This window comes from Pleurodeles waltl, chromosome 3_1 (assembly GCF_031143425.1).
Source record: "Pleurodeles waltl isolate 20211129_DDA chromosome 3_1, aPleWal1.hap1.20221129, whole genome shotgun sequence".
NCBI classification, from domain to species: Eukaryota; Metazoa; Chordata; class Amphibia; order Caudata; family Salamandridae; genus Pleurodeles; species Pleurodeles waltl.
In genome coordinates, this window is record NC_090440.1 from 857,226,317 (window position 1) to 857,298,405 (window position 72,089).

Below are 72,089 nucleotides of genomic sequence, written 5' to 3' on the forward strand. Positions count from 1 at the left end.
CACACTTCCCACACCCACGGCCAACCCTCCCAAACCCATATCCACACCTCCCAAACCCAAAGACCCGCCTCCCAGGGAGATCATTGAAGTGCCTGCTCTCTACTTCCAGAGGAGGTTTATTTTGTCAGTGACCTTAGGAAGCACATTGTGGGCATGCACGCACACTCTGGACTACATACCTAGTGCCTTGTTTTTCTCATGTACATTTGGATACATTATTTATGAGAGAGTTATCTCATGTTAACAATACAATTTTCTTTTGGAAATACCTTTGGTCTGGCCTTATTAGATGAACTTTACTAATTGTTTGCTGATAACGTCATTCCTGCTAATGTGTCTGCCATGCACTTACTCTCATTTGTGACAGCGACCAGGACAGTTTGTGGATTGTAGCACATTTTTAAAAATTGCATACATTAGTGTTTTACATTTGTGGTGGATATATTAGTTTTGGTTCAAGCATTAATGTTGTTACTGGACACTTACACCAATATTATATGTTTTCTGTTTTTGTGACTGGAGAATGCATGTGTGTTTATTTTGACATGGTGTGTCAATGTTATCCACATATGCATTACACAGAGAACCTGAGGCCAGATTTAAAGAAAAGTGGCGCAGTACGGTGCTGCGCCAAAATTGGCAGCGCCGCACTTCGTCACTTTAGAAACGCAGGGATGCACCGTATTTAAGGGAATACGTCACACCCCTGCGTTTACCCCTGTGCTGGTGCTAAATTTAGCTGCCAGCGCAGGCATCCTTGACAAATCGCGCAAGGATGTCTGTGTTGAGGGGTGTGATTGTTTATGTGCGGGAAGGTATTCCTCCCCACATAAAAACAATCACTAATGGCACTTTGGCACTTCTGTGTGTGCTGCACGTTACAGCACTCACAGAAGTGCCAAAGCGTTATTTTCAAATGATTGTTTATGTGCAGGAAGGGACACCTTCCCGCACATGAACAATAATTTCTGGCATTTTTCTTTTTCTATGCGTGTGGCAGAATGCATCACTCACAGAAAAAGCAAACAACGAGTTGCGCTCTGCTAATGCCACCCCTGGAGGGTGGCGTTAGATTTTGGCGCTGCCTCAAGTTCACGAGATTTCATAAATCTGAGGCAGCATCAAAATGCAATGGATGTTGCTATGGCACACCCACAGCAACACCCATTGCAGGCCTCTTCCACACACAGTGCTGTGTGTGGAAGGGGCCGTATTTACAAGGTGATGTTAAGACACAAAAAATGGCTTAATGCCACCTTGTAAATATAGCGCTGTGCTTAGCCCCACAGGAGCGTCACTAAAAGTGACTCTCCTGTGGTGCTAGGGGCCTATAAATATGGCTTTCTGTACTTTACAGTTAAGTGGCATCTAATGTTTGTGATATATTGCACACACCAAGGGGACATGTGACCTTCATACACCTCTGCCAATTTAGCGGTAAGATTAGTAATACATTCTGTGTACACTCACCTGTAGCATGTTGTAGTGTAATTTCTACATTAACATGGGATTGTTTGGCTCGCATTGAGTATTCTGTTTCACTTGATGCTTTCATTATTTTAAGGGAATTATTTCATACCCCTGTGAGGACACATTCCTGTCTGTGATGACTGTGACTTGTGTAGGTGTCCATTGCCATCAATGCAGTTTGTACCAGGTTGGTGGGTGTTACTCATGCCTCGAGGTCTGTTTTGATACATTTTCTAACTACATTACAGTCTTAAGCATTGCACCTCATTATGGTGTTGTTTACAAAAAGTCTTTACCCATGCACGAGTCCAGTACTACTGTGAAGAAACATCTCCATGGATAACAGGAATAACCGTGACTTACCTTCTGTTCGAGTGATGATGGGGTTGATTTCCATCTTATACCTCACCCAGGATCAACAGCAGGACTGGAATGAACGGGTTCATTGTGGTGGAAAATGTGGAAAGCATAAAAAAGCTGGGTTTCATGCTTATATCCTTCACAATCCACCAACTCAGGTCTGGACGTTCAGGCGACACAGTTAAGTTGGCAGGAATGCACATCATGATTGGCTCAACAGTAAAAGGGGCTGGCATCCTACTGCAGCTGCTTTAGCCTAATATGCCATCAAAGCAGGTAGTGATTCTTGGTGGTGACAGTGGACCATCTGCGGTCTTTTGCCTATGCGCCCGCTAGCATCTAAATAGGGTAGGAGGACCGTCATGGTGGCAGATCGGTTTTCAGTCAAAAACTCGTTGGTGGTGCTGTTATCGTCAACATCTAAATCAGGTCCACAATCTTGCTCAAGACCTGAATGGGTACAATGAATTGAGACAACCTACAGGTGGCATTGACTAATCTTGCCACCGAAAAGGCATCTAAAGTGCTATGAGGACAAAAAACACAAGCCTGCACTGCAAAAAAAAAGAACACCAGTGCACATTAACCTCTTCCACTAAAGCTGTTTCTTAGCATCAAGCAATTCTGCATGAGTGACTTTAAGGAGAGAAATCGCGAGCAACTGCACGTATAGCAAAAAGACCTCACAAGTGAAAAACCCAGAAGAAGCAAACCTCACAAAAAATGTAGGTGTTACTAAGAATTTCATGTAGGTCTTTATTTGAAAAACGTTAGATACAAATGGTATAGACAAGTTTATTTACAGTATTATTGGAAACTCAACCCATTCCAAAAAGTTGCTTTTTAGCTCAGTTTACAAACAAATTATTTTAATGTAAATGATGTTTGAGTTGCTGCATGCCACATATCTGTCACATTTTGATCGAAGAGTAAAAGGAATATATGAAGTAGTGCTAATTAATATGGCATATGAGATGCTGAAATCCATGCATGCTTTATTGGAGTTCTTAGCATCAATGGAAAAATCTCCTGTCTTTGAGAGCAAGATACCCCAGTGAGGTGCAGTAATTAGGCAGTGCATTGGGTCTGACTTTTTCAGAGGCAGCATTCCCCCACTCCGCCGGCTAAGCCAGGAGCTGAAAGATAAAACAATATTTCTTTGTGAAGCATATGAAGGGAGGGTTGGGATAGGCCACTGGAGGTGGGAGGGGGGAGGAGGAGAGAGCGCACCTAAGTGTGCATCTGTTTTTTGCCGGCCGTCTCAGGCCGGCCAAACACACATGCGCACTTAGGTGTCTCTAGCCCGGCTGTGCTGAACTGCGGGGCTGGAGAAACTGCCATGCCTCAGGGTTGTGCCTGAATGGCAGTCCAAGCTGCTCAGACCAATCCTGATGCTGCTTTCATGTTAGGTTTAGCATGAAGTTACCACCAAGATTTTTGGGGAGCCTATGCTGGTGTCCCAGTGAATGCTGGGACACCAGAAGAGGATTGAGGCAGCAGGTGGAGGCTGTGGCAGCAATGGGAAGAGGTACTTTTTGTATTATTTTCTATTCCTCTTGGGATTTGCGGCGGCCACTGTTGGAATATTTATCTGTGAGAAGAGTGATGTTAGCATGTTTCAGCTTGTGTGGGACTTAATACTTGTAAATGGATTTATTAAGTCTGAAATTGACTGGAGCTAGGGACATCAGCTGATATTGTCAACATTTTTGTTGAAGATGTCAGATGAAGGGAGATATTTCTTAAACGCTATGGTTATTCTTACTTTTGAGAGGAAGTGAGCTCACAAAAACGGTGTCTAAGGCTGGTTGCTCTGACGTACTGTTTGTGACGATGAGAGAGGCAGAAGTTGAAATATTACCTCTGGGGGTGTCAGCATTGTTGAAATATGATAGAAGCATAATACCTTTCTTTAAATTAAAAGGTGCTGGATTGAGGTTGCAGACCACCAGTTCTATGTAGATATGAATAGTTCACTAGTAGCAGTGTTATCTTTCAAGATCAAAGCAGGGTAATTGACATTGTTTGTCCTGGTTCCAACTGGCTTGGAGTCTGAGGAGTATATAGTACACTCAGTGTGACCTGCAACTTATTCTGGGATCATTCAAGTGCTAGTTCATTCTTTGGGGTTTATGGGATTTGACTGGTGGCAGTTGTTCAACAGCATTTCTTGTCCAGGTGGTCAAAGGTGCCTCTAAACTCATGCACTGTAGGACATCAGTGGTGAGGACAGATTCCATGAAGATGTCAGTACTTTAAATGTCCAGGCCTTACTTAGGAAGTGGGATTTACAGCATATATGTGAGCCAGGATTTGTATTAAGCTCACCTTTAACAAAGAAGTTCCTATGAAAATAGTGCACCTAATAGATGTACAGGCAATTTTTACATAATATAAATGACAACAGCGAGTCTAGGATGTGCCTACATCATCACCCCACATTGACAATACATTTTATGATTCCTTAAAAAAAACCAATGATAGATACAAGTCATTGGCCGAATATTCACATCTCCTAGGACAGCCATGCCCTTCAAGAATATTTATAATGTGCTTTACCAGAACGATGTTTTGGTAACCATGCCAGCTCAGTACCACAAATATACAGAAAAATCCCAGATTGGACAACCCAGTGCAGTAACCAGCAAAGCAGACTATGGCCCTCATTATGACATTGGTGGTAAAAACCGCTTATCGGCGCAGTGACGGACAGCCAAAAGACGATCGCCGTGGCTACCAGCCGTCTGTCGTATTATGACCACAGCTGAATTTCTGCCAGAAGAATGCCAGAAATCCTTATGTGGCCGTGCCCGCAGATGGTGGTAAGGTGGCTCTGCTGCCAGTAGAAGTGCCATGCCAGTAGACTGCCGCCAGCCGTATTATGACCCATAATACGGCCTGGCGGTGTTCTGCTGGCGGGCGCTGCTGCTGGAAGCATTGCTCCGTCCCATCTCCTGCCGGAGGACCCCCTGCACACAGGTACGTCGGGTCTCCGACAGGGGAGGAGGTGGGGTGTGTGTGTGTGGGGGGGTGGGGGGGTGGATGTTTGTGTGTGCGTGAATGCGGGTGTATGTTGCGTGTTGAATGCATGTGTGCATGTATGGAGGTGTGAGTGAGTGTATGTTGTGTGATGTGAATGCGTGTCTGAGTGCATGTTTGAAGGTGTGTGCGAATGTGTGTGTGAAAGGATGTATGCATGCGTGGACGCATGTGGGAATGGGTGTGTGTATGTGTGTGTGTGTGTCTGCGAAGGGTGCGTGAATGCAGGGAGGGGTAGAGGGGCTGTGAAGAGATAGGGGGGTGGGGGATAGATCCCTTTCAGTGACAGGGAAGGAATTCCCTGTCACTGATAGTGCCTACCGCCATGGTTTTCGTGGCGTTAAGAAAGCCACGAAAACCATGGCAGTAGGTGGGGTCATAATCCTGCAGGTGGAACAGTGACGGCCGCCGGGCTGGAGGTAGATATCTCCAGCCCAGCAGCTGTTACCACTGTGGCGGTCGGAGTGGTACATTGGCAGGTTGGCTTCAGCCAACCCTCCAATGTCATAATATGGTGGTAAGTACTGCCAGCCTGTTGGCAGTACTTGCGGCCATATTATCGCCGACCGCCGGGGTTGCAATGACCCCCTATATCATAAGAAATACTATAAAGGGATCTGCAGAACTGATCAAAGTTACCAGCATACTGAAAATCGTAAAACTGTTCATCAGTCTCTCACACTTCATCATCCACCACACTGCTACATGCTATGTCCCATAATATGATATCCGCACCTCGGTGGTCATTATGAACGACTTAGAAACACTTCCACATAGAATCAAATAAAAGACATCCTTCCAATCATACACCCTATACAATGTAGGGTGCTACCCATGTTCACAATAGGGATATTAGGAGCTATATAATGCTGCAAATACAATACAGTAAACTGTAAAAAGCTACTTCTCTTCTTTGCCGGGATTCTAGATTCCATATAAAGCAGGAGTGTGCAAAAGCATGCAAGTGAACTTTGTCTGTTAGTCAAATGTAACACACTTTTCATACAAAAAGTAATTTTTGCTAGTGGCGAGTTTTTTCTTTTGCAAAACCTATGTTTTGCTAAACTTCCATCCATTTCTTTTTTTTTTTTAAAGAAATCAGAAGTTAGCAAAGTTTTCTGAAAATTTTCATAAATTAATTTTGCTATATTTTTAAATTGAAGAGTGTAAATGGTCTGGTAAACAATTCTGGTAGATGATTATCAAAGTGCTCGAATGACAGAAATTGGATTTCCTTGTAGGTCAAAGAGTTGTGGTAGGTGACTGCTAGCCTGCCTTCTTTGCTTTAGGAAAAAATGTTGTGGGTTTTTCGGGTGGAAATCTTTATGCAGGTGTTAAAATGTCATTGAGCTAGGTCTCTGTGACATCCAGCATATGGGGGGGATCCGTGATGATCAAGTGGTGGATAATTGTTGATTTTTTAACAACAAACCTGGCACAAACTACAGCGCTCATAAAAGATTGCTGGTGGTGTTAAGAGGCATCGTGCTTGCTTTCAGTCTAAGGCCTGAGAAGTAGGCAGGAGCCATAATGCTTATTTTCAAATTAAACTACTTCATCGAATGCAAGTGAGAATGTTTCTTGCTGTCCATAGATTGCTGAGCCTCAGATATTACCCAGCATTTAAACAGTTTGGGTTTTTTCGAAGAGGAAATTTCACACAGTGATGTCTTTCACAGTGCTGTGCATACAAACGGCCTCATTATGGCCTCATTACGAATTAATTTTATTTTGGTAACCTCGCCCAACTCCTCACTGCTGCACACCACTGAGATATACTGACACTGAGGGATTATTGGTGGGATCCTAATGGTCCCGTTTGGAATGCAGAAAAACCGGGGCAATCAGTATTTCACACCCAAAGTGCTTATAATTCATAGGTTTTCCCTGGTTTATCCCCCAGACAGACAGCTTTCTTGGAGCAAAATAAATCTCCCTGAGAAAAACAACAGTTCCTCGGTAAATCCATAAAACGCAGTTCTGATGTGGCATGTAAAAAGAGTTTTTGAACACGAAAGAATTAAACCGCACTCGTGATGAAGCCCTGGTCACAAAACAAGCACCTTATTGTATCATATATACAAGTAGGACACGTCTACGGTAAATTTAGAAGTTTCCTCAGAATCTGGGCTTCTAGTGTGAAAGTTGATTGGGGTGGTGCAGGGTATTGACAGGGAGCAATAATGTTTCATAAATGGCTTTCAGAATTGTTGCAGATATTTTAATAATATTGGAGACCTATAAGTTTGGCAAGAGGAGGTATTCCTTTCCTTGATGTTCTATTTTTATTGCAAATCGTATAGGTTTTGTTGGCGAGGTAGTTTGTGGCGCCCAGCTGTGCACAAGTGGGCACAGGGCACAACATTTTGTGTAAGGTAGATTAGGAGCTAAGCAGCCAAATTTCTGCATTCTAGTCTAACATCACACCGAGCTCATTATTAACACATACAAATGATGATTCCAAATTCCGACTATTATCAACCATTATGTTGTAATGTTGTTGTAGTTTCATTCAATAGAAACATAAAAAGACCAAAGTTAAATCTAAAAAAATGTCTTAATTAGAACATTGGAATAATGGAAGATCCACCAACGAGAAGGCCAGAGCGAAATTGTTGTTATACTAGCATAAGCTCACATAATTTACAGTATTTTGCACCATACCTGTTGCCTGCAATTCACGAAATGATGCAATTATGCCACATTGCATAACTGCAAGTCGATTTGGGTAAAGATCGTGTAACAGGAGCACCAGAACAATGCAAATACAAGCAGCAGTTGTTGAGGGCACTTGGGTTTTTGGGCTTTTTTTAATGTGAAGTGTGACATCGTGTCCAAAATCGACACAAACACAAGGGTGGAATTTCATACAATTTTAGCGATTTTTGCATAATTACTTAAAAGGAGATTTCACATTTTTTTACCACCCCTACAGAAAGTAATACAGTGGTTCAGAACCGATAATGGCTCACATAGACTGGCTGCTTTAAGATTCTAGTGTTTGTTTTTCTATTATAGCCTTAGAACCCGCGTAGCGGGCTCTACCGGCTATTAAAGGCCCGCTCCCGAGTTAAATGCCCGTGCCGAAGGCGAGGGCATTTAACAAGGGAAAGGGCCTTTAATAGCCGGTAGAGCCCGCTACGGCTGGTTCTAAGGCTATTAGAACATTCTGCCACTCAGGGCAGAATGTTCTCTTAAAAAAAACAAATTGCTCACGGAGCCCGAGGGGATTAGAATCCCCTCGGGCTCCGTGAGGCTTTGTTCACAGCTGCTGCTGTGAACAAAGCCCATTGGAATGTTGGCGCTGCGGGCTTTTACCGGCCAGTAAAAGCCCGCAGCACTCCATTGTTTTCAATGGAGCTGCCAACTTCCAATGTTCTAATTATCCTTGTTTAATTCATAACATTCTATCCTACCTGGGTGTTGTGGTCTAATAACATTACAAGTCTTCTATTTCAGGCTATTCCAGTCAATAATGGTGCTCTCCATTGTAATAGGCTCTCACCTTCGACTCAGGTCTGTAACTTGAGTTGAGGGCCTATAATGATTGGTATAGATCTCAGATGCAGGCTATAATGCAATATCAGTTTACTCTAATGGGGATCACAGCCTTTGTTCAACTGTTGTAATTATCAAACTGTGGATGCAAGAAGTACTGTATGGATGGGTGTGTTCATACTCACAGGGTTTCTCTCCACAGGGCCTTCTTCTGATCCTCAACGATTTATAAGCTCAATTGTGGAAACTATAAGCAAATTAGCCAGAGAAGAGACCATGAAAATGTCAGTAGGATTGCAGATTCTTTCTACTGAATGGAAAGAAATTTCAACCATGTCACGCGTGGCTCAACTGAAACACGCTGAGACAGAGCGGGCAGACCGGCTGTCAGAGATTTCACAGCAGTGAATGTCCTGTTTTTTAAAAGGTTTTGCCTTCACGCTATTTAGTTTGGCTGAGGAGACTTTCTTTAAAGTCGAATCAATGCAGCTCCGAAGCACAACATTCAAGAAATGAGTGCAATGGCCAATCAGCTGGTCAGCTCCAATGGGGCTAAAAATTAATGTTTCGTTTTTGTTTTTCATCGGTGACTAATGTTCTGGCGCAGTGCTTTGAAGCAGGCCTTTGGGCACAAAACAAACTAACGATGGAAGTAGCGCAAAGGGACACGAATAAACAGAAATAATAATGCATTATAATGTCAATTCGTACAGTACAAAACACAAGGGGGGTTTGGAGGGAACCGCCGAATGACCGCACCGCGGTCAAAAGACCGCTGCGGCCATTCTGGCTTTCCCGCTGGGCCGGCGGGCGACCGCCAGAAGGCCGCCCGCCGGCCCAGCGGGAAACCCCCCTCAACAATGAAGCCGGGTCCGAATGGAGCCGGCGGAGTTGTAGGGGTGCGACGGGTGCAGTGGCACCCGTCGCGATTTTCATTGTCTGCAAAGCAGACACTGAAAATCTTTATGGGGCCCTGTTAGGGGGCCCCTGCACTGCCCATGCCAATGGCATGGGCAGAGCAGGGGCCCCCAGGGGCCCCACGACACCCGTTCCCGCCATCCTATTCCTGGCGGTAAAAACCGCCAGGAACAGGATGGCGGGAAGGGGGTCGGAATCCCCATGGCGGCGCTGCTTGAGGATTCCCTGGGCCAGGGGTAATCCGGCGGGAAACCGCCGGTTGCCCTTTTCTGACCGCGGCTTTACCGCCGCTGTCAGAATGGCCCAGGAAGCACCGCCAGCCTGTTGGCAGTGCTTCCGCGGTCCCCGGCCCTGGCGGTCATGGACCGCCAGGGTCGGAATGACCCCCAAAGTGTCTGAATAATAGGAATTACGATTTTCCAATTAAATTGTGTTTGCTTTGTCAGACATTAAAAATGAATGTCCAAGTGAGATACACTCAGAGTTACTGCTCCCGCCTGAGCTAACGTTACGCGATAACATCTGTGTATTAAGCAGGGACATTTTGAGCCACATCAAGGAACCATGGGCCTGATGTACAAAGACCCATTCGCCAGCCCATTTCTGCAAATCGCATGGCGACTGATTTGCGAATGGGTAACAATTTGCAGTGTGACCTATTTACTAATAGAGCACATCGCAAATTGCACATTCGGAAAGCATCACAAAAAATGTGCTTAATTTAGACTGATAGCAATTTGTGACACCCTGTGAATGTCTGTCAAGAGTACGGGAATGTTGAACATGACATGGATGAAATTCTAGGCAACGCCTGTGTGATTCTTGAAGTTCTTGTCCAAAGGAACACGAAGAAGAAATTTCAATTGAATTAATAATAATGAGCATCTAAGACTTTCCCTTATTAATTGTGGTAAGCACATTTTGGTTCATCTTTTACCTGGTGGGTGTCTGAGCTTTGGGTATAAGTATTACATAGTTATTGCTCATTGTGGCGAGAAGAACATTCTTGGCCATACACTTAGTTAATCAAGAAAAACATAATTGTCTCTGAACAAATGAGTAGACAGATTGAATGTTCTTAAAAAAACACGGACAAGTGTTTTCTTATATTGTGATATGGCAATGAAATGTATACAGCACAAGGTGTCATTTGGGATATTATGAGGAACAATTAGGTGCGCCAATGGATTATTAATATTTTTTTCCCAAATTACTGATTGAGATCACTGAAAACTTTTCTTATATAGTTCTTGTTTTATGTTGTTTTTGACTTGCTGTTTTTTGTGTTGCACTAATGTGTATTAGCTGTTTATAATTTGTTGTCTACTCTTGTCCTTGTTTTGTATGTTGCTTTAGTTTTGTTTTGTATGTTTGTATGTTGCTTAAGTTGAGTTTTATACGTTTCTTAACAGCCATGAAAAAGTCCCTATGATTTGGGCCGAAACACATTGGCTGTGTCCATCTTTATATTTCTGAATGCAAGCAAGAAACAAAGGATCAACATTTTTATCACATTTGTTCCATGATGTATGGCCTTATGGACTTTAAATGTATTTTCTAATTTTTTTATTAACTCTGCTTGTCCCTCATGTTATGTTCATTTTGTATATTGGGGCATTTGTTTTGATGGCTGGCCCTGGGAGTGAGCATCCCTTATTTTGTACCACAACCATCATTGTGCTATTTGAATTAACTACAGGAATGGTAGCCTACAAGGGAGGGTAGTCCACCATCTTTGCATTTGTTTTCCCAAATGGATACATTTTTTAAAAAGACAGCTTGTCGCCATTCAAGGGAAGGTACTGCTTTTTAAAATCTTTAATGTTTGGTAACAGGTATGATGGTGAGCTGGCAATGTTCCTCAGGACCACTTCCTGCTCTCCATGTAGCTATATGACACAATTAAAAAAGGAGAAGCCGTTACATAGGTGTTTTGCTTTCCTTCTGTTATCTTATGACCGAGCTTACAAAACTTCTCTGGAATGCACTTCTTAGTTTAAAGAAGATATTTATTGTTATTATTACTTCACCACGAGGTTCCTGAAAGACGAAATTAGTAGGTTGGAAGCACACGTTCAAAAGTAGTCGGAGCAATTAAAGCAAAATATGTCAAAGTACTTCTCAGTTGCAATGTACACAGCAAATACATGTGATTATATTATAGCATTACTTCAAAGCAAAGCATAAAAGTCAAAATTGCATCACCGTAGGGCCTATCACTCCGCTTCATCTTTCTGGGGCCTCCAAGTTGATGACTCCGGTTCAACTGCGAGAAAGAGATTTTCTACCCAAACGGGAGACAGGCAACTAATGTCCATTCCTGTCTGAAGTCAAGATATTTCTCCCCCTCGCTGTTGCCCAGGGCCATCGTTAAAAGCAAACTCAATGTGAGAACTGAATAAACTTGGAGAGTGGCCAATTCTCCAGAATTCACTCGTTCCCAGACTGGATTGAGAGGTAAACACAAAATCTACGCTCTCTTATCAGCTAGGGTTTGGTGTGAAAAACACAGCTTGGTCTATCATGTGGAAAAACACAGCTTGGAAAAAACACAGCTCATCTGCAATGTCTCAACTGCAATGTCTAACTCCACGTTAAAGCCAATAGGCAGCTAACCTAAATACCAAATGTAATGTCTAACTCCATGTTAAAGCCAATAGGCAGCTAACCTAAATACCAAATGTAATGTCTAATGCCATGTTAAAGCCAATAGGCAGCTAACCTAAATACCAAATGTAATGTTTAATGCCATGTTAAAGCCAATAGGCAGCTGACCTACATACCAAATGTAATGTCTAATGCCATGTTAAAGCCAATAGGCAGCTAAACTGAATACAACATGTAATTTGCTACTGGTGAACATTGGGCAACTAATATGCGCAGAGGTGAAACACAAAGTAATTGGTCAAACACAATTAATAGCATAACACTCCACCCTATGACCAATGCATTTTTGTTTACATACCTCTTATTTCAAACAAAAACAAAAAACAAAAACATCAACACAAAAAAACATTATAAGCAAATCAGATTTTAATGATAAATGCAATCACTATAAAGCAATGGAAGTGGATTAACATATTGATCTCATAACCTTTCACATCAGATACATCTACAATGAAAAGACTGAAGTTTATATACTCTGATTGGGGTAATAGTGTCTCTAAAACAGCAAGTTGATGTAGCATGATTTCTACTCATGTGAAGGTACACGGTCCACCTAAAAGGTTTGCAGGAATGTAAGTGAATGTCAGAGTTACATACGAAAAAACACAGACAGTTAACTGGTAAGGTTGCTTAGTTCCAGTGGAAGAATGTAATCAAACAAGCTGACAAACTTTATATTGATCCCATATAGAACTTGAACTGAAGGCGCCAGTTGCGCAAAATGGATCCATGGGGTTTGTACTTTACTCAATCAGCTTCACGTTGGGGGTTCGGTCCTTCCCCCTACCCCACACGCACACACCCGAAGGGAGACCACACAGCACACTCACGGTCAGTGGCGAGACATGGTAGGATCTGCAAAAGAAAAAAGTATGACTTTTCTTGCAAATAACATTTGTCATCTGAAATGTGCCCTTCTTCTTCTTTTCCTTGTTTTATAATCAGCAGGGAATTTTTGGGGCCCTTTGTTATAATTTCTGCAGGTTCTGGAGGGTCATTTGGGGATTCAACCCACACCTTAGCACTGAGGTTTTTATCTGTTGCACCAGAGCTTCCCTTTCCTTGCACTGTCAGAAGGGCTGGGGCAGACTCCTTCTTTACCAAACCTCCATTCACTGCACTTTTGACAAGTTGGGCAATTCTGTCTCCCATTCTTTTCTAGTTATCAGCATAATTTTGATTTCTCCTTGGTAATCTGCAGCAATCACTCCCCTAAAACCTGATCAATTTGCCATATCTGTCATGGTAACTTTCCTCTCCCCAACTGAACTTTGACTGTTTGTGGGACAGATTGCTGTTGTGTGTGCTGACAAATAGGACATTGCAAAATCACAGTTTGTATCAAATCTAGGGGAATGTGCATCTCTCTAATCTCTGCCCACCTGTAAGTGGCTTTTTCTCCCAGATGTCCACATTTCTGGTGCACCCACTTAGCCATCCCCACTAAGTCAGAATTCTGGGTGGACACTTCTGTACTTTTCTCTTTAACATCTGCAAGGGAATTGAACCAGTTATATGCAAGTCATGTGGAAAACCAAATGGCTAAACCATTGGCAGTGAACCAAGAATCAGTGTAAAAATGACATAGCTCAAGCAGCTCTTGCTTTAAAGTCTGACACACATTGTACAACTCTGTTCCTTCTCCTGTGGTAGACAACAACTTTTCAGTCAATGAATCATTAGTCAAACAAACATGCTTTTTATCCTCAGGGGACACGAATTCGAATGGTGCACTCAATTTCACTGGTGACTCTTTTACCTGTGGTACTCCCTGCACCCCCTCCTCATCCTGAAAAGGGGCTTGTGACGCCTATTCATGTAGGGATGCAGTGACTTTAGTCCTGTCTTGCATGCACCAGATCCAGTGTATGATACTAGCCTCCTGTGCCTGTCCTATACTGTGAGAGTTAGGTGAACTCATCACCCACTGCATGCTTGATATTTCAGGTTTCAGAATTACATTATCATTTAATGTCATTTGCTCAGTATTCACTAGAGCCCAATAACAAGTCAAAAGCTTCATCCAAAGTTCCAGGGGCATTCTTGTCCTCCCCTGTTCCTGTTTTACATGTAAATCAGTGTTTCCCTCTTGCACTGCGCAGAAACCTAAAGCCTGAATTATTTCATTTGCCAAATCAAAAACGCGCAGGTGCTCATGTTTTTTCCTAGTTACTTTGTACCAAAGTGTTAAGATTTCATTCAGATGAGGGCTATACTGTTTCCAAAAATCAAACAAGCTCATAAAACTCAGTGTCTCTTGCTTAGTGCAAATAGTAAGAAACTCTAAAATCTTTGTTTTACTTGTGACAACATCTGTCTATTTTCTGGGTTCCACTGAATTCCCAGAAACTGCACATTTTGCGACAGTACTTCTGCCTTGTATGAATTAATTTTAAACATCGTACTTTGCAAAAGCGATCTGAAAATAACATTCCTAACTCTGTTCTCAGTGTTATCTGTTAAGGAATGCACTTCAACTGCTAAAAACTGTGGGCTGCTCTGCAGATCTGTGCTCTGCTCACACAGGCCCACACCTGTTTCAACCTCCTCATTACTGGAATGGGAAAAGCCAGATTCTTCTAAAACAGCAGTTTCATAGATTTCAGCATTATCTTGCAATAATGTGTTCTGGCTAATTTGCTCACGTAAATTCTTATTTTCATGTTCTAACTGCCTACATCTCTCCTGCATTTTTCTGTAAGCAGACAAAAGTATCCAAACCCTTCCGTCAAGAACAAAAGGGACATCCTTTCTTTCAAAAGGTACATTTTCTAAATATGCTTCCAAGCACTCATCCCAAGACTCACACAGTCCTGATAAACAAGAAAACATGTTTCTCACAGCACCATAAGGCAGTTTAACTTCACATGCATTTTCAAACATGGTCTACCGTGCTTCTTTGATTCTCTAAATAACAAAAAACAATTGCACTGTTAAATAGTGCACTTCCAATCTCTAACTCGGACTCCCAGACTCCCGATCAATGCCAAAATGTTTTGCTTTCCTTCTCTTATCTTATGACCGAGCTTACAAAACTTCTCTGGAATGCACTTCTTAGTTTAAAGAAGATATTTATTGTTAATATTACTTCACCACGAGGTTCCCGAAAGACTAAAGTAGTAGGTTGGAAGCATACATTCAAAAGTAGTTGCAGCAATGAAAGCAAAATGTATCAAAGTACTTCTCAGTTGCAATGTACACAGCAAATACATGTGATTATATTATAGCATAACTTCAAAGCAAAGCATAAAAGTCAAAATTGCATCATCGTAAGGCCTATCACTCTGCTTCATCTTTCTGGGGCCTGCAAGTTGATGACTCCGGTTCAACTGCGAGAAAGAGATTTTCTACCCAAGCGGAAGACAGGCAACTGACGTCCATTCCTGTCTGAAGTCAAGATAGTTCTCCCCCTCGCTGTTGCCCAGGGCCATCGTTAAAAGCAAACTCAGTGTGAGAACCGAATAAACTTGGAGAGTGGCCGATTCTCCTGAATTCACTCGTTGCCAACCTGGATTGAGAGGTAAACACTAAATCTACGCTCTCTTATCAGCTAAGGTTTGGTGTGAAAAGCACAGCTTCGTCTATCATGTGGAAAAAACACCGCTTGAAAAAACAGAGCTCATCTGCAATGTCTCAACTGCAATGTCTAACTCCACGTTAAAGCCAATAGGCAGCTAACCTAAGTACCACATGTAATGTCTAACTCCACGTTAAAGCCAATAGGCAGCTAACCTAAATACCAAATGTAGGGGCTGATTCTAAGCTTGGCGGGCGGCGGTAGCCACCCGCCAAGCGGGAACCGCCAGAAGACCGTACCGCGGTCAAAAGACCGCGGCGGTCATTCTGGGTTTCCCACTGGGCTGGCGGGCGACCGTCAAAAGGCCGCCCGCCAGGCCAGTGGGAAACACCCTTCCCACGAGGAAGCCGGCTCCGAATGGAGCCGGCGGAGTGGGAAGGTGCGACGGGTGCAGTTGCACCCATCGCAAATTTCAGTGTCTGCAAAGCAGACACTGAAATTCTTTGTGGGGCCCTCTTACGGGGGCCCCTGCAGTGCCCATGCCATTGGCATGGGCACTGCAGGGGCCCCCAGGGGCCCCACGACACCCCATACCGCCATCCTGTTCCTGGCGGGCGAACCGCCAGGAACAGGATGGCGGTATGGGGTGTCAGAATCCCCATGGCGGCGCAGCAAGCTGCGCCGCCATGGCGGATTCCCATGGGCAGCGGAAAGTCGGCGGTACATCGCCGGCTTTCCGCTTCTGGCCGCGACTGTACCGCCGCGGTCAGAATGCCCGGCGGAGCACCGCCAGCCTGTTGGCGGTGCTACCGCCGACCCCGGCCCTGGCGGTATTTACCGCCAGGGTCGGAATGACCCCCGTAATGTCTAATGCCATGTTAAAGCCAATAGGCAGCTAACCTAAATACCAAATGTAATGTCCAATGCCATGTTAAAGCCAATACGCAGATGACCTACATACCAAATGTAATGTCTAATGCCATGTTAAAGCCAATAGGCAGCTAAACTGAATACAACATGTAATGTGCAACTGTTGAACATTGCACAACTAATATGCGCAGTGGTGAAACACAAAGTCATTGGTCAAACACAATTAATAGCATAACAATAGGTCAGCGTCCCCTTTGTGAATCAGATACCACACTCTTTGAGGCGTCATTGTATAATGAGTTGCGACTACAATTGCAGCAAATGCATAGATGCATTCCATTGGCACTCCCAAATAGGAGGAGTGTGTCCCTTTGACTCTCGCTCCAATTGATGAGCCACCATTGTTCGCAAAATCTCTTTATGAGTCAGAAAGTTTATTCTGACTCACAGAAGAGCTTGGATACCTTGTTAAAGGCGCTTTTGTGTAGCCTCCCTCTGTTTTTTGCCTTTATGGGACTGGATTGTCTGGTATATTTTGTCTCATCTCCTATTATATATACTCTGAACTACAAACATAGTAAAATTAGCTAACCTCAGATGGCATATTTAGCATTCTACCAAGGCCACTATAATATTGTGCAGAAGTGCGTCAATGACAAATGAGTTAAAAATCACATGTAGGCTAGAGTTTAGATTGACATCAACTGCATGTGTGACTTTATAGGCTTGGGTCACGACTGCCAATATAGACCTCACAGGCTGTAGCCCACATGGCACCCAGCACATATTAAAAGAAAACAATCTGCACATGTATAAAACCCTACTCTTTACACTACTATGTCATCTATAAGTTTTAACTGGAAGCCCAAAAGGTCTAGTGAATAATCTGCAAAAGTAAGACAAGTCAAATATTTAGATTAGTTTATACTGCAGTAGCATGATACAATAATTGTTTTAAATGCATAGTATTGGATAGGTTTGATCCTATAGAAAACACTCATTTGTGAATAAGTTTCAGAACATGTTTTAAAAAAATAGATACAGAAATCATCCACCCATCTTATAATATTTATTAAACATCGAATTCGCTAATGTGCATAAATTTCTGTTAGAAGTACTGCAAAACCATTGTATTTCAATTTGATTTTCTCTGCCAGAAAGCCTGGACAGTAACTAATGGATATCTTCCAGTCCTCACCCTTCTCCACTATCAGTGATTAACCCTCTAATGCGGTGTGAAATACATTTCTGGGAAAGGACAAACAACTTGATTTGGATTCCAGCTGTTCTCTGGAAGGCATTAGGGAAGAATGATGCACAAGCCTTCTACCCCTAGTTATCCTGAAATGTGGGAGACATGATTGGAAAGGAACAGCAGATAGTATCATAAAGACTAGACTTGGGCTTATTAAGTCACATATTTACTGGGAACAGGGTCTGAGTGTGAGGACAGTCCTTGATGGGGGCTTGTTTCCAGCCAATCTTTTTTCACTCACAACAGAAGAGAACATAGTCTCAGAAAAGAGCCAATTTTTATTGTGGCGGAATCTTTGCTCCACACCGCAATATTGGGTCCTGTCATCTTGAATGGCCCATGGAGCAAATTTGTCTAGGGTTGCTTACAATAAAATGACAGGAAGAACTGGAAAAGAAGGTTGTTTTGAATGTGTACATTTTCCTTTAGTAATCCCTCTAATGAGTCTTCTCTTCACCACCACCTCAGGACACAACTAGACGTGGAGATGAAAAGAAATAGTAGATCCTCATGTCTGTCTCTGCTTTGGAAGGGCAGAGGCCTCTGACCCTGCTTCCTCTTGTCCACAAACTTTTAAAATGCTTCCTAAGATTCACAACAGCTGACATCCTTTGGTCCCAGGATCAAAAAAGGAAATAGAGGGCATCTTGCTAAAGACATTGCTAAGCAACATATTGTAATGCGGTGGAAACGTGGTGGGAGTTAGTGCTTGATTCTTCTTTCCACTTCTGTTTCTCCTGGCAGTCTGGGAGATGTAGGAATGGCCATGAGGATGCTATGCAGAATGTTAAGAAATTGAGGTTTTCAGAATCCAAATAAACTGGCTACAGTAATAAGGAAAAAATCAACAAAACGAGAGACAGGATGCTTGAATTAGCATCTGTCATTGTCAATCACTTGGGCTGCAGTTCTGTCCATCATTGCTTGTGTCCCTTCAAGAGGGGCATAGCCTGGCTAGTTAGGCTAGACCATTCTTATTGCAGTACAACCAAGTCTACATCTCAAATGACTGCTCTTGGCTTGGTATTGCACAGTGGGAAAAATGATGGGCTAGAATGCAGACCTGAATATTACCAGTAGCAGATACAAATTTAAGCATTCCATAAGTCTCTTTTTTTGTAACTGAGAAGCCCTACGCATGAGTGGTGTGCCCAGATGTGGGTCCCGTGATCACTATGTTACTGGAAGTAGGTTGAACCTCACTGATGACGCCGAAAATAATTAAACAAATCTGGAATGTTTGTGTTCATGTCTAGAGGGTGGCTGGTCTTGCAGGTCAGGAAGGTATGTCCTTCTAAGAGAAGGAGTAAGTCTGATTTGCATATCACTGATCTCTGTTTGAAGTAACCAAGTAGGTAAACAAAATGGACTGGAGCACAGTTTGAATAATTACCAAATGGTTGCGATAATTCAAGAAATCCTCTCATCGCCTTTCATATGGTGTAGGAGCAAGGAGGGATGAGAGAGAGAAATCTTTCACCTTCTGGAGAAACATAACACCATTGCAGAAGGGCCAAGGAACCAGGGATAGAGAGGGCTATCTACCTCATGATTCTGTGTTTGGAGGCCTCGCTGAAGACTGACTTTTAGAAATGGTGTCTTTGGTTGGCAGTCAGGTTACCCCCTGTCCAAGCAAGGACCCTCACTCTAGTCAGGGTGAAGGAGAATCACACTCAGTTAACCCCTGCTCACCCACTTAGTAGCTTGGCACGAGCAGGTAGGCTTAACTTCAGAGACAATGTGTAAAGTATTTGTACCAACACACACAGTAATACAGTACAAACACTACAAAATGACTCAACACAAGTTTAGAAAAATAAACTCCAAAATTTACAAGTCAAGTTATGAATTTTAAAAAATTAAACTGAAAAATAGCACTTAGAAACACAATACTTCGATGAGGTGATAACACAGTGTTGTGATGGAGTCGTTCCCAACAATCCGACGCCAATGGTGCCGGTTACGGAGTCACGCAGATCCCCAGGTACAGTACCTTAGTAAAATGTGGAAACAAGCAGATGCACGGGGTCGGGGATCGCGGAGTCGTCTGAAGTCGGTTTCCTTGGATTTTCACCAGCTTCTCCTTTTTTTAGGGCCGAGGGACTGTATAGGGAACCACTTGGCAGGGCAGGAGTCTTGGCAGAGACTCCAAGTGCTGGCAGAGGAAGTCTTTGATGGCCCTGAGACTTCAGAACAGGGGGCAAGCTCAGTCCAAGCCCTTAGAGATTCTTCTCAAGCAGGAATATACCACAAAGTCAAGTCTTTGTCCCCTTTCACAGGCAGAAGCATCAACTGCAGGACAGCCCAGCAAAGCACAGTCAATGGCAGGGGCAGCACTTCTTCTCAGCTCTTCTCCTTGGCAGAGGCTCCTCTTGAATCCAGAAGTGATCTAATTTTCAGGGGTTTGGGGTCCACTACTTATACCCCTTTCTACCTTTGAAGTTGTTAAACTTCAAAGGAAAGTCTCTCTTCTTTGTAAGATCCTGCCTTGCCCAGGCCAGGCCCCAGACACACACCGGGGGGGCTTGGAGACTGCATTGTGTGAGGGTAGGCACAGCCCTTTCAGGTAGGTGTGACCACCTTTCCCCTCCCGCCCAGCACAGATGGCTCACCAGGATATGCAGGCTACACCCCAGCTCCCTTTGTGTCACTGTCTACAGGATAGGTGCAAACAGCACAACTGTCACCCCGACCCAGACAGGGAATCCACAAACAGGCAGAGGCACAGAATGGTCTAAGCAAGAACATGCCTACTTTCTGAAAGTGGCATATTCAAACACACAATCTAAAAACAAACTGTACTAAAAGATGTATTTGAGTTCAGAGACCCTAAACTCTGCTTTTCTATCTGCTCCCAAAGGGAATCTGCACTTTAAAAATATTTAAAGGCAGCCCCATGTTTACCTATGAGAGAGATAGGTCTTGCACAGTGAAAACCAAATTTGGCAGTATTGCACAGGCAAGACATATAAAACACATTAGTATATGGCCTGCCTTAAACATACATTGCACCCTGCCAATGGGGCTACCTAGGGCCTACTTTAGGGGGTGCCTTGAATGTAAGAATAGGGAAGGTTTAGGCCTGGAAAGTGGGTACACTTGCCAAGTCGAATTGGCAGGTTAAAACTACACATACAGATACTCCAGTGGCAGGTCTGAGCCATGTTTACAGGGCTACTCATGTGGGTGGCACAACCAGTGCTGCAGACCACTAGTAGCATTTGATTTACAGGCCCTGGGCACCTCTAGTGCCCTGTACTAGGGACGTACTAGTAAATCAAATATGCCAATCATGGAAATCCACTTACAGATACATTTTACATAGGAGCACTTGCACTTTAGCACTGGATAGCAGTGGTAAGGTACCCAGCGTCCAGCACACATGAACAACCTGGGAAACAGAGGGAAAAATTTGGGGAGACCACACCAAGGATACCAAGTCTAACACTGACCTAAATGTTTAATGACTCTAACATTTCCCTCCAAGTCCCTGTGAAGCAGAGCAGTGGTGAAAACTGAATTTTGTTTCTAAAGCAAGAGTGGCCTCTGGAGGCCATTTTCCAATGCAGCTAAAATAACTTTGACTATTGTATGTTCATTCATACCTTAGGAATTTTTTACATTGTCACTTTGGTCATATTTTCTTCATTACATTTTTCTTTGTTTGTTTGGTATTTTATTGTTTTTTACTGAATCTAATGTTGCTTTATTGCACTTAAGACCAGTTTCTCTGAGAAACAGAAGGACCACAATTTTTATTTTAGAGGTGCCTGTTTGCATGTTTATGTAGGTTTTCACCATACAGTAGATCAAGAATGATTTTGGTGTTAGGAATTAGGTTTCTGGTTGGCTAGGGTATGTACTTAAGCCAGACAGAACCCACCACACTAGTCAGGGCAAGTACGTTACACAACAAAGATAACTAGTGCTCATCCCCTGGGGGCTTGGCATAGAGTGGTCAGGCTTATCCCCAGAAGCAGTGTGGAAAGCGTTTGCACAACACACTCACACTAGTAACTCAATCAATGCACCACAAAAAAGATTCCACACAGAATTGCATAAAAAAATGTTTCTTATATTGTAGATAGGTATCATAGACCACTGACGTCACCAATCATAATTACTGTGCATACTGACATAGTACTTGTTATCCAGACAATGTAGGCATCAAAACGACATAAGGACCATCTATCTTTTGTAATATATGCCTTTTCCCAACTTAGTACTCCTTGTATGGAGGGCATAAAGTTCAAGCAACAGGAACCACCTATATACCTTACAAGCGATAATTTACATCCTGGTAGAAAACCCAGGTATATACTGTGCAGGCCATAGCCTCTATAGCAATAGAAAACAACACATCTACTTTTGCAGGATAACTGCACTTTGTACCCCACATGAGATGAACCACACTTAATGGTCACCTTTGTAGCAGTGTTGCACAAAAGAAGTGTCATCTTCACCCAGGACAATTTCTCAAGTTGTGGCCTGACACAATAAACCTATAGCAGAATGTTGTCTCACATGGGGGCCAATCCATTGCCTAGCATACATTTATCTTGGTATTGAAATGGGGAGCAGATAGGACAGGCAGGATGTGTGGGTGAGTAATAGTACTTGTGAAGTGCCTCTGGGCTGGCAGGAGTGGGCATTCCATGTACGCCCCTAACTGTCTGGGAGAGGCACAAGTGGTGTGAAGCCACAGCATGGAGTTGGATGTTCATAGCAGCCCCGCGGGGTCCCACTGCCTAAGCGAAGGGGAGGCGATGCAATTCCCAGATCGGCACAGAGATACCCATGAAGGAGTGTTGGCCAGCTTTGGCGGGACGTCAGAGGTCTGGTTTCACTCCCCGTTTTGGCTGAACTCAGCGGGGTGACAGGCGGGCGGAGCTAGACTTCTCTCACTTGTCAAGGAAGTTTCAACAGTGTAGGGGGGCACAAAGGTAGGATCTATGAACCAGCGCTCTCATTCCCGGCCCAAGTCAAGGTGGCAGTAATCTGCACATGCAGGACTTGCAGTGGCAGGCCTGAGACAGGCTTGCAAGGCTATTTCTGTGGGTGGTGTAATTAGCATTGCAGACCCATATGTGGTATACCTCTTTACAAGGGACTTACATGTAAGTCAAATATGCCAAACAGGTGTAAGCCAATCATACCATGTTTTAGGGGAGAGAGCACATGCACTTTAGCACTGATTAGCAGTGGTAAAGTGCCCTGAGTCCTAAACCCAAAGAAATGAAGGTCGGAAAAATAAAAGGAGGAAGGAAAAATGTTTGGGAAGAACCCTGCAGAAAGGGCCATTTCCAACATTTCGTTAATTATCTTCTTTCTTTGGAGACATCATAACATGGCATTAATGATTTTTGTCCGGTAAAAATTGAAAATAAAACTAGCACTAAACTCTCTCAGTTTTTGGGGTGATGTCTATAATAAGACACATATAGCCCAAGATTGCACTGTTCAGTAAGGTCAGGTGCAGCAAATTCAGGGGGTTCAGCTGGATCCCTGATCCTGCAGCAACTATTAAACAGGATCCGGGCAATCCCTAATGGAATATGCTGAACAGTCGTGGTGTAATTTGCTGATACTGAGATACATCCAGGAGCACTCATGCCTTGTTTGCATTGCTTTCAGAGCTGCAGCCTGAATGGACATAGGAAGGTCTCATATTTTCACTTCAAGGTTGTCTCAACACAAATACCTCACTTAAGGGACCATCAGCACTCCATTTCTGCATCCAGGCTGTCTTCTAGTTGGAGCCCAACACCTTGATGCCAGTGCCATGAAGGAGCAAAGGGAAATTATATAGTTTTTACAGAGGAAATGTTACTTAAGACATAAAGGGTTGCAAGGTGTAGGAGTCTCATTTCATCTATATTGAGAGTATTACGTGTTACAGTTTCTTGTTCTGGAGTCTGGATACATGCAAAGTCAGGATGTAAAACATGTGGAATCTACAGAACACAGTGATTGGTGTTGTCTGCATCAATAAGTCTTTATCACTACACAAAGGAACTATTTTTTAGTAACTTCATACTAAACAAAATTGAGAAACAAATAAAAGATTATTACAGTTGAAATGCTGCTACTTGAAACAGGTGTATAACTCACTGCTCTATAGTACAAGGATTGAAACTTATGACCTCCAGGTAATACAAGGATCTATGTTACAAAAACAGCTATTGCTGAGCGATTGACATAATGTACAAAACAGTGACCTCCATGTTATTCATTTTGCTTTGCAGCAATCATGCTAACCCTCACCCCTATTGTATGATGGATCAAACCTGTGGCTATCTGATAAATAAATCTCTTCAGCAAGTGCATTAACCACCAGAGTTGTCTTACTGTTAATATACTCTGGAAATTACTGCACAGACAAAGACATCTGCTACTGGTTTCTTAAGTTGTATGATTTTTTTAAATGCGAACTGTTTGTGACCAATCAAGTTAAAAGAGATCTACAATAATATTTTTTTTCCTACTGGGTTCATTTGGGGCAGGTTTTTAAAGGAAGTAAACAAATAGGTATGCTGCCTGTCGGACTCTGGTCTTCACAACTTTGTCCTTCATGACTCCATCCACTTTTCGCTCCACACCTAAAACACCAATGTATAATGTCAAGTCATTTTTTCCATTTCCAGCTAGACTGGCAAAGTGTCCCATGATTTGTGTCTCCTGTCTTGCTGCTCCCACAGGAGCTGTGTGGGACACCCATGGTCCCGTATTTTGATTCCTCATCAATTTCAACCCTCCTGCACGACAAGCAACTCTCACTCTTTCAGCCCTCTATGAGATGTAAAAGAGGTACCTGTAAGTGGCTGGGAGGGAGGAGTTCCAGCAGAGATGGGATCATGCAAAGTTCAGCTTTAGGAGCACGTTCAGCTAAAGAGATGCAAATACAGTCACTCATTTTATAGTATGCCCTTGGTCTTTATTTCCTCTAGTAAGCGTCTTTCAAAATGCTGACATATTGTCAGATCAGTGAACAAGGGCATGTGGAGAGTATGATTTTCCCAGGATCAAGCGTTTTTTTAAATTAGTTGATATGAGACTGCAACACCCTGCTATTTGCTTCAATGGCTATACATATTGCATTTTGATGCAAATACCATGAGAATGGGGATTTCTCCCTACTCCCCAGGTCATATGCAGTCCTTTTTTAAAACCCCGTGCTTACTGGCAGCTTTACATTGATTCTAAATACTCTCACTCTTTTCAAAACTGGAGCAGATAAGTAAAAACAAAATGCCTAAAAGTGCACAAGATGGACAAATGGGAGGCTAGGAATGAACTGTATGTCTACATGTTCCATGTTTTGAAATAGTCCTCTACCACACAACTATGGTGGAAATGCTTCAAAGGCAAGGGCAAGGGACTACCTACTCAGAGTAATGTCATTCTGTTGTGAGCCCCTCCTGGCTTTGAAATGCAGTTTTTTTCAGTTTTAGTAAAGCTGAGATTAGAATAAAGTATCCTGGTCACAATCCAGAATTTACTCACTGACCCAGACCCTGTAGTAGTAGGTGGTTACACCCAGTTGTGTTATGACTTGTTTTTATCATACCATGAGGGAATAATAATCTGATATTTACTCTTGACATATTAAAAAAATGTCCACTTAAATCGGCTCCATCTTGACGCAGCTAGTAAAATTGTGTGATGGCTGGCAAAGGTGCGTGAAGGTGAGTGCACCAGCCATCAGAGAAATGGTCCAGGTCTCTTGAAATTCTATCCCATGCCTAGGGCCCTAGCACACCTCTGTTTTCCCCCATCTGAAAAGATAAAGGTATTCATTGGTGCTCCAGGCTTAAACCCTGCAGTTTCTGTGGCTTCAAGACAAACACACTTTCACCTCACCTTCCCCAACTTTTCACACAGTTGAGAAAGGGTGGGGTGAAAGCATAGGCTAAACTTGCAATTGTGAACATTCAAAGTTTCAGTTCATGCTTCAGTGCCGGTTGAAGCACTAAGGAGCAGGAGTTGAAACAGGACTTTCACAAGCAGCAGGCTAAGAAACAAAAACAGTGCTTCAATGTGGTGTGATGATGTGTGAGAGTGTGTGTCTGTGGAGGAGGGTGTGTGAGCATGTCTATGTGTGTGCATGAAGAGAGTCAGTGAAAGATTGAGTTAGTGTTGGAAGCGGCACATTCTGGTTGGCTAAGGTGAGGCCCTAGCCAGCCAGAACCTACCACTCCTGTTAGGGGTGGGTGATTATATTCATTGTATAACCTGTGCTCACCCTTGGGTAGTTTGGCACTAAGCAGTCAGGCTTATCACAGGGGCAATGAGTAAAGCAGTGGCATAGCATCCTCACACAACAAATACTCTGAGCGTCACAAAAGAGACTTCACATGAGATGTAGGTAAATAAAGTTTGTATTCAACACACATTCATTAACACAATGTGAACATTATGATTCTCTGGCCATAAAACTCATTTGAAAATATCACAAGCAGGACTAGGCCTAACAGAGTTAAAATGACATCAGTAATATGTACACTTTGAGAAGATCCTACATTACCCCCCCCCACCCTCATGTGGTGCAAAACATTGTCAGCACGAGACCCACCGAGCAAGTATTCTAATTCAATCCCACACAGTTATAGGGTGCACCATGATTCACAACGATGGTGGTAATATGTACACATAGGTAATTATGACACTTTTAAATAGCCTTTAGGGCCATGGGCCACACGGGTAAAGCCAATGTCAAACGTAATAGACTATTGGCAAGAATCAAAGTGTATGGCAACACCACTGTGGAGTGTTCTTAATCATCAGCAGTCAGTCCCACGCAATCACTGAGCACCGATACTCGGTGCTTTGGATATTAGACAGCTTAGTATGGCACCCTCTCGCACACACACGTACACACAGGGCCCTAATGCAGGGCACTGATATCCGGCAGGGCAGTAGATATTGTATTCGCAGACCCTGTGTCCCAAAACCCTCCTTTACCCTTCCGCCGACCCCCAACAACCCTATCCTTCACAGACTGGAGTTGAAGGAAACATTCCTCTCCCACACACTAGATCTATCTTGGCTGAAGTCACACTTATTCAGGTTCCCGGGGAAAAAGGTGGATGATAGATAACAAATAGATTTAGGTTTTGCACCACCCTGCCTTCAAGCACTTACCTAGTTCTACGAGGCACAAGGGTGGGGGGTCACCATGTCTTGGGAGCTGCATCCGATTGCTCCGATAAGCATTCTGTAGCCCACTCACTTACTCTCACCACCCAGGACTGTTCCATCAATATGTCCTAGTAAAAAGGAGTTGTCGGGCTGAGTGAGGAGATTGCAATTGGTCCACCACACTGAGGGCCTCAAAAGGCAGAGGAGCCTCTCTGAAGGAGGAGGCACCCCATAGGACAAATGGTGAACAAAGTCACACCCGGGCACTCTGAATTTGATCCCCCACACCTCGCTGGAAATGAGGCAGAACAGTGGGTGTGTGATATAGGAGTCACACCAGACAGGTCTGATCACACACAGGGCAGAGCAGCAAATTCAACAGCTCCATGGAATTGAGACACAACTTCTGGTGTGCGGTGACTTGAGTTGCACCAGACAATTCTGGCCACACAAGCAAAGAGTTACCAATTCTGTGCCAATATTTGGTTCCACACTCACACTGCTGCTACCAGGTGGGATAGAGTAGAGGATTTGCACACTAAAGAGGGCACTACTTTCTAGGTGTCACAGGTAGAATGTGTGAGTCCCTCACAGGAGGTCTTTGATATCCCTGACACCTACACCAGAGAAAACGGGGCAAGCCAAAAAGCCTTTAGAGAGCACACATGGGGTGACACAAGATCAGAGTAAGATTCAGTGAATCAGAATGAATGACAATGAGTGGAACTGAGTAAGAAATTAGTGAGCCTGAGGTCCCAATTCACAAAGGTAAACTTATACCTGGACTCTAAGTTTAGACGTGAAGTCTAAGGATCCAGTTCAGAAAGGTAAACTTAGACCTGAAGTCGATGTGTCAATTCATAAAGGTAAGTTTAGACCTGAAGTTTAACTTTATACCTGAAGTCTAAGACCCAATTCTCAAAGGTAAACTTAGACCTGAAGTTTAAGAACGGTGAAAAGTGTAAGCGCAAATGAGAATAAGACAATGTGAGTGAATGAGACTGAGAGAAAATGTGTTAGAGAGAAAGACTGAGTGCAAACAATTATGAGAAACATTTCTTAACCCTCTGAAAAGAAGGCAGGCTTTCTCACTTGAATTCAAGCCAAGATTTATACCCCTCCACTTTTAAATGTCACCAGCTGCTACTCGTGGTACGTATTGGTATTTACTATTAGTCTATTAGTATTTCAGAGCTTAAAAATATTTCATTCAATTTAGATACCAGAGTTATTCAGTTTCAAAACCTGTCTCTCAAACATTGCAATAGTGAATAGGAAAAGCTTATTTGAGGAGATGGTAAAGGCATTAGAACTGAAATAAAACATGAATAGGAATCACAGTGAACATGCTCCATCTCCAGCCAAGTTGTATGTGTTAAGATGGCCTGGCTTAGAGAAGGGGGACTGTTGGAGGCGGTCCATTCTGGTTGGCTGAGGTGAGGCCCTAGTCAGGCAGAATCTACCACTCCCGCCAGGAGAGGGTGATTACACTCACTGTAGAACCTGCGCTCACCCATGAGTTGCTTGGCACAGAGCGGTCATGCTTATCACAGAGGCAATGTGTAAAGTATTGGCACAGCATGACCACACAATAAGTACACTGAGCATCACAAACAAGACTTCATATAAGGTGTATGTAAATAAAGTTTATATTCAACACACACATAAATTAACACCACATGAACATCATGCAAATCCGAGCATTCAGCAAATTCAGAATTATCACTAATAGTACGAGGCCCAAAAGTGTTAATACAAAGTTAGCAGTATGTACATGTGAGAAAAATAATACTTTGCCTTCCCGCCCCCACAAGCAGTACTACGGCATTGGCTGCACAAGACCTACCCCAACGATCACCCTAATTCAACGTAAATAAGTTGTAGGATACACCCCATTACCCAACGATAGCAGCAATGTATACAGACAGAGAGTACAGGACTTTTTAAATAGCCCCTTGGCCGCAGTAGTAAATGTCAGTGTCAGCCACAATAGAAAACAATGTGCACAGCAATGTTGCCGTGAGTTGAAATCAAACCCAGACACTCACTCACACACACTCACTGCTATCAAGTGCTATGGCTATCAGCTACGCTTGCCTACACGCACTAGCACACACTCATTTCCAGCACCCTTTTGCGGTGGTCTGACAACGAGTAGGTGAGGTGTAAATGAGCTTGAAAACCCCTCTTGGACCCACACCTTCCTTCACCCTCCAACCAATTCCCACCCACCCCAGGGTTAGAAATAAAGCAACCTTTCCCCAGAGACTAGGCTGCTCGCGGCCAGTGTTTATACTTAGTCAAGTTCCAGAGGCAAAGGTACGGGGATGGTTGATCAGGCAATTGGAGGTTTGGTCCCCACTCAGGAAGTTCACTCAGGGATATCCACAATGGCCTTCCGGCGTGGGTCCCGGTTTGCAAGGCACAGGGGGAGGGTAGCCTTGGGACACACTGTTCAGAATGGTCAAGCCAGGCACTCCACTTCAAGTTACCAATTAAGCATCTCACATGACAGGAGACACCACGTCTGGGGCAAGAAGAATTGGCCTGCCCCAGGCATCCCGTTGCACACCAAGAGTTTACTAAATTCCATGCCCTCCTGGTACGGGCACAAGGTCTGGTGTGCAATGACCTGAGTCACCAAACACTTCCAAACACAGACTCAAAATGCTCAAAGCAGGGCCTCCCTTGGATGAGACACCACTATTGGTGTGTGATGACTTGAGTCACACTAGATAATGCCATTTTTACATGACAAGTTACTAATGCAGGATCCCCTGGAAATGAGGCCCAATGTCTGGTGCGCCATGACTTGAGTTGTACTAGACAACCCCGCTGCACATGAAAAGCTTCCACTGCCGTGCCTTCCTGCAATGAGGCACAACATCTGGTGCGCGATGACTTGAGTCGTCCCAGACAATCCTGCTGCACATGAAAAGTTACTAATGCAGTGCCTTCCTGGAATGAGACACCACGCCTGGTGTGCGTTGACTTGTGTTGCACCAGGCACTTCTGAACACAGTTTGTTCCCGTTCTGCACCTCCCTGGAATGAGTCACAACATTTGGTGCACAATGACTTGAGCCGCACCAGACAAATCGGGTTCGCACACACAGAGGCGCAAGTTCAGCGGTACCACATGAGGTATATTGCGGGCCTGCTCCGCTTACGGCCCCACCTCTGAGGTTTGCAACCAATGACACAGACATCGCATGCAATGACCATGCTGTCAGTGGTCGCACGAAAGAAATGGGGCACACTCGACAACAGGGGCCACGCCAGTAATCCGTTCACAACCAACCAATATGCCTATGCATGATGTGGCCAGACAATGAAGGGGCACACTCGTTAAATGCGGTCTGTACTTGGCAGGTCCCACACCAGGCAAATCCAGTCTCCAGGTTCAATACTTAGTTCAATGCTCACAACGGAGCAACCAGGTGGAATACAGCAGACGACGGAGATGTGCAGGAGGGCACAGCTCTCCAGATGACAGGATAGATGGTGTAGGTCCCTTGCAGGAGGTCTTTGATATCCCTGAGACCTCCACTCAGAACAGGGGACAAGCCAACAAGCCCTTGGAGAGCACACTTCAGAGTGTCACACTGCTGCAAGCTCTGTGCCCAGACCAGCCACGATTCAGTAAGGGTGCGCGATCCCTCCCCAGGACAGTAAATACTCCTGTGTGCAAGAGATTCCTCTGGCAGTGTGCACCACACAGTAAGGGGAGTCCATCCTGCGCTTCTGCAAGTGTATCTCTAAATTGCTGAGTGTGATTCCCCCTAGTTATACTATAGTGGGCCATTGAAATTGGGAGTGGTTCATTAGGTTCCCATTTGAACCACAGGTGTCTCCCCTAAATTTCATTCCTGTCTGCCAATGGGGCACTGGAATGTAGATCTTTATCTTTAGTGGGGCCGTGATCTGTCAAAGAGAGGGCAAGTCACGACCTCTCCCTCCAATCTATCCAGCCAAGCCCTGAGATGGCAGAGGCCTGTTGTTTCGGTTGTCCAAGTTTTATAGCTGCTGGTGGGGAATTCACAGAGGTGTTATCCCAGGTCCCCAGTGAAATAAAACTTGAATTGAAAAGGCAAACAAAAGGGATTTTTTTAAACTTAGAAATGCCCACTTTCTAGAAGTGGGATTTCCAAGGTATTACTGCCAAAACTACCTTTATCGTTGGAAAGGGTTTGTCATTTGGAATCTAATGATAGCAAACATGATGAGACTGCTTAATTATAACCCTTCCCCATATTAACAAATGGGCAGAATAGCTCTCAATGGCAGTGAAAACACACATGGGTATTCTTCACTCCATGGGTTCATGTGCCCTGGCACACGGAAAAGCCTGCAGTGGCAGGCTAGACACATTCTTTGAGAACACCCCAAAGGTGTAAGTGCGCCCATACAGTTCATATATAGAAACCCTAATATGCATGTATACACATACCGGTAAGTTGTGCCAGGCTCAGTATACATATGAAAACACAAATGTGTAAGGCTGCACATCCTGGCAAGTCATGCTAGCCTCAGGATATTCATGAAAACAAAAAATGTGCAAGTGTGCACATATAGGAAAGTCATGCCAGGCTCGGTATATGCATGAAAACACTAATGTGCAAGTGTGCAAATATAGGCAAGGCATGCCCGACTCAGTATATACATAAAAAAATCAATGTGCAATTGTGCACATATAGGCAAGCCATGCCAGACTCACTAAATACATGAAAGCACCAGTGTGCAAGTGGCGAATACTGGTAGGTGCCTCTTCCTAACTTATGTAGGGAGGGCACGCATGCACTTTCACATTGTACTTACAGTGGAAAAGTGCCCAGGGCCCTAATGCCACTCAAACAGGATCAACAAAGCTCCCTGGAAAAAACAAAAAAGTTTGGGAAACCACTATCGCGGTGTGTAAGGTTAACATGAATTTAGAATGAAACTTAGAGCCAGATTTAAGAAAAGTGGCGCTGCACCCAGTGCAGCACCACTTTTCTTGCTCCCCTTAGAGCCCCCCTAATGCCACCATGTGTGTGCTGTTTCTAACACACCATGGAGGTACTTAGAGGAACATTTATTAAGCTAGTTTGGAGCTTTGCCGGATTAGCATAACATTTTTTGACGCTAATCTTACAAAGCCTACTGAAGCACATTATAAACAATGTTGTGCGTTATAAGCAATGGTGTCCCTCCTTTTAGCGCCTGCTCTGTGCAGGCGTTACAAGTGCCCAAAAATAAATTGACGCAAATAATCTCTTAGATTTCCTTGCACCATTTTTCGCGCCCCCCCCCCCAATAAGGGAACACCCCCTTTGCATACATTATGCCTGGCGCAGGGACAATGGAGCAAAAAGGATTACAAAGTGGCACAATACATGTATTGCGCATCTTTGTAAATTTGGTGTGGTGATTTTGGCATTGTTGAGCCAGATTAGCATAAAAAACAATACACTAATGTGGTGCAAGGAAGCACTAGGAACTCTTAAATCTACCCCAACTAAAGTTTTCTGATGTCTCTACATACTCAACGTGTTTCCGTATGAGCAAAGTGACTTTCAAAGTGATAATGAAATGTTGACCTCTCTACTTCAAGCATTCATTAGGGCTTCTTGCACCCACATTTGAAATGTAGCAATTTTCTCCTTATAGGGGAACAATTTGGAAATAGGATGTGACAGGAATGGTGGAAAAGGCTATTCTGGATTTGTCCACCTTCCACCCATGAGAAGCTAAATTTCAAGTTAATTTTGTGTTATCGAGGTGGCATGAAGCCTGTAGGAAATTTTCTGCCTGATGTCAGTGTGCTTGACTGTGTTCATTGGGATCCTGCTAACCAGGACCCCAGTGATTATGCTCTCTCTCCCAAAAGTCTGTATTTCACTCACAATTGGCATGCTGGTGCCCCCTTATAAGTCCCTAGTATATGGTACCTAGGTACCCAGGGCTTAGGGGTTTCAGGGGATCCCTATGAGCTGCAGTATGTATTTTGCCACCAATGGGGAGCCCATGCAAAGGATTCTGCAGGACAGCTAATGCAGCCTGTGTGAAAAGGTGCACACACCCTTTTACTGCCATTTACACTGCACCCGGTCACTTATAAGTCACCCCTATAGCAGGCCCTCCAGCCCTGAGGGCAGGGTGAAAATTACCTGTGTTTGAGGGCGCTCCTGCAGTAGCACAGGTGCCCCCACGACCTCCAGGACCATTTCCCGGACTTCATGAGTGCGAGGACGCCATTTTACACGTGTACTGGACATAGGTCACTCCCTATGTCCACCTGCATAATAGTAACTCCGAACATAGGCATGTTTGGTATCCAACATGTTGGAATCATACCCCAAGGCTTTTGCAAGCATTGGTTGTATGATTTAATGCACTCTCTAGGCACCTTAGAGGACCCCCAGAAATGCCATTTTAGCCTTCTGAGGTTTTCCAGGCAACCCCAGCTGCTGCCACCTCACAGACTGGTTTCAGCCCTCCTTTTGCTTGAAAAGCTCGTGCCAAGGAAGGCAGAACAAATGGTTTCCTTTGGGAGAGGGGTATTACACCCGCTCCCTTTGGAAATAGGTGTTACAGACTTGGGAGGGGTAGCCTCCCCAAACCACTGGAAATACTATGAAGGGCACATTTGGTGCCCTCCTTGCATAAACCAGTATACACTGGTTCAGGGACCCCCTCCCCCAGTCCCTGCTCTGGCATGAAACTGGACAAAAGAAAAGGGAGTGACCACTCCCCTGTCCATCATCACCCCAGGGGTGGTGCTCAAAGCTTCTCCAGAGGGCCCCTGGTTTTGCTATCATGGATTCAAGGCTGGCAGGGAATTCTGGGAGCATCTGAGTAGCCAGTGCCAGCAGGTGACATTAGAGCCCTCCCCTAATAGGTGCTTACCTGGTTAGGGGACCAATTCCCCTTTCAGGGCTATTTAGGGTCTCTCCTTTGGGTGGTTCACGACTCCAGCAGGAATCCTCTGCATCTCCACTTCAACTTCTCACTGAAGAAACTGCACCTGGACCCTACAGGAACTGTACACACTGCAACAAAGAAGCAAGATGCTTTCTGCAACATTGTATCTCCGGCTCCTGCCAGCAACTGCAACTGTTTCCTGGTTGTGCAGCCTCTAAAGAAAGCCTGTCTTCAGCCTGCATCAGAGGAGCGAAGGAATCTCCCTTGGGGTGAAGGAGTCACTCCCTTGCTTCTGCAGGCACCAACTGCAATGAAGACTGACTGTGTGGATCCCCTCTCCTGCTGAGCTGCGTGGATTCTCCATCACGGGTGGTAGACTGAAGTGGTTCCAACGGTCCCCTCTTCCAACTCTCCAACTTTGGTGGAGGTAAGAGCTTGCCTCCCCATGCAAGACAGTACCCCTGTGCACTGCGTGTTGTGCAGCTGCCAAGGCTTGTTGACATCCTTCCTCCAAGTCCTTTGTGCATTTTGTAGCTCCGGCCCCAGCACTCTATACTGTGATGCACAGCTTCCTGAGTGGTTCTCCAGAGACGTGGGAGCCTTTGTCTGTGTGGGCCTCTTTTGCACCTCCCTTGTCCCCGTGCTGTGGGACTCCTGTGCGCGATGCCTGGTCTTCTGTGGGCTCTCTGAGTTGCTGGGGGCCACCTCTGACTGGTGCTCCTGGGTAGAGTCCACCTGATCATTCCTGGTCTCGGGTAGGGCCATTTTACGCTAACTACAAGCTTTGAGTCTACTAAGGCTTGTTGGTGTACTCCGGTGACACAAACTCAACTGCAATCCTCCATCCGACATGGGACATCATTTGCATCCTCCATGAACCTAACTTTGTGTTCTTGGGTGCAGTGTTGACTTTTCTTTGTGGGTGGTTCTTCTTTTGCACCTTCATCTGGGTTAGCAGGGGTTCCTGCTCTTCCTGGGCTCTTCCGTGCTTCTTGGACTTGGTCCCCTTCTTCCACAGGTCTTCTTGTACAGGAATCCACTGTTGGTGTCTTGCAGTCTCTTCTGGGTTTTGCATAATTCTTCTTCTCATTTCTGTGTGTGTTCTGGGAAAGTTACAGTGTTTTACTCCTGCTTTCCTGGTCACTGGGGTGGGTTCTAGTACTTACCTTTGGGGGTTTCTAATACTCCCAGCGCCCCTCTACACACTACACTTGCCTGGGTGGGAGACCCACATCCGCATTCCACTTTCTTAGTATATGGTTTGTGCTCCCCCCAGGCACATTTCTAACTATTGTGATTTTCACTAATTGGACTGTTTTCTAACTTATTTATTTCTACATACTAGTTTATATAATCTGTGTATTACTTACCTCATAAGTGAGTATAGTCTCTATGGTATTTTTGGCATTTATGTCACCAAAATAAAATACCTTTATTTTCGCAACCCTGAGGCCCTCATTATGACATTGGCAGGAAATGCAGCTTTCTGCCACGGTGACGGCCGTCGACATACCGCCACGGTGACGAATATCCATTCACCATCTTATGACACACACATACCAATCCGACAGAATACAGCCACATACACACATCCGCAAGCCCAAAGGTCAGTGCAAAGTGCCGTACCCAACATCCATACCGTTATGTCAACAAAACAACGCCCATCACACTCTGACCCACAAATCACCACAGCAGACATTCAATGGCGGTAAACCATTGGCGGTACATACCGCCCTGCTCAGAATGGACACCCACATACAAAACAACACTTCATTGGCCAATACGAAAAATACACACCTGACACTCATACACACACCACACCCACACCAATATAAAACACACACCCACATTACCCACAACCCTTTATGAATACAAATCATTGCCACCAGACTGACACCAAGACCACTGCGACAACAAAACTCACACCACTTACACCCATACATCCCTCACGCACCCCACATCACACACCCCACCACATTAATCAACACACTCTCACCAACACACACCACACAACACCATGTCCCAAATAAGGTACCGCCGTTTCACTGATGAGGAATTAAGGTTCATGGTGGAGGAAATTGTCAGGGTAGAGCCACAGCTGTTTGGAGCACAGGTACAGCAGATATCCATTGCAAGGAAGATGGCGCTATGGCGGAGAATTGTGGACAGGGTGTACACCATGGGACAGCACCCAAGAACAAGGGATGACATCATGAAGAGGTGGAACGACCGACAGGTGAAGGCACGTTCCATAGCAGCAAGGCACCAGCTAGCCATACAGAGGACTGATGGTGGACCCCCACCTCCTCCCCCACAGCTCACAGCATGGGAGGAGCAAGTCTTGGCAATACTGCATACTGGTAAGTCAACAATTATCACATATCACCCCAATACCCGCATGCCATCTCACACCCTCACCCTCACTCCACCCCATCCCAAATACTGCACCTACAGATATGACTAACCCAATGCCAAGCCCTGCATGCTATACCAATGCATGGGCAGCCCTCCCAGCCCTGCATGGACACCCATCACAAAAGCATGCACAGCATAGGGAAACTAAGAATCCCACAATACATCACCATACACAAGCAAAAGGTGGAAGGGCAACACCAACGATAGAGGGGAAGCCAGGGATGTACAATATGTCACACACATGAAGCATAATACATCACTTACATCCCCACAGGTACCCCAACCAATGAGCCTCCCCCTCAGTATCCAACACTACAGCAACCAACCAGCGTACCCACACCTCTATCCTCAGGACACGTCAATCAGCAGTGTGCCCACCTGTACAGGGACACCAGGCCACACCTCGCCCCCAAGAAAACCAGGGACCTGGGGTCAGTGGCAGTGGGCCCACCGTTCAGGGGACAGAGGCACAGGCCAACAGGGACACTGGGAAGACTGTTGTGTGCCAGGGGGAGGACAGGACCAGGGAACCGACTCTCCAGGAGGCTTCTCCGAGATCCTGAGAGCCTACTAACGTTCCCGGGACACGTTGGTCAAGATCCTTGACAATGTGCAAGAGAACAGGTAGCTCCAGGAGGGACAGTATCAGGGGATCAAGGAGGACTTGCAGACCATTAACACCACCCTGATATTCGTAGAAGGGGTGCTGGCAGACATGGCCAACATCATGAGGGAAGCAATGGCACAGCAGCAGGCCCCTACCACTAGCCAGTCCATTGACCAGCCCTCCTCTTCCACTGCAGCTAGTGGGTAGGAGGCCCCGCCACAGGACCCACAGGCCACCAGCATCCCTCCCCCTGCAGAAAGTGAACCACCCCACAAATGTTCCCTGTGACCCAGACAGAAGGTGGAGACTATTGCCAAGAGCCCCACCAAGAAATGAGACTCACCTTATTGTCCCCCTTGTGTCCCACTCAGTCACCTTGTCCACCTTGAACTGCTGTTGCTCCCCTTCCAATGGCTCCTTGGACTCTGCACCTGTGCTACAAACAGACTGAAACAATACCCTGGGCTTTCCTCCAACATCACCCCATTCCATTGTACTTTCCCCTCAATTTCTTAGCACTACAATAAACACCCTTGAACACAACTAGACTACGAGTATTTTAAGTTTTGAAAATGTGAATTTATGGAAACAGTCACATCCATTGAAAATGAGCTGTGCAGAAGTAGACCCTGAGGACAGTGAGGATGAAGAAGCTGAGGATGAGCACAACAAAACCACAGTCATCCTTCATTACTTCCAGTGACACACAGGTGAGACAGTGCAACTGCACATTTCTATGACTATTGGTGTATTCTATGTGGCTGTAGCATTATGGCATTTACACCCTTTTTATCTCAACTTACTATCACCTATTGTAGGAGGCTGGCCTGCCTAATAATGGGTACTTTTGGTACTTACACCTTGTGCAAGATCCAGTTATCCCTTATTAGTAGATTAGAAGTGTTCTAGCAGCTTAGGCTGATAGAGGTAGCTATAGCAGAGCAGCTTAGGCTGAACTAGGAGACATGAAAAGCTCCTACTGTACCACTTATATCACTTAGCACTATATCATAAGAAACACAATACTCAGAGTTACTAAAACTAAAGGTACTTTATTTTAGTGACAAATATGCCAAAAGTATCTCATAGGATATACTCCCTTAGGAGGTAAGTAAAATACACAAAATATACACACAAACCAAAATCAGGTAAGTAAACAATTAGAAAAGTAGTGCAAACACTGTAGAACACAATATAATGCAATAGGAGACAATAGGCCTAGGGGCAACACAAACCATATACTCCAAAAGTGGAATGGGAACCACAAAGGGACCCCAACCTAGTGTAGTGTGTAGAGGGTCACTGGGAGTGTAAGAAAACACTAAGGGTGTCCAAGATAAACCCCAGATGAAGGTGAAAAAGGGCTGCCTAGGGTTGAAAAAAGACAAAGATTCTACAACAATGGAAGGGGCCAGGAATGTCTCCTTTGGTGACAAGATGTTCCACGGTGTGCTGGAGGACGCAGAGTTGTTTCCACACAGAAAGACCGCAAACAAGCCTTGCTAGCTGCAAGAGTCGCTGTTGAGGATTTTGGGTGCTGCCAGGGCCCAGGAAGGACCAGGAGGTCGCCCCTTGGAGGAGGAGACAGAGGGGGCACTCAGCAACACGGAGAGTCCATGCAGAAGCAGGCAGCACCCGCAGAAGCACCTGAACCGGTGTTCAGAAGATCGGAGCATGACGGTCGACTCAGCACAACAAAAGAGGGTCCCACGAAGTCAGAGTCCAACTCAGCGAGTTGGGCAATGTAGGACGGAGTGCTGGGGACCTGGGCTAGGCTGTGCACGAAGGAAGTCTTGCAAAAGTGCACAGAAGCCCTAGCAGCTGCAGTTCACGCTGTACACAGGATTACTGTCTGGTATGGGGAGGCAAGGACTTACCTCCACCAAATTTGGACAGAAGGGCCACTGGACTGTCAGGGACACTTGGATCCAGCTCCTGTGTTCCAGGGACCATGCTCGTCAAGATGAGAGGGGACCCAGAGGACTGGTGATGCAGAAGTTTGATGCCTGCGTTGGCAGGGGGAAGATTCCGTTGACCCACAGGAGATTTCTTCTTGGCTTCTAGTGCAGGGTGAAAGCAGACAGCCCTCAGAGCATGCACCACCCGGAAACAGTTGAGAAAGCCGGCAGGATGAGGCACTACAATGTTGCTGGTAGTCTTTTTGCTACTTTGTTTGCGTTTTTGCTTCTTTTCCTGGAGCAGTAAGCGGTCGATCCTTTGCAGAAGTCGAAGAGAGAAGTGCAGAGGAACTCTGGTGAGCTCTTGCATTCGTTATCTGCTGAGATACCCACAGAAGAGACCCTAAATAGCCCTCAGAGGAGGATTGGCTACAGAGAAAGGTGAGCACCTATCAGAAGAGGTCTCTGACGTCACCTGCTGGCACTGGCCACTCAGAGGTGTCCATTGTGCCCTCACACCTCTGCATCCAAGATGGCAGAGGTCTTGGACACACTGGAGGAGCTCTGGGCACCACCCCTTGAGAGGTGCTGCTCAGGGGAGTGGTCACTCCCTTTTCCTTTGTCCAGTTTCGCACCAGAGCATGGCTGGGGGGATCCCTGAACTGATGTAGACTGGCTTATGCAAGGAGGTCACCATCTGTGCCCTTCAAAGCATTCCAGAGGCCAGGAGAGACTACTCTTCTCAGGCCCTTCACACCTATTTCCAAAGGGAGAGGGTGTAACACCCTCTCTCAGAGGAAATCCTTTGTTCTACCTTCCTGGGACTGGGCTGCCTATGCCCCAGGAGGCAGAAACCTGTCTGAGGGTTGGCAGCAGCGGTAGCTGCAGAGAAAACCCCAGAAAGTTAGTTTGGCAGAACCCGGGCTCTATGCTGGAGCCCCAGGGATGCATGGAATTGTTCCTCCAATACCACAATGGTATTGGGGTGACAATTCCATGATCCTAGACATGTTACATGGCCATGTTCAGAGTTGCCATTTTGACGCTACATATAGGTATTGACCAATATGTAGTGCACGCGTGTAATGGTGTCCCCTCACTCACAAAGTCTGGGGAAATTGCCCTGAACAATGTGGGGGCACCTTGGCTAGTGCCAGGGTGCCCTCACACTAAGTAACTTTGCATTTAACCTTCACCAAGTGAGGGTTAGACATAAAGGTGACTTAAGTGCAGTATAAAATGGCTGTGAAATAATGTGGACGTTATTTCACTCAGGGTGCAGTGGCAGTCCTGTGTAAGATTTGTCTGAGCTCCCTATGGGTGGCAAAAGAAATGCTGCAGCCCATAGGGATCTATTGGAACCCCAATACCCTGGGTACCTAGGTACCATATACTGGGGAATTAAAAGGTTGTTCCAGTGTGCCAATCAGAATTGGTAAAATTAGTCACTAGCCTGCAGAGACAATTTTAAAAGCAGAGAGAGCATAAACACTGAGGTTCTGGTTAGCAGAGCATCAGTGATACAGTTAGGCACAACACAGGGAACACATACAGGGCACACTTTATGAGCACTGGGGTCCTGGCTAGCAGGATCTCAGTGACACAGGCAAAAACAAACATACATACTGTACAGTAAAAATTGGGGTAACATGCCAGGCAAGATTGTACTTTCCTACACCTATGGTTTGCCATTTTACAGATGTTGGGGATATAACAACTGTGTACTGATCTGCTGACTACAGCCAGCTACAGGTCATTATTTCTATGCTCTCACAGTGTACAGCTCTCACGTACAGCTCATGTGAGCTGGATGGGCATTTGAGGGAATCACAGCATCCACAAGGGGGTGAGTATAGTGGGTATCATTACATATTTTGGCTGGTGGGGTGGTATCTGGGTGGTGGATGTGTGTTAGTGGGTGCCCCTAAGGACAGGCCAGATATTGCAGCGTGGGACATCTCAATGGTAATGGGTGTATGGCAAATACAGGTAACCTAACTTGTTAGCAGTCCATTTCAGGCAGGGCATCGCGGGTCACAGGAGTGCTGCAGTTGGTGGTGTGTGGCCCTCATCTTGCCTTAGTAACTAGCCATATCACTGGTAGTGTAATGCATAGTGCTTAAGCCTGCTCCCTGTGTGTGATGGTGATGTGTGTGCCAACTGTGGTTTTGGTGCAGACATTGACCCAGTGTATTCTTTGTCTCTCTCTCTCTCTCTGCCCTTTCTTGTTTTGTCATCCTGTGCTTGAGTGCATTAGCATCAACTGGTGGAGGAGTAGGGGCACCGGTGACAGAGGGAGCTGCATCCCACAGGACCCAGGAGGCAGAGTCCACCAACGTGAGGGAACCAATGTGACGGAGGACGAAGGGTGCTCCACAGCGGAGACAGGAGGTGACAACACAGACTCTGATATCTCCTCCGATGGAAGCGCCCTTCTGGTGGCAGACACCTCTGTGACCACCACAGCTGCAGGTACAACCGTCATCTCCCATACCAGCACCGCCATCCCAGTAGCCCCTCAGCGAGTTGCCTGAGCCAGCTCACCCAGGAGAGTGGGCATCTCCTTCGTCCAAGGCACCTCAGGCCCTGCCCCAGAGAGCCCTGCTGCAATAAGTGAGGAGGCTATTGACCTCCTGGGATCCATCTCTGCAGGGCAATCAACCATTGCGAATGCCATCCAGGGGCTGGCATCCCAGATGCAGCAATGCAATCCATTCCTGGAGGGCATTCACAGTTGAATGGCAGCCCAACAGAAATCGATTCAGGCTCTGGCCTCCTACCTGTTGGCAGCCATTGTCCCTGTTTCTACCGTCCCCCCTCCAACTACCATTTCCCAGTCCCATTCTCCTCAACCCCAACCCATCCCAGGCACACATACAGACGAGCATGCACACAAGACAACACCCAAGAGTGGCACAGGCAAACACAAGCATCACATTTCATCACATAAGCACTCACTCAAACACCTTGCAGTTGCAGAACCGACAACATCAGCTGCCTCCACTGTCTCCCCCTCCTCCTCCTCTTCCACCTCCCTCCCAGGCATGTCCACACTCACAACTGCATGCACTACATCAACATCCACCACCAATATCACCACACCAAGCAGCACAGACACCTCACTAGCAGACACCGCCACAACAGCCATGCAAGTGTCCCCTCTGTCCTCTCCCAGCCTGTCTGTCCCCCCTCCTAAAGGACACAATTGCAAGCACTCACACACCCAATAGCCATCCACCTCACATCACCATCCAGCCCATGCACCTGCACCCAAACTCAGCAGACAGACACCTCCTACAACCACTCCATCCACTCCCAAACCCTCTCCCTCTCCACCCCAGTGTCTCTAAGAAGCTTTTCTTGGCAAACATTGACCTCTTCCCTAACCCTCCCCCCCCTCCTTCCCCTCTGGCCAGGGCGGCCAGAACCCAGCCCAGGACCTCAGCCGCCAAGTCGACTTCCGCTGTGGTACCTACAGCTACCAGAGGCTCAAAGGGGGCACCCATCAGCCCAGCCAGTGTGCCACCAACCCCTGCCAAGGACAAAACCATTCCACCACCTGCCAAGGTGAAGAGGGGGGCAGCATCGAGCAAGGGGAAGGAGCTACAACCACCCAGCAAGGCCACCTCAAAGACTCCGGCTGCCAGACCCAAGGTCACACCACCATCTGCCAAGGTGAGGAAGGGGCAGAAAACAACAGGCAAGGCACTTCAACCATCGGAGGCTGCAGGTGAAGACCTGATGTCTACTAGCACAACCACCAGCACCGCCACCTGCACCGCAGCCAGCACTGCCAACAGCCCCATCACTAGCACCGCCGCAAGCACCGCCACCTGCATCGCCGCAAGCACCACTACTGTCAGCAGCAGCAGCCCCAGTGGACAGTCGTCTGAGGCTGCAGGAGAAGGGCTGGGGCCTCCCCCCACCACTGGCAGGACCGGCACCTGCACCACGGCCAGCCCGCCACCTGTACCGCCGCAGGCAGCGCCGCAAGCACCGCCACCTGCACCGCTGACAGTAGCACCGCTACCAGCAGCAGCAGCTCCAGTGGGCAGCCGTCCGAGGCTGCAGGAGAAGGGCTGGAGCCTCCCACCACCACAAGCACCAGCACTCCCACCAGTTTTCAGTCTTAGCCGCCGCAGGATGGAGTCTACCCCTGCTCCATGGACTATCATGCAACCTGGTCCCTGCAAATCTCATGCCTCAGACACCCAGGTGAGGGACTGTGGACTGGCATACCCCAAGTGTTGCATCACTGCGCACAAGGCCCCCTCCAGAACCAGTGGAGAAAGGCATCCACTCACCCTATCCTTGGCAGGATGAAGCACACTGGGCACAAGCCCTCCTCCAGAACCAGTGGAGAAAGGCATCTACTCATCCTATCCTTGGCAGGATGAAGCACACTGGGCACAGGCCCCCTCCAGAACCAGTAGAGAAAGGCATCCACTCACCCTATCCTTGGCAGGATGAAGCACACTGGGCACAAGCCCCCCTCCAGAACCAGTGGAGAAGGCATCCACTAGAGAGACTGTGGCTTTGCACTCCCCAGGACCAAGCAGTGGGCAAACCACCCACTTGAGAGACTGTGGCTTTGCACTCCCCAGGACCAAGCAGTGGGCAAACCACCCACTTGAGAGACTGTGGCTTTGCACTCCCCAGGACCAAGCAGTGGGCAAACCACCCACTAGAGAGGCTGTGGCTTTGCACTCCCCAGGACATTGCTGTGGGCATGGAGCCCCCTGCAGGAGCAGTGGCGTTATTCCATCTTACGGCTGAAGTGCATCCCTTTCCCTTTCCCCCTGAGGTGTCTGTGTGTTTTCGACCTGATGCCCCTGCAGTGTTCTCTCCGTAATGAGGCAGGAGTCAAGTGTGGGGTTGGCCCATGGGTTTTGTCCCAGTGGCCCACGTACATTGTGAATGGACAATGTACTGCCTTATGTACATATTGTATATTTTTGTAAATACTGTTTTTCAATTTATTATGTATATCTGCCTATTTCTAAAATCTCACTGATTTGACTCAATTCCTTTTGTTCTTGCATTCTTCCAGTGGGTACAGGGTGTATATGTAATGTTGTTGCTTGTGTTTGTGTGTATGGTGTTGTGGGTGAGGGTGGGGATGGGGGTGTTGCGTGTTGCTTGTGTGTGTCCCTCTCTTTTTCCTCCCCCCCTCCCCTGTGTATTAGGTGCAGTACTCACTGTGGTTGTCGCCGCTGCCATTTGTATTCCTGGTAGATGAGGGGGTAGACCAGCATCGGCATGACCTGCAGCTCGGGCTCCATGGCGTCCTGGTTCTTCGTTGAGTGTCGAGAGCTGAGTGGTTTCCCTTCCAAGTCCTGTTTCCACCATGCTTTTGATGGCATTGGTACCGCCCCAGAAAAGCTGACGGATGGGCAGGTTGCGATGGGGTGGGCGGTACATTGACTTCCGCCTGTCTGTTGGTTGTTACCGCTGCAGTGTTTGTTGCTACTGCTGTAGCGGTCGGAGTGTTAAAGTGGCTAGTTGTGTTGGTGGTTTCTGCCGTGGTCTTGATCCCATTTTTTTTACCGCTGGCCTGTTGCTGTTATTACTGTCGCTTTAACACCGACCGCCAGGGTTGTAAGAGGGCCAAAGTGTCTTTATCAGGCACACAAAACTCTTCTGGGGGTGGGTCTAAATCGTCTTCTCATCCCAATCAGAACAAAAAGCCTTGGTGCTTGGAGCCAGCTCTTGCCCTGAGAAAAGCACCAAACCTCCCACTAAAACTACCCCCACTGCTACAACTAGTGCCACTAGCAATAGTAGTGGTGGTGGGAAAACTAATACTACAAATAGTCCGTCCAAGGGTGTAGAAGGGCTCACTCTGGGAAATGTAGTGGGGGTTGGTTTAGTTAGGGAAACCACTGAGGCTGTTTTAGTCTCTGATGTGGCATTGACTTTGTCCCCTTAATATGGACAGGTACAAGCAATAACCCCTAATAAATGGTGTTCAAGTTAAGGCCTACAGGGACATAGGTGCCAGTGTCCTCAGGGTGACTGAACAACTGGTGGCCCCTGAGCAACACCGACTTGGTCATCAGTGTCTGACGGTCATAACAACAGTATACGCTACCCCATGGCAGTTCTTGATCTCACCTGGGGGGGGGGGTTACTGGTCCTAAAAAAGTGGTAGTGTCCACAGACCTACCTGTAGAGTGTGTACTAGGGAATGACTTGGAGATTTCAGCTTGAGCTGAAGTGGAGATGGAGGCCCATGCAGCCATGCTGGGCAATGCTGGGCACATCTTTGCTTTAACCAGGGATCAGGCCAAGAAGCAAGGAGAACAGGGAAACTTGGATCCTGAAACTATGGACCAAGAGCTTCCACAAATCAGGCCTAGGGCGGTCATTACAACCCTGGCGGACGGTGTTAAAGCTGCAGTAATACCGCAAACAGTGCAGCGGATAAAAAAATTGAATTATGACCCTGGCGGAAACCGCCAAAAAAGACAGCCACTTTAACACACCGCCCGCCACGGCGGTACAGACAAGCAGCGTGTCGGTCACCGCCAACAGACAGGCGGAAGACAAAGTACCGCCCATAGTATTACAACCCACCAATCCGCCACCTTTTCCGGGGCGTATTCACCCTGGATAAAAACACGGTGGAAACAGCTTTTGCAATGGGAAAACGCTCACCTGAACACATCCCACGAGGAACGAGGAATCCATGGACCCGGAACTCCAAATACTCCCTGCCCTTGTGTTTCTGCTCCTCTACGACCAACATCTACGTAGGCGCCGAAGACAATGGTGAGTACTGCACCTACGACATGGGGGGGAGGCAAAAGTTAGGGGGACACCCACCAAACACCCCCACCCCCACCCCCAACCTCGCATAATACAACATACACACCAATGCATTCACAAAAATCACAGTAACAACCCACAACCCCCCGTAAGAATGAAAAGACAAAGCGAAATTCGATCAAACATTGTAATGTAGCATAATACATGTCATACAAAAATATACAGAGATATATATGAAAATCAGTCATAAAGATATACATAACGAGAAGTAGTGCAGATATGTACATAACAATGTCCGTGCACCAACAGTCCAAAAATGCATGGGCGAGGCCCACAAAGGATACCTGACCACAATCGGAGAGAACACTGCCGGGGCATCAGATAAAAATACTATAGGCACCTCAGGGGGAAGGGAAGGGGGGCACCTCAGCCGGATGACTGCAAAGCCAGATCCACGACGGGGCTCCATGCCCATTGATGTATCCTGGGGAGTGCAAAGCCACAGTCTCTCAAGTCTCTACAGTGGGTGGCTTGCCCACTGTGCCATCCTGGGGAGTGCAAAGCCACAGTCTTTCAAGTCTCTACAGTGGGTGGGGTGCCCACCGTGCCATCCTGGGGAGTGCAAAGCCACAGTCTTTCAAGTCTCTACAGTGGGTGGCTTGCCCACTGTGCCATCCTGGGGAGTGCAAAGCCACAGTCTCTCAAGTCTCTACAGTGGGTGGCTTGCCCACTGTGCCATCCTGGGGAGTGCAAAGCCACAGTCTCTCAAGTAGATGCAGGTCTCCACTGGTTCTGGAGGGGGACTGGTGCCCAGACTGGATGAGTCTCGCTGTGAAAGTACCTGTCCTGTCACTGTCCCAGCTGCACAAGGGATAAGGATGCCTGATGTGGCGGTCTATTCATTCCTACCCGGTGCTTGCCCTGTTCAGCGGTCTTCACCATGGTGGTCTTTGCCCTGTTCAGCGGTGCTTTGCCATGGCGGTTCTGGACTGTTCAGCGGTGCTTTGACATGGCGGTTCTGGACTGTTCAGCGGTGCTTTGCCATGGCGGTCTTTGCCCTGTTCAGCGGTGCTTTGCCATGGCGGTCTTTGCCCTGTTCAGCGGTGCTTTGACATGGCGGTTCTGGTACGGACATTGGTGTGTGGCATGACATTCCCTATACTAGGCATTGGTGTGTGGCATGACGTTCCCTACACTGGGCATTGGTGTGTGGCATGACGTTCCATCATAGCCCACCTGGGCTGTGGCAGCAGGGGCCCTCCTGGGCAATGACTCCGGCGGTGGTCTCCTGACCAGTGACGATACTTGGGCCCTCCTGGGCTGTGACTCCGGCGGTGGTCTCCTGACCAGTGACGACGGTGCTGGTGGTTGTGTCTCGACCGCCGGAAATGATGGCGCACTTCTCCGCCGTGACACTCACAACAGGCTGGGCAGACTTCCACTGGCCCTTCACCACCTTTGGGGGAGTCACAGCTGACTCTCCAATCCCCTTGGAACCCATGTGAGTTGTTTTCCCACCAGGAGTCTTCACACGGTCCCGTCGTCCACTCTCCAATTTTAGAGCCTTTACAGGGGGTGGGCTGCCAGTGCCTTGGCTCCGGGTCATACTGCCTGCCCTGGTAACCGGTGCACTCCACAAACCTTGAACAGGCACCACTGGTATTGGAGGCTTTTTGGCTGAGGCGCTACGACGGGACTGATGAATTGGGGGGGGGGGGGGGGGCAAAAAGGTCAACTTTACAGAGGGACAGTTTCTGACGAACACTGGGATGGGTAGTTGGAGGGGGCCTGGGAGTGGAGGAAGAGGAGGTGGTTGTCGGAGGTGTCACTTTAGGTGTTTTGGGTGCAGGTGCAGGTACTGGAGGCTGTCGTGAGGTGGATGGATGTTGGGTGAGTGATTGCCGGCGTGTGTGTACTTTGGGAGGGGGCGTCACAGACACACTGGGAGAGGACACAGGGGACGTGTAAATGGGAGTGGAGGTGGTGAGTGCAGGTGAGCGGCTTGTGGTGCTGGGTGTCCTTGTGCGATTCATGGTGCCTGTAGATGTGGTGCATGCAGGTGTGTGTGTAGACAAGACTGGGAGGGAGGAGGGAGAAGAGGAGGAGGGGGACACAGTGGAGGCAGTGGATGTTGCTGTGTCTGTACGTGGGTGAGGCTTGCGTGAGTGCCTGTGGGTTGTGTGGTGCCTATGTTTGCTTGAGTTACTTGTGTGTGCTGACTTGTGTGCATGCTGGTCTGTAGGTGTGCTTGGGATGGGCTGGGGTACAGGAGATTGGGTCTGGGTGTAGGAGGTTGGAAGGGGGAGGCTAGACACAGGGACAATGGCTGCCATCAGTGCTGAGGCCAGAGATTGCAGGGTTCGCTGAAGGACAGCCTGACCAGAATGAATGCCCTCCAGGAATGCATTACCGTGTTGCAACTCTTGTTCTACACCCTGGATGGCATTCACAATGGTAGACTGCCCAACAGTGAGTGACCTGAGGAGGTCAATGGCCTCCTCACTGAGGGCAGCAGGGGTAACTGGGGCAGGGCCTGAGGTGCCTGGGGCGAAAGTGATGCCCACCCTCCTGGGTGAGCGGGCACGGGCGAACGCTGAGGGGCTGCTGGGAGGGCGGTGCTGGTAGGGGAGGTGGCGGCTGTACCTGTAGAAGTGGGGCGCACAGATGGTGCCGCCACCACAAGGGAGCCCCCATCAGCGGATGAGTCCGTGTCGCTGCTTGGTGATCCGGTGGCCGACGTGAAGCTCCCCTCGCCCTCCGTCCCACTGGTGCATTCTGAGTCCGTGGTGTGGCCCTTCATGGCCATGTGGGATGCAGCTCCCTCGTGCTCCGGTGCCACTGTACCTCCGCCTGATGATGCTGATGTACAAAAGGACAGGGAGAGCAGAAAAAGGGGGGGGGAGACAGTAGAAAGAGAGTTTTAGTGCATGGCATTCCGCTACCATTGGCGGACAAGACAGACACAGCCGCCCCCTGCATTACGCCGTGCTCCTGCCCTCTGCCCATGCCATTTCTGGGATATGGCCTACATGGCAATGGTGGACATCTGCGCACATGGATGCCACAGGGGCAACTATACCTCGACTTGGCACTCAGCTGAGGTGGGGTAGAGTGCCACATGGGCTACATTACAGAGGGGCCTTGCCTACCGAACTCGCCCTGGCCTAGGGACACCCACAGCCCACCTCCCCCACCCAGACCCCTCTACTGCGCGCAAAGTCCGCAGAATGAGGTTGTACTCACTCCCTTGTGTCTGCTGTGATGCCCACAAGCGCCCATCCAACTCCGGGTAGGCCACCGCCAGGATCCGGAACATCAGGGGGGTCATGGTGCGACGGGCACCCCTCCCACATTGGGAGGCCATCCCCAGCTGAGCCTCCGCCGTGTTCTTGCTGCAGCGACAAATGTCCTCCCATCTCTTACGGCAGTGGGTGCCCCGTCTCTGGTGGGCCCCCAGGGTCCTGACCTCCTTGGCGATGGCACGCCAAATGTCCCTCTTCTGGTGGGCGCTGACCTACATGACATGCACAAGGAAAGAGGAACAGTCATTACCAACTGCACCGTCGTTGTGAGTGGCCCCCTCCCTACTCTGGCCATGCGGCCCATTCATTCCCATGCATTAATGTTCTAGGAACTCTGCCCCCTTCCCTCTTCCAACCAGCCCTCTCCACCCAGGCCTAGCCCATAAAACGTGCTCCCTGTGTACTAACCTCTTGGTCTGGAGGACCGTAGAGTAGCGTGTACTGGGGGAGGACCCCGTCTACCAGTTTCTCCAACTCCTGTGCAGTGAAGGCAGGGGCCCTTTCCCCAGACGCAGCAGCCATCGTCGCTTCCAGACCGAGGTCACAGCACCACTTGCAGTGTAGGTCCTCTCCTGTCGAAGGTCAGGTATCTAGTGATTGAACTGATAGAAAATGGCGGTGACGTCCGCGGCGGTGCGCATCATCACCGCCGGCGCACCTGTTCATTGGCTCCTGGGACCCATAGGGTCCAATGTTAACCAATGCAGCATTGCGCTGCGGTCTACGACCGCCTACCGCGACGGTGTGCAACGCCAGCGCAGTTACCCCACAATCCCATTGTCCCAGTTTAGAGGTCAGGCAGCCGTCATTTCAGGGGCCCACATGGCTTAATTTACCTCTGCGTCACACATAGCTAGGCCTACACTCAACACACATACAGGCAGGGTTTCGTGAGTGGTGTAGTCTTGTGTGTAACTGTGGGTACATACCTGGAGGAGTTATGACTGATTTGTCGCTGTTGTCCTTCGTAGGCACCGTCAGCTGGGACAGTTGAGAAGATGGCGGAATCCTCCGGTGTACCGACCGCTGGTGGACCTGTTGACAATGGAAGAGCGACATGTCATTGTCACCTACCGGTTTGACCGTGCCACAATCCAGGAACTATGTACCCAGTTGGAGTCAGACCTGATGTCACCAATCCGCCATCCGACTGGAATCCCCCCTGACGTGCAGGTGCTGTCAGTGCTCCATTTCCTTGCTAGTGGGTCTTTTCAGACAACAGTGGCCATGGCATCAGGGATGTCCCAGCCTATGTTTTCCAACGTGTTGTCCAGAGTGCTGTCTGCCCTGCTGAAACACTTAAGGAGATACATCATTTTCCCTGAGGTGGCAGATTTGCCTACAGTTAAAGGTGACTTCTATGCCCTTGGACATATCCCCAACGTCATAGGTGCCATTGTGGGACCCATGTAGCTCTGGTCCCCCCCCACAGGAGTGAACAGGTGTACAGGAACAGGAAGAGTTATCATTCAATGAATGTCCAGATGGTATGTTTGGCAGACCAGTACATCTCGCAGGTAAATGCTATGTTCCCTGGCTCAGTGCATGACGCCTACATCCTGCGGAATAGCAGCATCCCTGATATGATGGGTCAACTCCAGAGGCATCGTGTATGGCTATTAGGAGACTCTGGTTACCCCAACCTGTCCTGGCTATTGACCCGAGTGAGGAATCCCAGGACCAGGGCAGAGGAACGGTACAATGAGGCCCATGGGCGGACTAGGAGGGTGATCGAACGCACCTTCGGCCTCCTGAAGGCCAGGTTCAGGTGCCTCCATATGACAGGTGGATCCCTATTCTACTCACCGAAGAAGGTGTGCGACATCATCATCGCCTGCTCCATGCTTCATAATCTGGTTTTGCGACGCCAGGTGCCTTTTCTGCAGGAGGATGATCCAGATTACGGTGTTGTAGCAGCTGTGGAGCCTGTGGAGCCTGTGGGCAGTGATGAGGAGGAAGCTGAGGAAGAAGACAACGACAACAGGGAGTCAGTCATACAGCAATATTTCCAGTGACACACAGGTGAGAACATTTTCATGTTTGACATTACATTAACTTTCACAGGTCTACCTCTATCCTGTCTGTCGGTTTCAACCACTATTTGGTAACTGAGTTGTACCTTTCGATTACTGTTTCTCAGGTGTGATTACCAACGTGTCATCTGCTTGCATCCTTCAAGTACTTGTGATGTGTGGCATAGGTATGTTAGCTTTACAATGAGAAATGCATTATCACACTGTCATTGATAATACACATTTTCAGAATCACAGACTGACTCCAGATTGTTTTGTGTTTCAAGGGTGTTTATTGAAGTGCTAATTATTGGAGGGGGTGGTAAAATGGTGATGGGTGATGGTGGAGGAATGTCCATGGCAGAGTCCAGTCTATTAGTCTCAAAGGTGCACTGCCCATCTGGGCATAGGAAGTGGAGCTGGGGCTGTTTAAGTATGGACAGGGTAACAAGGTGGGACAGTGGGAGGACAATCAGGGTGGTCTCATTTCCTGGCGGGGGTCTTGCCATCTTGATCTGTCCTGTTCCTGGATCTCAGGGACCGCTTGCGTGGTGGTTGTCCGTCTGCAGGGGGAGGGGTGCTGGTGTGGTTATCCTGTGGCGGGGCATCCTGTCCACTAGCGCCGGCGGAGGTGGTGGGCAGTTCATTATCCTGGCTAGTGTCAGGGGCCCCTTGGAGTGCCACAGTGTCCCTCATGGTCTGCTGTATGTCCTTCAGCACCCCTACGATGGTGTCCAGGGCGGAGCTGATGGTCCTGAGCTCCTCCCTGAACCCCAAATACTGTTCCTCCTGCAGGCGCAGGGTCTCCTGCAACTTGTCCAGGACCGTCGCCATAGTCTCCTGGGAGTGGTGGTATGCTCCCATGATGGAGGATAGGGCCTCGTAGAGAGTGGGTTCCCTTGGCCTGTCCGCCCCCTGTGGCACAGCAGCCCTCCCAGTTCCCCTGTGTTCCTGTGCCTCCGTCCCCTGGACCGTGTGCCCACTACCACTGCCCCCAGGTCCCTGTTGTTGTTGGGGTGGTGGGTTATCCTGGGTTCCCTGTAGTGGTGGACACACCGCTGATTGACCTGTCCTGGGTAGGGAGTTTTGGGCCCGCTGGGTGGGTGCTGTGCTGGTGTCACCAGAGGGGGGAAGGTCGGTGTTGGGATGTGCCTGTGCAAGGGGAACTGACAGTCCCGAGGCCCACGATGGTCCGGGCTGGTCATCAGGATTCAGTAGGGCAGAGCTGCTATCGTCACTGTGGGCCTCTTCTGGGGGTGGAGTGGTGTTGTTTGGACCCTCATGTGTGGTGACGGTCCTTCGGGTTCCTGCAGGGGCATAAGAGCATGATTATTGCATGTGTGTGTGTAATGGTGTGCAATGGGTGGGTGAGCGTGTACCCCAGTGCAAGCATTCCTGTGTGGGAGCTTGTGTGATGGTGGTTTAGGGGGTTGTATAGGTGGGTGCAGTGGGCATGCTTTAGTGCTGGGTGTCCATGCTTAGTTGTGTCATGCAGGGCTTGGTGTTGGGATGTGTGGTTTGTGTTATTAGTACATTAGTGAGGAGTTGGAGTGATAGGGGAGGGTGTGAGGGTGGGGGTGTGTGATAGCATGCAGGTAGGGTGGGGGATCTGATAGTTAAGATTTGACTTACCAGTGTCCCATCCTCCACCGACTCCTGCGAGGCCCTCAGGATGCATGATGGTCAAGACTTGCTCCTCCCATGTTGTTAGGTGTGGGGGAGGAGGTGGGGGTCCGCCGCCAGTCCGCTCAACCTCGATGTTGTGCCTGGAGACTGTTGAACGCACCTTCTCCCGTAGGTCGTTCCACCTCTTCCTGATGTCCTCCCTATTTCTTGGGTGCTGTCCCACTGCGTTGACCCTGTCCACGATTCTTCGCCATAGCTCCATCTTCCTGGCTATTGATGTGTGCTGTACCTGTGAGCCAAATAGCTGTGGCTCTACCCATGCGATTTCCTCCACCATGACCCTGAGCTACTCCTCTGAGAAGCGGGGGTGTCTTTGGCGTGACATGGGGTGGTGTAGGTGATGTGTGGGGTGGTGTATGTGTTGATGAGTGTGGTGATGTGTAGTGGTGTGTGGTGTTTTGTGCGTGGATGTTGTGTGGGTCATGGTGTTGTGTGCCTCTGTGTGGTGGGGTTGTCTATTCTGTGTTCTCTCTCTGGCCTTTGTCTATAATGTTTGGTCATAGGGGTTTGTGGGTGATGTGGGTGTGTGTTTTATATTGTGTTGGGTGTGTGGGAGTGGTGTTTGTATGTGTGTCAGGTGTGTGTATTTTGAATTGTCCAATGTGGCAGTGTTTTGGAGATGTGTGTGTATTTTGAGTGCGGCGGTGTGTACCGCCAATGGAATACTGCGGTTGAAAGACCGCCGCGTGGATTCATGGGTCGTAATAGCATGGGCGTGTTTCTGTTGGCGTGGAGGTGCAGGTTTTGTTTTCACCAGTTTATCACTGACCTTTGGTGTAGCGGACTTGTGTGGGTGTCTGAATTTCGGAGGATTCCGAGATGTGGGTCATAATAGCTGTGGAGGGATTCCACGGCCGCAGCGGTGTATTGGCGGTCTTCTGCACGGCGGTAAGCGCCTTTTACCGCCAATGTTGTAATGACCCCCTAGGAGTGGTAAGAAAGTATCCCCTATTCCTCCCTCCACTGATGATTCCCCCTTTGAAAAGAAGGCAACTCCTTGGACAGAACCTGCACCTGAAGAACTTCAAGCTGATACACCTGAACTCTTAGGTGCAGAGGGGCCTGCCTGGGAGGAGTTAAGGGCCAGATGTAGGTAGTAAAAATTTAGCGAGTCGGAAATTGCGAGTCGTTGCGACTCGCAATTTCCGACTCGCTAAATGGCATGCAAGAAGAAAAAGCGACTTCAATTTGCGACTCGCAAATGAAGTCGCACCGCAGATTGCGAGTCCGCTGTTTGTGAGGTCGCTTTTTGCGACCGCGCTAAAAACGAACACGCAAATTGCGAGTGGGTGTCGCAAATTGAGACAGTGCTGGAAATTGAATGTAGGTGCAGCAAAACACTCTGGAAAACACTTCCTGGCTCCTGATGATGACATCACAGCCAGGAAGTTTACAAATACACCTGGGAGGAGGGAGGACCACACCAATTTTCAACTGCTACACTGCAAACGGGAGGAAGAGCAGCTACCATGGCAGAGACACCAAGAAAGCGCAAATTGAAATTTGCAGAAAAAGAGCTGGAGGTGCTGACTGAGGAATGCTGTTAGCACCATGAACAACTGTTTGGCAGGGCAGCCCTCAGTGTGCCAGAGGTGGAGAAGAAAAAATCTGGACCGAAATCCAGGACAAGATGAACTCCATGGGTGTCAGCCACCGGAGTATAGAAGAGTTAAAGAAACAGTGGTATGACCTGCGCTCCCGGACCAAGGAGAGGGTGGCAGAGAGGCTCCGGGAGATGAGGGGCACTGGAGGGGGACCATCCACTGTACCACCACCCACACCCCTGGAGGAAAGAGTGGAGGAGACCTTGGAGCCAGAGGCAGTGTGCGGGATGGGAGAGCTGGACACTTCAGAGCCAGGACCATCAACCGGTGAGTGCCATGAGACATTCATGTACACCCATATATGCCATAACCCCACCCACCTTGTACACAGCAGCATGCACAACCAAAATAGCTCCATTTCAGAGTAGCAACCACCTGCAAGGTGCATTATGGGCAATGAAGTCAAGTAGGCAGTTGTTTATTAGGAAGTTAATAACAGATGGTAGATACTGACAGTGTGTTCCCTATGTCCCACAGGTCTCCCACACGACAGCATCTCCAGCCAAAGCGTCCAGGGGCCACAGGTCAGCCACCAGCCTGCAGAGGACTCAGGACAAGCCACCACAGGGACCTACACCACCCACACACAGCCCCCTCATGATGCACCAGTTGCCATACTGGTGAGTGAGCCAGCACCTGGTCTCAGCCACAGTGCTGTTGTAGATGACACAGAGCCTCCACAGCGTCGCAGGCGACGTGTAAATGTCCATCCAGTGCCGCAGGCTGAGTCAGGGGATGCCTCCATGTAGGCTGCCGAGGCTGCACTCCTACGGGGTCAGCGCCTGCAGACACGGGAGATTAGGAGAATATCAGGGGCCATGTGGCGCATGGAGCAAAACCAGAACAGTGGCATGCAGCTGGTACACACAGAGCTGCAACAACTCAATACCCACGTCAGCGACCTTGCACTCTCAATGAGACAACTGGTGGCAGAATTCATAACAGAGAGAGAGGGTGCAAGGTGCCGTGACAGGCAGCTAATGCACCGGCTGGACTGAATGTCTGCCTCCATCGTCAGGCTGGCAGTGAACACCACTGGCCTTTCACGGCGCACGGTCAGCCTCCGGGTAGACATGGGCCACTTTGCCAGTGATGTGGCACGTGGACTGGGACGTCTCAGCCACGCTGTAGATATCATGGAGGCACGGCAGGTGGTTAGGGGCGCAGATGACACGTCGCAGGACAGCGAGGAGGGCTCCACTGTCAGCAGTGTCTCAGCCAGTGACACCAGGGTGTTGCGCAGTGGTAGCGCAAGGCAGGGCACAGCTGACACACCAGGCACCAGCCATGCTGGGCGAGGCCAGCGTAGAGTGTGAGCTCCACACTGTCCTGGAGTAGGGGCATGAGGTCAATGTGTCTCATGCCAGGTGGACTTTTACAGCCCCTGAACTGTAGTTAATGTATATAGTTTTTTTGGTGCACATTATTAAAATTTCTTGTTAGTTCCGCTTCACACCTGGACTCTTTGTGTGTGACATTAGTGAGTATGGTGACAGTTAGCACGTACCTTCCAAAGTATTGGTTTGCAATGTGGTCCCGTCTCAGTCTGCCTTGATTTGCAATGCTTCTATCCCCATGATGGCGATGTGGTAGCTCTTGCTCTTCATCCTCCGAATCTGGGTCTTCTGGGGTGAGAGGTAGCCCACGTCTGGTGGCAATGTTGTGCAGGACAGCGCATGTACCAACAATCTTGAAAGCTGTTATTGGGGTATACTGGAGGGCACCTCCACTTCTGTGGAGGCATCTTGAGGAAATTCGATTTTTAATACGATCGTATCGACCCGCCATTTTGTGGCCCGCCGCCATTTTATGTTGCCTTCACTCAGGCAGCACAGCGAACGAAGTCCATTCTGCCTTTTCTGCTTATTCTGCAACATGGTGTTCAAAACAGCCTTCTGCCTCTATCTTTACAAGGCTGGTATTAAGGTCTGACCGAGTACACTAATCCCTGTCTGGTTTTCTAATCCTTGTTTCAACTATCTGTAGGCTCACACTATTCTCCGCCGATCTTATCTTATCGTCTGGCCTTCGCTGTCCTTTGCTAGTATTCTCTCATTTCACAACTGTCCTCCAAACGCACACAAACTTATCGCACCACATGCAACTTCGTTGTGGATCGGTTAATGAATTAGTTCAAGGGAGGGGTGACAAACACAGCTGGAGGGGAGGCAACCTTAAGTCACTTGATACTTTGTTTTCCAATTCCTTCTATTGGTGCTGTCTTGTTTTCCGACATTTCTATTGGCTCTGTTCTATCTTTACATTATTCTTACTGGCTCCTTTCTATGTGTTCTGGGAGTGTATGTAGTTAATAAATGGTTTTTATACGGTATATAAGATTGTGCGCCACAAAGTAAAGGGGCAGTCTCCTGAGAACATACCTTGTGTACTTCTTGGACAACTGTACTAGCTGCAGCTAATAAAATCTGATCTTTTACGCCTGACAGAGTGTCCCGTGTCTCTGTTAGTTGAGGCAGGTGAATCCAAGGAGATTTCAGGCGTACCCTGCGCCGCCAGGCCCATAAGGTTCTGGTTCTTCAACTGGCGCCCAATGTGGGGCGGCTTCAGCGGTACCGGTTCTGCCTGAAGGTCGTGAGGAACCCCGCAAGAAAATTCTGGAGGAATCGCGAGCCACGTCAAGCGACCCCTGTATGTCGAAGTGGTCCGAAGGTCTTTTTCAGCGCGGTTACTCCTTCCTGACGGCTACTGATGACTGCTGCCCTGACTGCCGCCCTGCCTTGGCCCTTTCTTTGATGATGTATGGTAAAGCGAGACGATAGACGGGCCTCTGTTGGTGTAAGAAGACATCCTTAGTTAAGTATTTGGTGGGTCGCGCCCACAAATTTTGGTCTTTGTTTTGTCCTTAGGTCCTTAGATTTGGCCATTGCAGTGGCCAAAGCCGAGGGGTAAGTGCATTTGTGCTGTGTAAACTGAAAGTTTTACCCCCTTGATGTTTGTGAACAGTCAGTAAAAATCGTGAGATGTCTGGTCTGACTAAGTTTGGAAAACTTTGTTGCTTTGGTTGTAATAGGGACTCCCAGCTTGAGGACTCCTGTCCGATTCCTTCGGTTGGAACTCCCACATATGAGCTCTATTCTAAACATGGTGTTGGTCCTATTGCATCTAATAAGACATGGACCCGATATACAAAGAAAGATGGTGTTTTAAAAAGGCCAGAAAATGGTAGTTTCGAAACTGATGTGCTAGATAATTTAGAAGCAACGTTATTTAAAAGAAAAGCCCGGCCGGCAATGTTTGACTCTTTTCGCCTTTGGTGTAAGGAAGCCAAACAGAGAGAAATTAAACAAGCGAAACGAGATAGGAAAACACAGGGAATGACGATTATACAGGCTGCTCAGCAATTCAAAGATGATGAAATAGATAATGCAATGGAAATTTCAGACAGACAGCATCGAATGGCAATAGATAAATGCTATCCGACGTTGCCTATCTCTTCCCTTGATAAGAGAAAAGATTTTGAGGAAGATTCCTTAATGTCCCACTTATTGAAATTGCCTCCGCCCTATGTACAAGGTGCTAATGCACCCCCGATGTTACAGCCTGTTCAGCCGCCAGTTGTGCTTCCGCCTGCTCCAGCTTTTCCACAATTGCCTCCTCAAGTATTGCCTATGCCAGCTTTGCCTTTAACTCCTTTGCCTTCTGCTCCTTTGGCAATTCCTAATGCTCCTTTAGTTAATTCACCTAATACCTTGTCCCCTATCCTTATGTCAAATTCTCCATCTATGCGTAAGCGATTTGCAGATACTGTCTCTGGTCTCTTATCACCTTTCTTTGAAGCTTTAAATGTGTCTCCAGCTTTTTCTCGAAGACAGTCTCGTAGTCAATTCCCAGACTCCGAAGAGCGAGAAAAATTGGACTCACTTGCTTGTAGATGGATCAAGAAGGGTCCCCAATATAGTACGTCTGATATTATGTCCACCTTTCTGCAATGGAATGCACCTACGCAGAGATATGTTTTTAAAGTTATGTGCGATACTCTCGCTAAAGAATGGGAGGATATGAATTTGGGTTCGGTCCCACAGGATCTGTTAGATGTTCAGGCTGACTTTGACAAAGGACTTATTGTGGGTCCTAAGGTTGAAAACGCTGTCAGAACACTTATTTCTTTCAGATCCCTATTGTTCTCACAGACTTTTCCTGATTCTGATCCTTCAGTTAGGACAGCACTGAAAAACTATCCCATGAGAGAGGTTTCTCCAATATGGAAGGAAGAAGTTGCAGCAGCAGGTGCTAATCCAGCTATTCCTGCGCATTTTCAGCGCATATGGATACATGTCCCCTGGAAAAGGTCTGAAGTTTTAGCACTTAAACAATCACTACCAGATTCACGCAAAAATCCTGCTGGTTACTATAAAGAGTTGTCGCAAACAGTTGATGCATGTACTATGAATCTAGCAGATATTGACATGTTGATGGGAAATGTAGTTCCACAGACAATATGGGCTAAAATTCGTAGAGAGGATCACGCTCAAGAATTAGGCGGCGATTGGAACGCTATTATTGCCGCAGATAGAGGTCAAGTAGGTGGTGCAAAGCCCGACGCTTTGATCTCAGAACTCCCTGGTAGGATTATTACATTAATGAAAACAATGATGCCTGCTTTGAGAGTTAATTGGGATAAGCTAGCAGCATGTAAACAAAAGAAAGATGAAAGTGTTTCCGATTTCTTTACCCGATTCGAGGAGACATTCATTGATCACAGTGGTCAAGATATGGCTACAGAAGGGGGACAGCGATTATTTGTGGATAAGTTCGTATATAACTTGCTTCCTGAACTATCACACAAGTTAAAAGACTCCGAGAGTTCATGGGCAGTTTCTTCTTCCGCCCAGATATTGGCTACTGCACAATATTATGAAAATAGAGACAAAGAAGAAAGGGAAAAACAAGAGAAAAAGACGAAAGAATTAAAAACTAAAGTTCTCTTGCAACAGGCTTATCCTCCTCGTTATGTTCAGCCTCAGTTTCAACAGCCTCCGCAGTTTCAGAGGTTGTATCAAAAGCCTGAACCATTCATTTCAAGACCTTTGCTAGGTCCCAATCAATGTGCTTATTGTAGGGAGGAAGGTCATTTTAAGAACAGTTGTCCGGCATTGTTGCAGCGTAATGGAGCAACATCTGCTTCACGAGGTCGTGGTGGTCCTCAGTCAGCAAATAGAGGTAGAGGTCGAGGTGTGTTAACCCAAGAGCAGCGTTCTTTTGTTCCTCCAAATTCCGGAAATTACTTTGACCAGCAAAATGTTAGGTCTACACAGTATTACAGTGAGGATCAGTATATTGAAGGAGGGAATGAAAGCCTTCATTTTGAATAGGACAGCCATGGACAAAGTAAGGGGGTTACGTCAATTCCAGTGGATCAGAATGGACCTTATGTTAATGTCACTACAATGGGTGTTTCAGAGCCATTTCTTTTAGATACTGGTGCCATGAGAAGCTCTATCATTCATTCTAAACTCCCTGGCGCACCTTTGTCTGGCTTAACGAATGTATCTGTAGGATTTTCTGGCGCCCCTGTTCGCAATCCAGTTTCTTGCCCTTTGCCTGTTTCAATAGGCCCTTATGATTTAGAAGCTCCGCTTCTTCTGACGAATGGTTGTGGTGAAAATCTGTTGGGTTTAGATCTATTAAAAAGAATGCATGCTACGATATATTGTTCACCTTCTGGTGTATACCTCACTCTAGGACAGAAAATGACTAGTCCAATGTACTTATCAAAAGATCAATTCCCACCTGAATTGCTTTCTCTTCCCGAAATGCTTTGGGCTACGGGTCCGAATGACGTTGGTTGTCTTGAGATCCCACCTTATGTTGTTACTCTTAAGCCCAATGCTGAAATGCCACGTATTCCGCAATACAGAATCTCTACTGAAGGTGAGAAAGCACTTCTGGAAATTGTCCATGATTTGATTCAGAAGGGTGTGGTTGAGGAAACGAGAGGAAATACATGTAACAGTCCTGTTCTTCCGGTTCTTAAACGCACTGATCCTTCTCAGCCTCCTGTTTATCGTTTTGTAATTGATCTTCAGGAGGTAAACAAGATTGTCGTACCGCAGTTTCCTGTAGTCCCAGATATCACTGCTCTGTTGACGATGATACCTTCTACAGCGACTTGGTTTTCAGTTATTGATCTAAAGAATGCTTTCTTTAGTATTCCCATCGCCGAAGAGAGTAGAGATATTTTTGGTTTTTCCCTCGGAGGCCGAAGCTTCCGGTTTAAACGCGCACCTCAAGGTTATTGTGAAAGTCCCTCTATTTACAGTCAAGCTCTAAAATGTCATCTTGATGCCTTTTCCTTACCGTCCGGTGCCGCTCTCATTCAGTACATGGATGACTTATTAGTTGCAGCTGATTCAGAGGAGATTTGCAAAAACGTGACCGTTGCACTGTTGCGTCATTTGTTTGATCTGAATCACAAGGTTTCTCCTTCTAAATTACAATATGTCTGTCGCGAGGTGACTTATTTGGGTCATCTCTTGTCAAAGGAGGGACGACGATTGACCCCCGAACGAATTCAGGCAATTGCACAAATGTCAGTGCCATCCACACAAAGAGAGGTACGTGCCTTTTTGGGCATTACTTCTTATTGTAGACAGTGGATTCCGAGTTTCTCTTTATTGGCTAAACCGCTGTTGGCGCTAACTTTAAAAGATACGCCTCAGCCTCTTCCGTGGACTGACGAGTGTCAGAAGAGTTTTACTGATTTGCGTATTGCTTTGTGTTCTGCTCCTGTATTGGGTACTCCTGATTACAGTAAGCCCTTTACGCTCTATGTCCACGAAAGAGAGGGTTGTGCATTGTCAGTCTTAACGCAGCGTTTTGGAGATCAACAGCGACCATGCGCATATTTCTCAGCTACGTTAGATCCAGTAGCTAAAGCATTGCCTAGTTGTCTTAAGGCAACAGCGGCAGCAGCAATTTCTATTCGACAGTCTGCTGGAGTAGTGCTAGATAATACTCTCATTGTTATGGTGCCACATGCAGTGGATACTTTACTAAATAGGACAAAAACGCAGCATCTTACGAGTGCTCGGTTGTCCGGATATGAGCTGACGCTTTTGGCTAGTCACATACACATCAAACGATGTAATACCCTGAATCCAGCTACTTTGTTGCCTCTTCCAGAAGAGAGAGATGTCTCTGAACAGCATGATTGTTTTCTCCGTACTGAAGAAGAGACTAAGGGTAGAATTGACCTAAAAGACACGCCATTAGTGAATCCAGATGGAACACTATGGGTAGATGGTTCTTGTTTCAAGCTCCCGAATGGAGATACAGTTTCAGCCTACGCTATTACTACTTTGCATACGATTGTGGAGACAGCACGCATTAGACATAATTCAGCTCAGGCAGCTGAATTGATAGCCTTAACTAGAGCGTGTATGTTATCCAAAGGAAAAAGAGTAAACGTGTACACTGATAGCCAATACGCTTTTGGTGTAGCGTTTAACTTTGGGCGCTTATGGAAGGAAAGAGGATTCTTTACTTCCCATGGTACTAAGATACAACATGGTCAATTAGTGACTGAACTTCTTGAGTCACTTACAATGCCTACTCAGATAGCAATCGTGAAGTGTAGTGCACACAAAAAGATTGTGGACGATGTTGGTCGAGGAAATGCATTTGCAGATGAGGTAGCGAAAAAGACAGCCAGAGACAACACAAGTCGAATGTATGTTGCAGGTCCCGCAAACTGCGTAAGAGAAAAGGGAATGTGTGAAGATACAGTAGAGAGTGTGAAATCAATTCAAGGAGAGGCTACGGAGAATGAGTTGAGAAAGTGGAAGGAAAGTACAGGAATGTTAGATGAGATGGGATGTTGGGTTGAATTATCAGAACATCAACGTTGGCTGTTACCAGATGCTTATGTACTACCTGTAGTTACTATGGCACATGGTCCAGCTCACCTAAGTGCAAAAGGAATATGTAAACTTCTGGCTCCAGTGTGGCAAAATGAGGGGATCCCAAAGTGTGCAAATAATGTAGTAAAACATTGTATTGTTTGCTTGATGTACAATCCGGGAAAGGGAACCCCAACTCCAGCAGGTCATTTTGCTCCTCCAACATATCCATTTGAGGTGTTGCAGATCGATTATATTCACATGGAACGATGCAACAACCTCAAATATGTTCTGGTGGTAGTATGTGCTTTTTCTAGATGGGTAGAAGCCTACCCTCTGAAGGACAATACTGCTTTATCAACTGCCAAAATACTTTTGAAAGAATTCTTCCCTAGGTTTGGTTTGCCGCGCATTGTCTGGAGTGACAATGGGAGCGAATTTGTGGGTCAAGTCATGCAAAAAGTTTGTGCAGGTCTTGGCATAAAACAGAAGTTCCACGCGGCGAATCACCCACAGTCGGCTGGTTTAGTAGAATGCTACAATGGAACCTTGAAGCTTAAAATTGCTAAGGTGCAAGCTAGCACAGGACTTAATTGGCCTGATGCTTTACCATTGGCTCTTCTGTCCACCAGAACAGCAGTACACTCTCGTTTGGGGCTTAGCCCTTACGAAGTGATATTTGGTCGCCCAGCTAATGTATGGGGAGTTCCTCGCCCTAAGAAATACTCAGACTTGCCATACCCGATGTTGATTGACTACTTGCATGACCTTACAACTAAATTGCGTGTTCTACATCAACAGGTTCAGAGTGCTCTACCAGAGGCTTCCACAGACCCAGGTCATTCCATCCGACCAGGTGACTGGGTCTGCACGAAAGATTTCCAACGACAGAGAAATTTGGAGCCCAGATGGAGAGAGCCACGCCTGGTTCTTTTGACCACAAGAACAGCAGTTAAAGTCGAAGGAAAGAAAAACTGGGTGCATGCCGTGCACTGCAAGAAAGTGCCTTTGCCCTTGCCTTTCGATCAGTGGGTCCGTAGAGGCATCAGTGACTCTGAAAGTGAGAAAGTTCCGCAATTTGTACCATTCAGTGATGCGCGTCTAATTGGAACACTTTCTGAGAAAGAGGACGACGACATCCTTCAAGAAGCAATACCATCGCATCGTCGCTTGAACACGACAAATCCAGGAACATTGTTTCAAAACCAGACTGCCTCTGGACAGGAACGCTATAATTTGAGACCAAGACCAAAGAACTTGTAAATTTCTCTCCTATGTAGTACTCTATCCCGGTTGCAGGGTCACGGTAGGAGTCTTAGTTACGACCTGAGTAAGTGGCAATAGGCCTGCAGGACCTCACAGTGTCATAGGACGGTAGATAATCGTGACTACAGTGATTGAGGAAGATTGCCGTGAGCATCCACTTAGAAAGATGGAGGCTACATTAGATAAAAGAGAAAGTAAAAATGTAAAGAATAATTGTAAAGAAATATGTAGTCGTTGTAGTATTGCTCTATGCGTCATTATATTGTCGTGTATTCTTTTGGCATCTGTAAACTGGATCATTATTACTCTGCAGCAAAAAGTTGTCTCTTCTCCTACCTCTACATCTTCTTCTACTATCTCTCCGCACCTATTTCACACTCTTCCCCAGCATGAACTCATCAGAAGAACTGAATACTTTAACAATTCCTTCGTCCAGTTGTTACATCAACATCAGTTAGTGATCAATACAACTGACTGTTGGGTGTGTGGACTCATACCACATACGGTAGAAAAAGGAATGCCATATTTAGTTCTTCCATTCTCCTATGAAGGTTCCGCTTGGGCTTATTTTGTCATTTTCAATAATGCATATCAAAGTAAAATTAAACAACCTGTCAGTTCACATAGTGTTGGTTCAAATTTCAGTCATAGTTTATTGATAAAGGGAATGGTAGCTATGGCTAAAATCATGGAAAAAAGTGAAGCTTCCATAGATGAAAGAAAAGCATATACCAATTGGAACATAACTAATTACATTTCCAGCCTCAATGATAAGGTTAAGCAAGGAAAATCTCCTCCGATACGGGTCATACCCCAACAAGGAAATTTCTGTCTGCAAATAAATGGTAGAACTCCAAACACCGGACAAAGAGAAAGTTTATGTTCCCATACATATGTTTATTCAGCCCTGAATTCACTGCCGTTAGTACCATCTCAAGGTACATACTTCGTTTGCCACGATAGGGCTTATACATGGTTGCCAGCTGATTTCTCTGGTACTTGTTATATAGCCTTTCTTCTTCCCCCTACATACACCGCTCCTGCGACCCATCATAAAAATAGATATGGCAGAGGGATTGTGGATTCGAAAGACACAGCAGGACAAGAGGGAGGAGATTTCCTCAAAGGATTTCTTCCCTTCTGGGGTCCAATGGCCAACAGCAGAAATATAAGGCAATTGGTTCGTGTCGTAGAAACCACCATAGACATCACTGTAGGAGCTTTAAGTAACATTACAGCTGAACTACAGGCTGATCGTCTTATGACCTTGCAGAACCGTGTTGCCTTAGACTTTGTCCTTGCGGACCGTGGTGGAGTATGCAAATTGATCGGATCAAGTTGCTGTATTTTCATACCTAATGACGCTCCGACAGTATACCAAGCTATCTCTAAGTTACACATAATCTCCGAGTCGATTCATCAGGACGAAGGAGATTGGTCCTTTTCAGAGTGGTTTTGGGGATTACTGTCCAAATGGGGTTGGAAGGTATTGACATTCTTTGGAGTAATTTTAGCTTTTATATTCTCTTGTTGTCTTTGTATGCACTGCGGTCCTGCCATCTGCAACCTATGTGCTACTGCATGTATTCCCAAACCCAAGTCACAAAGAACAGAGAATATCAAAATGATGGTACAGCAACAGCTTGATGACCTCATGGCCATAGACATCGACTCAGATTAACATGAGTTTGTGTATCTTGCCTGAGTTCTGGCAAAAGGAGGGTCTGAGGAAATTCGATTTTTAATACGATCGTATCGACCCGCCATTTTGTGGCCCGCCGCCATTTTATGTTGCCTTCACTCAGGCAGCACAGCGAACGAAGTCCATTCTGCCTTTTCTGCTTATTCTGCAACATGGTGTTCAAAACAGCCTTCTGCCTCTATCTTTACAAGGCTGGTATTAAGGTCTGACCGAGTACACTAATCCCTGTCTGGTTTTCTAATCCTTGTTTCAACTATCTGTAGGCTCACACTATTCTCCGCCGATCTTATCTTATCGTCTGGCCTTCGCTGTCCTTTGCTAGTATTCTCTCATTTCACAACTGTCCTCCAAACGCACACAAACTTATCGCACCACATGCAACTTCGTTGTGGATCGGTTAATGAATTAGTTCAAGGGAGGGGTGACAAACACAGCTGGAGGGGAGGCAACCTTAAGTCACTTGATACTTTGTTTTCCAATTCCTTCTATTGGTGCTGTCTTGTTTTCCGACATTTCTATTGGCTCTGTTCTATCTTTACATTATTCTTACTGGCTCCTTTCTATGTGTTCTGGGAGTGTATGTAGTTAATAAATGGTTTTTATACGGTATATAAGATTGTGCGCCACAAAGTAAAGGGGCAGTCTCCTGAGAACATACCTTGTGTACTTCTTGGACAACTGTACTAGCTGCAGCTAATAAAATCTGATCTTTTACGCCTGACAGAGTGTCCCGTGTCTCTGTTAGTTGAGGCAGGTGAATCCAAGGAGATTTCAGGCGTACCCTGCGCCGCCAGGCCCATAAGGTTCTGGTTCTTCAATCTGAATCGTGCCTTCAGCAGTCCAAAGGTCCTCTCTATGATATTTCGGGTCCTCCTATGTGCACTGTTGTATCGCCTCTCTTTCTGATTGCTGGGTGTTAAGTACGGGGTGAGTATCCATGGTCGTAGTGCATATGCACTGTCACCTGTTTGGCACAAAATGTACAATGTTAGCTGGGCATAGATGGTTTCCACATTGACCTGTGTGTATGTCTGCAAGGTGTATTCAGCTATACCGAGGAGGTATCCGTCTCCAAACTCCCCACGTTCTAGGCGTTGGTGTATCCCACTGTGCCTGAAAATGTAAGAGTCATGTGTGCTCCCTGGAAATTTGGCAACCATGTCAGTGATAACATAATGGGCGTCACATACCACCTGGATGTTCAGTGAGTGGGTACACTTCCTGTTGCGGAACAGATGTTCCAGATTTGCAGGAGGGCAGATTTGTATATGTGTCCCGTCCACACACCCTATGACATGGGGGAAGTTGGCAGTCCTGTAGAATTCCAACTTGGTGCTGTTGATTTCTGCCTCATTCCTGGGTAGGTATATGTATCTGGACATGTGTGTGAGTAAGGCATCTAGGAATGCTCTAAAGAACCGTGATAGTGAACTTTGGGATACCCCACTTGCCACAGCAATGACCCCCTGATAGCTACCCAAGGCTAAGAGGTGCAGTGAGCATAGCACTTGCACATGCGTAGGGATGGCGCAGCCACGCACAGTCTGGCGTTGAAGCTGCGGATTGAGTAAATCTATTAAATCTAGTATTGCTGCACTGCTGAGTCGATATTTATCATATATCTCCTCTGTTTGTTGGAAAAGTGTCTGCCTGGTTCTGTATATCTTCTCCTGTCTCTGGCTCCTCCTCCTCCTCTGCTGTGCGGCGTGGGCTCTCCTCCTCATTGCTACCACATATATCTCTGCCATCTTGAGTAACCCAGGTGCCTTCTGGGTCTCCTTTTATACTTTGGTTCTGGTTACCACCTGCTCTGAGTTAGTGGTAAATTGGAAGTGCAAAATGGGCTTTTTGCGACTAGTCGCAATTTGCGAGTGGCTATTGCATTTGGTTTGTGACTCGCAGATAGCGACTTGCTATTTGCGGGTCACAAAATGGGGTCGCTATTTTTGCGAGTCGGTAATGGCTTGCGTCACATTTTGCGAGTCGAAATGGGATTTTTGCATCCGATTTCCAATTTTGCGGGGTCGCAAATTGCGATTCGGGCCATTTGCGACTCGCAAAAGTTTGCTACATCTGGCCCCAAGTGTGGCACAGCAGACTTGCTGCACACTTGAGGGTTTCAGACAGCAAGCTGTCAAAGAAGAAGCAGGGGGTGTCAGTGGTACCCACAGGGTGTACTGGGAAAACAATCTAATGTATTCAGAAGCAAAGAACCCAAACCTGGAGCCACCAGGAGACTGGTCATCCCTCTGCAATACAGAGAATTGTTTTTAACCTTGGCACATGACATTGTCCTTGCTGGACATCTGGGGCAAAGTAAAACCTGGGACAGACTGGTCCCTCACTTTCACTGGGCTCACGTCTGAAGATACAAAGGATTTTTGTTGCTCCTGTGTTACTTGTCTAGCCAGTGGCAAGACAGGTGGCACTCCAAAGGCCCCTTTAATCCCAACACCAGTTTTTGGGGTACCCTTTGAAAGGGTAGGGGTTGATATCGTTGGCCCCCTTGACCCTCCTACAGCTTCTGGAAACAGATTTATTCTGGTGGTGGTGGACCATGCCACCAGGTATCCAGAATCCATACCTCTTAGGACCACTACAGCTCCTGAAGAGGCCAAAGCCCTACTGGGAATCTTTTCCAGGGTGGGTTTCCCAAAAGAGGTTGTATCAGACAGGGGTAGCAACTTCATGTCTGCATACTTGAAAGCAATGTGGAAAGAGTGTGGTGTAACATACAAATTTACTACACCTTACCATCCCCAAACAAATGGGTTGGTTGAGCGTTTTAATATAACACTCAAAGGCATGATTATGTGACTCTCTGAAAAACTCAGGAGGAGATGGAATGTCCTGGTACCATGCCTCCTCTTTGCCTACAGGGAGGTACCCCCAAAAGGAGTGGGCTACAGCCCCTTTGAACTCCTCTTTGGTCACCCTGTTAGGTGTCCATTAGCTCTTCTGAAGGAGGATTGGGAGCAACACCTGAAGCCACCTAAACAAGACATAGTGGACTATGTACTTGGCTTCAGATCAAGGATGGCTGAGTATATGAAGAAGACCATTATTACATACAGCAATGCCGTTAGGGCATTGTTGTATGTAATGATTATCTTCTACCCAGCTTGATCGGGTTTTTGGGTTACCCTCTGTGGTTTATGAGTATATGAAGAAGCCAGTAAAAACCTTCAGGCAAGCCAAGATTTGCAAAAACAATGGCATGACCAGAAGGCTGTCCTGACAGTGTACCAAACAGGGCAAAAAGTGTGGGCCCTGGAGCCTGTGGCACCAAGAGCACTCCAAGACAAATGGAGTAGACCACACATCATAGTGGAGAAAAAGGGTGAGGCCGCTTATTTAGTTGACCTTGGCACTCCAAGACGTCCTCTCAGAGTACTCCATGTGAACCACCTAAAGCCCTACTATGACAGGGATTACTTAAACCTGCTCATGGCCACTGATGAGGAACAGGAAGAAGAGAGTGACCCTCTCCCTGACTTCTTTTCTAATTCTGCAGCTGATATTGCCTTTCTCAGTCTCAAAGAGAAGACTGCAGAAATCTCCTAGGACAGTTCTCATAACAGTTTTTCCTTACACCTGGACAAACCACATGGTGTGAACACACCATTGATACAGGAGACAACCTGCCTGTCAAGAGTAAAATCTACAGGCAACCTGATCATGTAAGGGATTGTATCAAAGCAGAGGTGCAGAAGATGCTTGACCTGGGAGTGATTGAGCACTGACAGCCCCTGGGCTAGCCCAGTGGTGCTGTTACTAAAACCTTACTCATGAAATGGGAAAAAGGAGATGAGGTTCTGTGAAGATTATAGAGTGCTCAACACAGTCACTAAGACTGGACCTTATTCTACCCAGGGCAGATGAGCTAATAGATACACTGGCATCTGCCAAGTATCTAAGCACCTTTGACTTGATTGCAGGGTATTGGCAGATCAAATTGTAACAGGATGCAGAACTAAAAACTGCATGGAGGGCATTATTAATTTACTGTTATGCCCTTTGGTTTAGAAAATGTGCCTGCCACTTTGCAGAGGTTGGTGAATACAGCCTTCCAAAGACTGGAAGCCATCAGTGCAGCATATCTATATGATATAGCTGCCTTTAGCTCCACCTGGGATGACCACCTGGTCCACCTATGGAAAGTTTTGGAGGCTCTGCAGAAAGCTGCCCTTACTATCAGGGCTACAAAGTGCCAGATAAGGCAGGGGAAAGTGGTTTATCTGGGGCACCTAATAGGTAGGGAACAGATTCAGCCACTGCAGGGGAAGATCCAAACCATTTTGGATTGGACTCCCTCTACAACAAAGACCCAGGTCAGAGCCTTTCTAGGTCTCACTGGGTATTACAGGAGGTTCATTAAGAACTATGGCTCCATTGTTTCCCCTCTTAATGGCTTCACCTCCAACAAGATGCCTACGAAGGTATTATGGACAGCCAGCTGTCAAAAATCTTTTGAGGAACTTAAACAGGCCATGTGCTCTACATCTGTTCTAAAAAGACCCAACTAATCCAAGACGTTCATCGTTCAGACTGATGCTTCAGAGGTAGGGGTGGGGGCAGTTGTTTCACAGCTTGATACAGAGGGCCAGGATCAACCAGTAGCTTTTATCAGCAGAAGGTTGACCCCCAGATAAAAGCATTGGTCGGCCATAGAGAGAGTGGCTTTGCTGTGGTCTGGGCCTTGAAGAAGTTGAGACCATACCTCTTTGGTCCTCACTTTATTGTTCAGACAGACCACAAACCTTTCTTATGGCTAAAGCAGCTGAAAGGAGAAAACCCCAAAATGTTGAGGAGGTCCATTTCCCTACAGGGTATGGACTTTACGGTGGAAAATAGACCTGGGAGTAACCACTCCAATGCAGATGGACTCTCCAGATATTTCCACTTAGACAATGAAGACTCATTTGGGCAAGGTTAACCTTATTGTCCCTCGTTTGGGGGTGTAGGAAAGTACCCTCATGGTTACCCCCATTTTCTGCCTGATGTCAGTGTGCTTGACTGTGTTCACTAGGATCCTGTTAACCAGGACCGTAGTGATTATGCTCCCTCTCCCAAAAGTCTGTATTTCATTCGCAATTGGCATTCTGGTACCCCTTATGAGTCCCCATTATATGATACCTAGGTACCTAGGGCATTGGGGTTCCAGGGGATCCCTATGGGCTGCAGCATGTATTTTGCCACCCATAGGGAGCCCGTGCAAAGGCTTCTGCAGGAGTGCCATTGTACCCTGCGTGAAAAGGTGCACACACCCTTTCACAGTTATTTACACTGCACAAGGTCACTTATAAGTCACCTCTATAGCAGGCCCTCCAGCTCTGAGGGCAGGGTGCAAAGTACCTGTGTGTGAGGGCACCCCTACACCAGCAGAGGTGCCCCCACGACCTTCAGGACCATTTTCCCAGACTTTGTGAATGCGGGGATGCCATGTTACGCATGTACTGGACATAGGTCACTACCTATGTCCAGCTACATAATGGTAACTCCGAACATAGGCATGTTTGGTATCAAGCATGTTGGAAACATAACCCAAAGCTTTTGCAAGCATTGGATGCATGATTCATGTACTCTGGGGGCTCCTTAGAGGCCCCCCAGTATTGTCATTTCAACCTTTTAAGGTTTTCCAGGTAGCCCCAGCTGCTGCCACCTCACAGACAGGTTTCTACCCTCCTGTTACTTGAAAAGCTCCAGCCCAGGAAGGCAGAACAAAGGATTTCCTTTGGGAGAGGGGTGTTACACCCTCTCCCTTTGGAAATAGATGTTACAGGCTTGGGCGGGGTAGCCTCCCCAATCCACTGGAAATGCTTTGAAGGGCACATTTGGTGCCCTTCTTGCATAAACCAGTCTACACCAGTTCAGGGACCCCCTAGTCCCTGCTCTGGTGTGAAACTGCACAAAGGAAAGGGAAGTGACCACTCCCCTGTCATCACCACCCCAGGGGTGGTGCTCAGAGCTCCTCCAGAGGGTCCCTTGGCTTTGCTGTCTTGGATTCAAGGTTGGCAGGGAGCTCTGGGAGCATCTGAGTGGCCAGTGCCAGCAGGTGACATCAGAGCCCTCCCATGATAGGTGCATACCTGGTTAGGAGACCAATCCCTCTTTCAGGGCTATTTAGGGACTCTCCTTTGGGTGTTTCCTCAGATTTGGATTACAAGATCCCAGCAGGAATCCTCTGCATCCTCCACTTCTCACTGAAGAAACTGTATCTGAACCCTCCAGGAACTCTACAAGCTGCAACAAAGAAGCAAGACACCTTCTGCAACATTATATCTCTGGCTCCTGTCAGCAACTGCTACTGTTTCCCTGTCGTGCATCCTCTGAAGACAGCCCGTCTTCAGCCTGCATCCAAAGAGTTGCGGAATCTCCCTTGGGGTGAAGGTGTCACTCCCCTACTTCTGCAGGCACCAACTGCAACAATGGCCGGCTGTGTGGATCCTCTTCTCCTGCTGAGCTCCTTGGATCCTACATCACGCATGGTGGACTGAAGTGGTCCCAATGGTCCTCTCTTCCAATTGTCCAACTTTGGTGGAGGTAAGAGCTTGCCTCCCCACGCAAGACAGTACCCCCGTGCACCACGTGTTTTGCAGCTGCCAACGCTTGTTGGCATTCTCCCTCCAAGTCCTTTGTGCATCTTGTAGCTCCGGCCCCCAGCACTCTATCCTGCGAAGCACAGATCCTGAGAGATACTCCAGCGATGTGGGAGTCTTTGTTGTGGTGGTGCATGGGCCTCTTTTGCACCTCCCTTGTCCCTGTGCACACTGCCTGGTCTTCTGTGGGCTCTCTGAGTTGCTGAGGGCCCCCTCTGACTCTTCTCCTGGGTAGAGTCCTCCTGGTCCTTCCTAGTCCCTAGCGGCACCATTTTCCACTAACCGCAAGCTTTGCGTGTACCAAGGATTGTTGGCGGACACCGATAACGCAGTCTCGATTGCAATCCTCCATCCGGTGTGGGACATCACTTGCATTCTCCTGGAACCCGACTTCGCCTTCTTGGGTGCAGTGTTGACTTTTCTTCTTTACCTGTGGTTCTTCTTTTGCACCTTCATCCGTGTTAGCAGGGGCTCCAGCTCTTCCTGGACTCGTCTCTGCTTCTTGGACTTGGTCCCCTTCTTCCACAGGTCTTCTTGTCCAGGAATCCACTGTTGGTATTTTCTAGTATCTTCTGGGTTTTGCATAATTCTTCTTCTCGTTTCTAGGTGTTCTGGGAAAGTTACTGTGTTTTACTCCTGCTTTCCTGGTCACTGGGGTGGGTTCTAGTACTTACCTGTGTGGTTTTCTAGTATTCCCAGCTCCCCTCTACACACTACACTTGCCTAGGTGGGAGACT